This window comes from Vicugna pacos, chromosome 10 (assembly GCF_048564905.1).
Source record: "Vicugna pacos chromosome 10, VicPac4, whole genome shotgun sequence".
In the NCBI taxonomy this organism is placed as follows: Eukaryota; Metazoa; Chordata; class Mammalia; order Artiodactyla; family Camelidae; genus Vicugna; species Vicugna pacos.
Genome location: NC_132996.1, coordinates 62,153,383 through 62,225,471, shown reverse-complemented (window position 1 = coordinate 62,225,471; position 72,089 = coordinate 62,153,383). Strand labels below are relative to the sequence as shown.

The window sequence follows — 72,089 nt, the reverse complement described above, 5'->3', positions numbered from 1 at the left end:
TTCTTCTAAACCCTGCAGTGTCTCCTCATTTTACTCAGAGTAAAAGCCAGCGTTCTTCAAATACACCACGAAGCCCTGCTTGACCACGCTTCCTGCCTCTCTGACATCCTGGCCCTCAGCCCTGCACTGGCTCACCCGCACAGAAACGTCCTCTGCAAAGACTTAAACATTTCTGAGAAATTAAAAAGGGAGTATACTTGGATCACGAGGATTAGGAACGTTTTATTCCCTGATGTCAATGTTTCATAGTAAAGAAACACATTTGTCACAAAGTTTGTGAAATTACCAAAATTTCGTAATTAAAATGATGTTATTATAATCATGATTAAAACTAGTTTAATACTTATTCATGTTGTTGTCAATGAAAGAGAAGAGAAATGAGGAGTTTTCTTTCCGGGGCCTCTGATGACTTCACACAAAATTCGGCATGAGTCTACACCTGCTGAACTTTATCCAAAATGAAAAAAAAAAAAATGTTTGTTTAGATTCTTGCTACCCAGAGTCTGGTCCAATGGCCAGTAACACCAGCATCCCTTGCAAGACTGTCAGAAATGCAGAATCTTGGGCCCCATCCCAGGCACTTCGCCAATATCTGCCCCCCAGATGGTCTGCATGAGTAATAAAATTTGAAAATCACTGGCTTTAATTATTTTTTGTTTGGTGGAAATTTTGGTGATTTGGCAAAATAAAAATAAACGGACATACTCAGGCACTTTTTTCTGCCTTTTTCTATGTTGTCATGTATTAGCTTCTTTCCTCTTTTATTCACACATTCAAGTCCAGAGAGGATTCATTGTTTCTCCAAATGTAAATCAATGTACCACAAAATAAATAATAATGTAATTCATTCTGAAGGGTAATGACTGATAATATTCACTTTGTCGTGTGTTGGAAGGTGGAGAGTATATATATTTTGCATCCCAATAACACAATACCCCCCAGCACACGCACACGCGTGCACACACACACACACACAAAATATACAATCCTCCCTGACGGAATTAAAACTGAAATTTTTCATTTTATTGCCTAGATTAAAAAACAGTCCTTGAGAAGCATTATTTGGAAAGTGCACAATACAGTGTATTAGTAACTGGTCATAGTATTATGGTAGTCATGTGGGACCCCTGCTTTATAACTAAGAAAAATTAAAAGTAGAATATCAGTTTACTTTATGTTTATACTTGCTTCCCTAATCACACACATGACAAGTATTGGTGGCATGTCTTACAGTATAAGGTAAAGTTAAATGTTATACTTGAGACCAACACACTTACTCTAGAGATGTGATTGTTATTTAACCACTAAGGGGATGTGGAGTGACAATACTGCACATCTTCACAGCACCCATCCTGGGGAATCTTGAGTGATACAAACCATGATCGACAAGAGATAAACAGAGATAACATTTTGAATTTTTTCTAACTCAGTCGCTCACTGGGTAAAGACCAAGAAATGAATAATCACTCTGTTAGGTAGTTAGATAAGTGAGGGCACCTGGCAGATAGGTGGGGAGAGGGAGGATGGTCTGGACGATGGCATTATGCCCACCTCCAGCGTAAAGGGACTTTACTTCTTCTAAATGAGTGTCAGCAAGAAGCCAGCGAGAATCTGGCAGCTCCAACTGCTCGGTAGTGAGAAGGACTTATCCAGACAAGGCCCAGTGCTCATTGTATAATTAACATTGCAGTTTTGGCATCCCCAAAGGGTCTTTCTGTGTACAACGTGGGTAAGGACATGCGCAAAAGGGCCAAACATAACTAAGCACTCCAGGGGCAAAAGCCGCCAATCAATCAAAAGACCACCTCTAAGTGAGGGTGGAAGAGGAAGGGCAGAACCTAATTAAACTTACAAGCTTTTGCACAGCAAAGGAAACCGTAAGTAAAACAAAATGACAACCTAAGGAATGCGAGAAAATGTTGTGCAAAAGATGAAACTGACAAAGGCTTGATCTCCAGAATATACAGCTCGTACAGCTTAATAGGAAAAAAACAAACAACCTGATCTAAAAGTGGGCAGAAGAGCTAAATAAGCAATCCTCTGATGAAGACATACGAATGACCAACAGGCACATGAAAAAATGCTCAGTATCACTAATTATCAGAGAAATGCAAATCAAAACTACAATGAGGTGTCACCTCACACCGGTCAGAATGGCCATCAGTCAAAAGTCTACAAATGATAAATGCTGGAGAGATTGTGGAGAAAAGGGAACCCTCCTACCCTGTTGGTGGGAATGCAATTTGGTGCAGTGCAGTCACTGTGCAAAAAAGTATGGAGATTCCTCAAAAGGCTAAAAACAGACTTACCATATGATCCAGCAATCCCACTCCTGGGCATATATTCAGAAGGAACCCTACTTCAAAAAGACATTTGCACCCCAATGTTCATAGCAGCACTATTTACAATATTTACTCTATTTATAATGGCCAAGACATAGAAACAACCTAAATGTCCATCAACAGACGACTGGATAAATAAGTCATGGTGTATTTACACAATGGAATACTATTCAGCCATAAAAATGACAACATAATGCCGTTTGCAGCAACATGGATGTCCCTGGAGAATGCCATTCTAAGTAAAGCAACCCAGAAAGAGAAAGAAAAATACTATATGATATCACTTATCTGTGGAAACTAAAAAAAAAAAAAAAAAAAAAAAAAGCCAAATGAACTTACATATAAAACAGAAACAGACTCACAGACATAGAATACAGACTTGTGACTGCCAGGGGGAGTGGGGTGGGAAGGGACAAACTGGGAGTTCAAGATTTGTAGATACTGACAGGTATATATAGAATAGATAAACAAGTTTATACTTTTTAGCCCAGAGAAATATATACAAGATCTTGTAGTAGCTCACGGTGAAAAAGAAGATGAAAATGAATATATGTATATTCACATATGACTGAAAAATTGTGCTGTGCACCAGAAACTGACACAACATTGTAAACTGACTCTAACTCAATTGAAAAACAAAAAATAGAGAAAGGGCAGACAAAGACTGAGACAGGAAGGGGGCAGGTCACAGCCATTCAAGGACTGCTACAGCAATTAACATCAAAATGGCGAAAGATTCAACCCCCAGCAGGCCTTGAGGCTGAAAATGCTGGGAGATCTGACTTCCAGCAGATCTTGAGCTTCATTTTACGCTCACTGTAATGTGTTAGCATGCTGAGTAACATGCCCACAGGTGCCATGGCAGTCCCAAGGCTAGCCAGGAGAGGTCACAGAGTGGCAAATGGCCAACTTCCTGGGAATCCCAGCCCCTTCCCCAGGCTAGTTAGACTGGTCCTTCCACTTATTTGCATATGAAGCCACTAAGCCATAAAAACTGGCAACGTGGTGCCTCACGGCCATGCCCCCCCCTTCAGAGACGGCATGCACTCTGTCTATGGAGTGTGTACCTACATTAAATCTGAGCACCCAACTCCCACACTTCATGGCCTTTCTCTTGCCTTTCAATGTATCTCTCTGAATAAATCTGCCTTTACTCAACTGTGGCTTGCTCTTGAATACTTTCCTCCGTGAAGCCGAGGACCCACACTTGGCGGGGCTCATCCCAGGGGATCGACTGAACCCTGGGACACGGCCCTCCCCATGCCCCGCATCCGTTTTTCCTGCATCAGGACCACGGCAGTTCCCCCTTGGATCAGCCTGCCTCCCATTTTTAGAGGTGTACTTTTCTTTCCCTAAATAATCCTTTAAAATTGTTCCCTACACAATACATTGTCTCCCAGCTGCAAACTTGCCTCTCAGGTAAGACAAGCGCCGAGGTCTTTTCCTTTTTTCTTTTGGGGAAACAACTTTAGGACACATTTCAGTTGAAGCACTCGCAGCAATGCCCTATTTGTCTGGTAGATGAATCTATGCCACACAGAGCAGATGTGTAATGAACACATTTGAAATGTAGTTTGAAATTTGAAATTAACACACGTGAAATTAGCACGTGTGAAATGCATTATGCTACCCACTGCGTTAGTAAGTAGAATTTAGAATATCAATGTGGACACATCAGACTGTGAGATAAGTGAGATTAGTAACAGTTTTTATTGTCACTTTTGGTTTGGTCCCCTTGTTAATCCTTCCAGGTATAAGTTAACATTTTTACTTGATAGTCAGAGTCATCAAGTTTAATATCACTTCCTATATTATAATAAAATTACAGGAGGCCCTTAGGGAGAAAGGAGCTGTCGACAGAAAAAAAAAGCACAACCTAAAAGTTAAGAATTACGTTTTGTTTGGAAGAAGTTCTGAGGACTTCAGAGCCTGGAGGCAGCCTCTCAGACAGCTCTGAGGAACTGCTCCGAAGAGTTAGAGGAGGAGCCAGTATATATAAGGGCTTTTGCAACAATAACCAGGCAGCCAGAACATCAAAAGATGACTCTTCATTACAGAAAACCAGACGTTTCAAGTTAAGGGATGTAGTGCTTTCCTCTGCATGGGAAGGTGCAAGAGCCTGGGATCGCTGAAATCGTCCCTTCGCTGTGCACCTCAGCCATCGAGGGCCAGTGTCCTGCGCTTTCCCTCCTGAGTCCTCTCAGGGTGCACCCTGGGGCGTGGCTGTGGAGGCAGAGGGCTTGGCGGCGGGCAGTCTGCCCGTCTCCATCCTGAGGTCCCTCGGGGCTCACCCTCCAGGCGGCTGTAGTGGCTTGAAGTCTGCAACATCCTTTGTTTGCTGATAAGGCAGGCAAAGGGTTTTTCATTCAGAGCAAAGAAAGTGGCCTGATTTTAGAGATAATGCCTCCAGCCTTTCATGGCCATTTCTTCCATATTCACACTTCTAGTCAGCTCCAGCTTTTCAGAATTCCTCTATAACCCCGATACTCCAGTTGCTTAAATGGAATGCAATGATGATTTAAAAGATAATTTAGATAATTTACCGTGCCAATCGAGGTATCAGTCAATATTCTATGGTCTGGTTTTTAACTGTTAAATAAAACTCCTAGTGTTACCACAGTAAATTACCACGGACTTGGCTTAAAACAACGGAACTTTATTTCCTCACAATTCTCAAAACCGAAAGCCTTAAGTCAAAGTGCGGGCGGAGCCAGGCGCCCCCAGAAGACGTTAGAGAAGAATCCTTCCTCACGTCCTCGATTCTGGGAGCTCATGTCGCCCCCTGGTGGGCAGCAGCAAAATGGCAATCTCTGTCTCGGCACTTACACACCCTGCTTCCCTGTATGTCTCTGTATGTCCTTTTTTTTTTTTTTTCGGTCCTGTATAAAAACGCATTCTTTGAACTTAGGGCTTACTTTAATCTCATCTTGATTTTTACCTTAATTACACCTGCAAAGATCCTGTTGACCAATAAGTTCACATTCTGAGCTTCCGGGTGGACATAGATATTTGGGGAGACGCGACTCATCCACAGCACTTACGTTATTTCACGTATGGTTTGCCTCTATTTCATTAAACACTGAAGTGCATAGAAATCAAATGATTAAATAACTGGTTTATGACTAGATTTAAAAATCTAGTGAATTGACTACAAAATTTGAATCATCACCTCTACTAGAAGCACTGAACATGGCTTTATCTGATAGATCAAATTTCTTGTGGAAATACAAGTCTTCAACAAAATGGTATTACGTGATTCATTAATTTCCTGACACTCTCTTTCACGTCTTTGTTCCTGAGGCTGTAGATCAGAGGGTTCAGCATGGGAATCACCACCGTATAAAAGGCAGAACCTACTTTGACTATGAGCCATGAGTTTCTGGAGTTGGGTACGCAATAAAGGAACAGGACCGTCCCATGGAAAATGGTGATGGCGGTCAGATGAGAGGCACAAGTGGAGAAGGGTTTCTGGCGCCCAGCAGCAGAAGGCATCTTTATAATAGTGACAAAAATGGAAATATAAATAGTGAGGATAATTGCCAGGCTGCTCGCCTCACTGAATATGACGATGACAAAACAAAGCATCTGGCTGATGTGGGGGTCAGAGCAGGAGACAGAGACAATGGCCAAGTGCTCACAGACAAAATTATTGATAATGTTAGACCCAAAGAAGGATAATGCCAGGAGAAAATAGGTGAGTGTCAGGGAAGAGACTACCCCCCATGTATAGGGTCCGGCCACTAGTAATGCACAGAGCTTTGGGGACATGACTACTGTGTACAGTAGAGGCTTACAAATGGCCACAAATCGGTCATAGGCCATCACTGCCAACATGAAGATTTCGGCCGCTGCAAATATACAAGCGAAGAAGAATTGCAGGATGCATCCCAGGAAAGAGATGGTTCTGTCTTCCACAACCAAGTTCTCCAAGAGCTTGGGTGTGACTGTGGTGGAATAACAGAAATCAGCAAAGGACAAGTGACTAAGAAAGAAGTACATGGGGGTGTGGAGTTTGGGACTGACCCTGATGATGGTGACCATGCCCAGGTTCCCCAGCACAGTGACAGTGTAGATGACGAGGAACACCAGGAACAAGGGGACCTGGACCAGGTCAGGATATTCCGAGAAGCCCAAGGGGGTGAACGTGGCTGTGGCATTCTGATTTCCAGCTAGCATGACTGCTGTTGGAGAAAATCTGCAATAGTGATAATAAAAATAGTAACCATGACGATGACAATAGTGCACCTATATCACATTCACTGCGTTGCACACATTGTGCTCAAACTTTAAGATACGTGCATTTTGGTCTCTAAATAACACTCTGAATTGCAAAGCAAGTAACCTCGTGTTCTGAAAAAAAGAACCTGAGGCATATATAAGTTAAGGCACTTGCCTGAGGGGACACTGCTTCCTAGTGATGAATTAGCTTTTGGAGCTGATCAGGAGTGACAGATCTTGAATTAAGTTTGGGGTTAAATAGAAAACTTTTCCACAGTGTTGTAGGAAATGTGTTTTTCACAGCTCTGTCATTCTGAAGAGCTGTGATTCTTAATAGGATTAATATAAAAATGCATGTAAATTGAGAACTAGAGTCAATTTTAAAAGAACCAGGATGTTGTAAAGGCAGGAATATTTCGGTTGTTAAGTTGCTCAAATTGGAGATCATAGGAAAGGCAGAGTTTCTGAGTCACCACAAGAATTTTCAAGTTTTGAACTGACATATGGATGCTGAAGGAAATATAGTTCTGCATATCCTCAAGCTTTTTACTGATTCCAGTTTGATGCTGAAATAATTGCCTTCACGTTCTACAAACACTGAAGCAGACTGGTAAAATAATGAAGCTGTATTTATGACACGTGATACATTTACCCCAGTGTTTTCTTTCCTTTGTGTTTGTCGATTTTCTCAGTTTCACTAGTGCTCTGAACATGGCCTTCAAAATTCCTTGATCATTATCTTTTAACTTACTATTTTTAATCTGATAAATTTACTAGGAATGTTATAGCATTAAATACACACAGAATATCTGGATAGGAGAGTAACTTAAATTATGTTTTGCTCAAGTCTTCCACATTCCGTAAGTTTTCTCTATGGAGCTAGAGAACATGGTAATAAACACCAACCAACCGTACATTGTCACCCTCAAAATTTCTGGTGACAGGACCATTGATTCTGATTAAAGCTACATGTGATCTTGTTTTGAGTCATGCAATCTTTGTTATATTTGCTTACACTATTTTGAGAAAGCAAAATCATCTTGTCTTCACAAGTAGTTCATAATCCCAGAAATGTATTTAATCATTTAACAATAATTTAAAAAACAAGTTAGCAGATAACAAGCACATGTCTTAAATGTTCAGGTCAATAAGAGACTATCAGTATGACTCGCGTAAACCATTAGGTGCCATTTCAGTTTGGCCTGAGCTGGTTGAGATAGGAACTATTTTCTCCTTCATAGCCTTATGGTATTTTTGACACCCAAAAAATGTATTTTCTAAGGGAATGGGCAGGAAAGTGCAAAGAACTAATGACAGACCACATGATGAAAGAAGTGTGGGCTTGGAAACATAGATTTGATTCAGTTCCAGGCTTTGTCATTTACTGTGTGATTGCTGGTGAATTACTGGAATTTCCTGAGCCTCAATTTCTTTATCCATAGTAATGACACAATAATACATATTTCATAGCTGTGTAAGGAGAAAATTCGGAAATGATGTTAATGTACTTACTGCAGAGTCTGACAACTGTGGAGTCCAGAAGATGTAAGCTTTCCCGTTCTCATCTCTTTCAATTCTTGGTGCTATGACTAATTGGTACTATTTTTAAACCCTTAGATTATTTTTAAAAATCTAAGGAAGAGATCATGGTCCAAAATGGACAGCAACACACGTGCAGGTACAATTCAGGACACAAAAGGGCAGCTCAGCCATTTTCCCTGCCCTTCCTCGTGGCCCTGTTGGTATTAACTCACCAGGGACTGTCTTTCGATACGTTGTCTGTTTCCCCTTTGCTCTCTCATTATCACCTGACTCCTGGTGCTCTTTTCTGTCTAACCTCACGGTACCCAAGGCTCAGACAACTTCCCTGCAGGGCCGCTAGCCAGCACTGTGGGCGTGCCAATCTCTCCTTTCCTTGATGGCACTGTGGCTGCTATGACAGTCTTTTGACTCTGAAAACTTCGACTTCTCCCCATTAACTAATTTATCAAATTTAAAGTTCTCTGCTCAGTTTATCTAAACCCTCACCCTAGCTATATTTCCCAATTTTCAAACTTTTAAAAATTATGCCAGTGTTCTCAGCTTATAATGTATAATGCATGCTCACTTATCCTTCGGCTGATTTGATTTTTCTTCTCTTTTTCCTGGAATGGCCTCTTTTTCTTGAGTATTGATGCAGCAGTTGCAATATATAAGGCATTCAGTGAAAATTACCATCCTGAACAGAAACTGTCCCTTTCACTCCAGCAGCATTTTCCATACTCTTGGTATACCTGCAGATATCACCATCAGAAAAATTGAAAGTATATGATACATAGTGTCCACTATTACTTTATGCATGTTATTTTTATTTCTACACAATTTGGAAATGTTGAGGACATTCTCAGACATTATAATATCATTTAAAAAAATTCATTTTGGCTGTACTATGCTAGGCACATGGTGGATATTCTCAACGCAGAAGTCAGGACGACACCCCAGGGGAGGGAGAAGAGACTGAAGCTCAGCCTGCCACGTGAGCTTCAGGAAGAGGGACACAGGAGACAACATTAAGGCTGACCAAGAGTGATCCTTGCCTTAGCGGCAGGATCTTAATGCTTCCCGTATGAGTACAAGATAGATAACCCAACCTGGAACCAGCTCACCTGAAGATCCTGTTAACAGTCTCCAGGGAAGTGACCACTCAGAATTCAAACATCATGTAAAGCATTAAGAAGTTGGTCAACACAGCAGAAATCCACAAATAATGAAAATTAATGTGACTGGAATATATTTCTTTCTTGATATCCAGAAAAAAACTCAGAGAAAAGGAGAAAGAGAGAGACAAAGATTGGAAGCTGAATCTGACTCCTGTGAACAAAGTGCAGGGCTTATGTGTGACTCTGCGAGCTTGGGGGTTGAGACCCCAGAGAATATTTCCTGAACGATTGCTCTTCACATCACAAACTCAGAAATAAGATGGAACGCTCTTCCATGCAGTAATTAACAAGGATGTAGTTTCTTCTAAGTCCCTGGAGACAGTGCCTCATCTAGCTTAGCTCATGAATTCCTTTAAAAGAATTAATTATAGAAAAATACACACATTGAATTAGAAAACAAGGTGACTACAGCAAAACCCAAGAGGAAAGTTAAGTCAGCTAACACCAGCAGCCGTTCAGAGATGATTATTATTACATCTGCTACGTGATTTCTCCGTCCTTTTCTGGGCATAATGGGCACGTGTTTTGAGATGTGTAAACAACACAACTTGGGTTCCGGCTTTTTTGCTTAACATAAATAATTACTGTTGTCTTTGGAAACAGTGATCTACTTTATTGAAACTAAATGGTGTCTTCTAAATATGGGCAATCCACACTTTCAAGCTTATGTTAGCACAATTAAATAATATAATCTCTTAAAAATAGCAAATGCATTTTGGAAACATATTTAACTCAATCCACTATTTCCACTACCCCTAAATGCCACCATCTATACTTTCCCCAGGCCCCTGACTAACTCTTGCCCAACTCTACCAGGAAGCCCTAACACAACGGAGGCTGTATATCACCAGGCGTAGCGTTATGTATTGAACACAGCACAGCCTTAGTCCTGTATCCCACAGGGCTGCCTGGTTACCCTTTTGCTGGAATAGGCTTGAGTTCCACAGTGCGTCTTCCCCCATCCCCGGCACATCTGCATCCTGGACCAGCCCCGGAGCCCACTTCTGCACTCAAAGCTAGCTTCTGTTATGTCAGCTCTCTGTGCTGCGTAACAAATTACCACCAGCTTACAGGCTTACATTAATACACTTTTTTTTTTCAGTTTGGTCCAGCTTTATTCATGTAACAAAAACATTTCTGAACACATACTGTGTGCCAGGCGCTAGGTGAAGACCTGGAGAAACCCAAGGATCTGTCGCTCTGGGCTCTTGTATGTTCAGTGCCAGGTCTCAGTTCTCTCCACTGGGGCTCTTCCTCTCACCCGACTCCCTGAGAAGTGTGCGTCTCCTCTTGGCTGCTTTCCTTTTTTTTTTTTAATTGAAGTGTAATTCTTTACAATGTTGTGATAATTTCTGATGTACAGCATAGTGATTCTGTATGTTATACACATACATATATACATTCTTTTCCATTATATGCTATTACAAGATATTAAATAGAGTTCCCTGTGCTGTACAGTAGGATTTCGTTGTTCATCTATTTTAGGTATAGCAGCGTCTACAAATCCTGAACTCCCGCTTTCTCGCTCCACCCCCACCTTTCACCACCAGTAACCATAAGTTTGTTTTCTAAGTCTGTGAGTCCCTTTCTGTTTGAATACACATTCTTATATCAGAGTTTCTGTAGCATAGTAGGCGGCACGTTGCTGAGTTGTATGGGAAGAAGTTGTTGAGTGGAAGTGTTTGCAACTTTATAAGACACTGCTAAACTGTTTTCAAAGTCTTTCACCCTTTTACTTGCAGCTGAAATGCACGAGCATTCTGCTTGCCCAATAGGTCCACCGCTGATATTTGAAACTCTTACTCATTTTAGCCCTTCTGATCGACTGCAGAAGTATCTCACTCTGGTTTTAGTTCTAGTTTTAATAAGAGTTTCACTGATGACTAAGGATGCTTAGAATCTTTTCATGTGATTATAGATGACTTGGATATTTTGTTTTGTCAAATGTCTGCTCTAATATCTCACCAACTCATTAACTAAATCATTTTTCTTCTTGTTTTGCATATAGAATTCCTTATGTTCTACATACAAATCCTTTATCAAACATATATATTATAAACACGTACACAGTCTGTGGTCTAGATTTTCATTTTATTAATGGTGTCATTTATTCTTAAGAAACTTTTATCACAAGTTTTTAATGGTAATAAAGTTTCTTTTTTCATTTTTTAATGATCCATCCTTTTTCTTTAATTGAAGTATAGTCGGTTTACAATGTCATGTTAATTTCTGGTGTCCGGCGTAGTGAAGTAAAACATAAAAAGGATAGATCATTATGAAGTAAAGGTAAAGACTCATTTATCCATGTGGATATCCAGTAATCTCAGCATTGGTTGTTGAAAATGATCATTTCTCTATTGAACTATCATGGCATGTTTTTTGGAAATTAAAAGACCAGATATGCTTGATTCCATTCTGGGACCCTATTATTGTAATATTTCACTGCCTTGATTACTCAAAAAAATTTAGAATAAAATTAATATATGAATTTAAGTAAGGCAAAACAATATTTAATTTTGTTTGCTACTCAGCAGGCTATAAGTTTAATGAATAAACATGAACTTCTACCATCTATTATACAATGAGTAACAAATGATTCATTACAAGCCACAGGAAGCTGAAACATTTGTCAAAACCATCTCTGGAGTATGAGTTTCCTGATCACAGTTCTGGGGGATCGTCTCAGTCCAGCATATATCGGATGAGCTGGGAATCAGTTTTGCTTTGGAAACACCCACATACAATTACACTATATATGGTAAAGCATTTTAAAATAATTTACAAATATTTCAAAAGACAGTCAAATAATGTTGTTTCCAGTTTGTTTGTCATGTGCTTTACAACTATTCCACTAAACATTGATGTATGCTACAATCAATAATCAATAATTGATAAAATGTTGTGCTGTCATAGATAAACTAAAAGCCTGTTGATTAAAAGATTTGAATTATCTGTCCCACTATGAGAGCTGAACAATCTGTAGCATAGTAAATCATTTTTTTCAGAAGTAAAATAATGAATCTCACAATATTATCTTGAGTGACAAAGCAATTTTGTGAAAACTAATTTTCTAAAAGTGTTTTTTACGTCTTTGTTCCTAAGGCTGTAGATCAAGGGGTTCAGCATGGGGATCACCACCGTGTAAAACACAGAAGCCACTTTAACTGTGAGCCAAGAAGATTTAGGATTAGGGATACAGTGAAGAAAAAGGATGGTCCCATGGAAGATGGTGATGGCTGTCAGGTGGGAGCCACAGGTGGAGAAGGCTTTCCGGCGTCCACTTGCAGAAGGCATCCTCATAACAGTGATAAAAATGAGTATATAGGACGTCAGAATAATCATCAGACTGCTCGCCTCATTGAATACGGCAATAATAAAACATAGCATCTGACTGATATAGGGATCTGAGCAGGAGACAGAAGCGATCACAGAGTGGTCACAGATAAAGTTATTTATGATACTAGACTCACAATAGGATAATGCAAGAAGAAAATACGTAAGTGTCAGGGAACACACTATGCCCCATGAGTAAGACCCAGCCACCAGCAGAGCACAAAGACTCCGAGACATAGCCGTGGTGTAGAGCAACGGGCTACAGACTGCCACAAAACGGTCATAGGCCATTGCTGCTAACATGAACGTTTCTGTTACTCCAAATATGCAAGCAAAACAAAATCGCATAATGCAGGCAGAGACAGAGATGGTTCTGTCTTCCACAATCAAGTTCTCCAACAATTTGGGTGTTACTACAGTGGAGTAACAGAAATCTACAAAGGACAAGTGACTGAGGAAAAAGTACATGATCGTGTGGAGATTGGAGCTGATATTGACGATCAGAATCATGCCCAGGTTCCCCACCACGGTGACTGTGTAGACAGACAAGAAAACCAGGAAGAGCGGAACCCGGAGTTCCGGATATTCTGAGAAACCCAGGAGAATAAACGTGGGTATGATACTCTGATTTCCTTCCAATAACACCATGATTCCTGTTGAATAAAGAACCAAAAAGCATTCCTTAAAAACTAGAACTAAACAGACAGGAGAAACAGAGAAGAAAGAAGCTTCCTATGTCATTGTGACGTTGGTGGAGAACAGTGACTCTCCACGCATGGTCCTCAACCAGCCGCAGCAGGAGCATCTGAACGTTTGTGAGGAATGAAAACTCTCTAGCCCCATCACTGACTTCTGGAATCAGAAACTCTGGAATGGAGTCCACAATTTGTGATTTAACCAGGCCCACAGGTGACTTTGATGTATGCCAATTATGAGAACCACTGGTAGAGAAAATATACAGTAATCGTCCTATTGTTTAAAATTCAGTCCTTGTTAATATTTTAAAATAGAGCTGAAATATACATTCAGAGCACAAAAGAAACTCTAAAACTCAAGAGCAAGAAAGGTAAAACAGAAGCAGAGAGCACCTTGTTACGGGTTCGAATAATTATACTAAGGGTCAAGGAGATTGCTTGGCTTTGCAAATGGTGCCACACAAGTCTTGGTACTAATTGTTTTTATGTTTTTGATGTTTTGTAGGAATAAAGAAACATCCATAGACTGTATGAGTTGGAATACATCTTAAATTGTATCTAGTCTATGCCTTCCATCTAATGCCTGAGAATTCATTACAGAAACTTATCCATGAAACAATGATGTAGCGTCCATCAAAACCTTCTTTTATGGTACACTGCCTCCTGGGATAATTTTGTAGGTCTTTTATTCACATTTCGTTTAACATCTATCATTCTATTAATTCCATGTAATTAATTAAAGTACATTAATTATTCATGTGGTTTCTGGTCTTCCATTCTGACATGTATTTTTAAATTATAAATATATAAATATATCATATAAATTATAGATACATACATATGTTGAGAAGCAGAACAGATGCATATTATATTCACCAACAATAATTTCATGTATGTTCTAAGATACAATGAGAATTACACATTTTCCTGACCAATAAGAAGTTAACCTTCTGTTGTTATGAGGCAGAGGGGAAGTGAGAACAGGAAGCCCGTGAAATGAGTGGCCCCAAGGCACACACACAGAGCTGCAGCAAAGGTAGTTGGATGCACTGCTTCGTGTTCTGAGCTTCGTCTGGATCACGTGTCAGACTCCAGACTGGGCTCCGTGAACGCCCGCTTAACACGCAGCGCAAACAACCCCCGACCTAAAGCCTGTGTCATCAGCCTAGTCTTTCCCGCAGCAGGTGGGCCTGGGAAGATGCACTGCAAATCTCCATTACTGCTCAGGCTGCTTCAATAAAGGAGTCCCGTCCAACATTCGAAAATATTATCAAAACCTCGGTATATCAGGGAGATCGGTACTACTCTTCAGGTTTACTGGCACAATTTTTACGTAACAAAAGATACTCAGATAACGACGTGGAATTCAACCCTAGCAAGGTCAAATGCTTTTGGTGACAATCAGTGATTTAGGATTTGACTTGTACTCAACTTGGCCTATGGGATTTCAAAATCAACAGATATCCTATAAATCTTTTGCAACTTCTCTGTTGCTCGCGGCTGCCAGTTTCTATAATACAAAATTTAATTATCAAAGACAGTTGATGCCCAGTTAGTGAAAATTAAAATGTCTCTGAGCATAAAAAAGGGGCCATCTGTAATTTTTCAGATAATCTGTATGAGCTGGAGCTCCATCTTTTCCTTCTAAATTGAAAGATACCAAAAGAAATGTGAACTGACCTGGAACCAAGAGTTCTTGGTTACTTTACCGAGGATTTCTTTTTATGATTCATAAACCTCAGGTACTTTTCTTCTCCGTAGTCACATATTCTTTAAGATAGCCACAGGTTTGGGGCTTGTCATAAAAATAGCAGTAAATTTCAGTGAGTACGCCGGTAAACTGGCACTCTATTTCCAGGACATAAATGTCAAGGAATACAAAGAAAATACTGAAATTGACTTCACAGTCTAAGCTGCCAAACTTTGAGCTTTATATTTGCCTCCATGACTATAAAGACATAAACTACAGAGAATTGTAATTGGAGTATTACTCAGTGGACCGCAAACCATATAATTACTTGAAACACTGTCTCTTGTGTCATTTGGCAGACGCATTTTCTTTTAAGTCATTAGCGATAACGACACCATCACATCTTGTCCATTGATTACCTTAATATCTTGAATTATTGAAACAATACATATTCATTGATGTAAACATGAACTATAGAATTTGAAATAAGGAAAAAAGATCCATCTAAAAATAATTGTTAATTATTCAACTGCATTTCAAATCCCACACCCCAGTTTATAGAGTAGAGAAACATGGTCACAACTGCCTTAAGCAAAAGATAAAGGTGACCATCACCAGTGCTGCAATGTGGATATCATTTACCTTGATATGATCTGATGAGAAAAATTCACCTCTGCGGTATTACTACCCCAAAACCCATAATCCCAGGTTAATATGAAAAAATCATTAGGCAAACCCATACATGGAAGCACTCTGCAGGACACCTCACCAGTGCTCCCTCAAATTGTCAAAGTCAAGAAAAACAAGAAGAGAGTAAAGACGTGTTACAGACCTGAGGATTTTGGGGAGACATGATACGGTATCCTGGCTTGGATCCCAGAGGAGAAAGAGGACATTAATGGAAAAACAAATTGATTGAATCCAAATGAAATGTATATTTTAGTGATCATAATGGTTCATTATTTTTAATTTTATTTGACTGTGGTAAGAACACTTAATATGAGATCTACTCTCAAGATATGTTTTAAGTGCACACTATTTGTCCTTCTCTGACTGGCTTATTTCACTGAGCATAATGTCTTCAAGTCTCATCCATGTGGCCGCACATTGCAGAATTTCCACATTTTTGAGACTAAATTGTACTCCATTGTTTATATGTGCTACATTTTCTTTATCCATGTATCTCTTCATAGACATTCAGGTTGTTTCCACGTCTATTGTGAACAGTTCTGCAGGGAATGTGAGAAAGCCAACATCCTTGAAATCATGATTTCAATTCTTGTGAATAATGATCCAGAAGCAGGATTACTGGTCGCATATAATTCGATTTTTAATTTTGCCGAGAATCTCCATACTGTTTTCCACAGCAGCTGAACCATTCTGCATTCCTACCAACAGGGTACAAGAATTCCACTTTCTCCATATCCATATTCTTGCCAACACTTGCTTTTTGTATTTTTTGGTAATAGCTACCCTGATAGATGTGAGGTGAAATCTCACTATAATTTGGATTTGCATTTCCCTGATGATTAGTGACATTGAACATTTTTTTGACATATACCGATTGGCTATTTGTATATCTTCCTAGACAAAATGTCTATATCAGCTCCTTAGCTAAACATTTAATTGGGCTATTAATCTTGTTTTTACTGTTGAGTTACATGAGTTCTTTATTTATGTATTGGAGATTAATTCTTTATTGAATATATGGTGTGCAAATATTTTCTCCCATTTTGTTGTCTTTTCATCCTGTTATTGTTTCCTCAGCTGTGTCGATGCTTTTGATGAATGAATGATGGTAATTGTGTGAGATGTTAATGTGGATAATTGAGTGAGGTGTGATGGAAACACTCTGAAACATCTTTGCAACTTATTTTCTAAGATAAAATTATTACAAATGTTACAATTATGTTTAAATGCCATCATTCCCATGAACAGTCCCATTTTATTGTGTCTCCACCCCACAACCAGCTCTGCTCATGCCGGAACACCATGGCCTCTGGACTGAAATAGTGCAAATGGAATAGGTAGCCTCTTAACAGCCACGTCTGACCCCACTTTGAATCATTCTGCTGCACCACCTATCAGGCTTTTCTTTTCAGTGTCTCTGGCTGGGAATGTGCTGGGACTGGGGGCGTGGTTGGGAGTAATAACCCACATTTTTTGAACTCATTACTAAGTAAGAACTCATCTAGCAAACTCACACTTACATACTATTTCCTAATAATATTTCCTAATAATATAAATACACAGGTTTCACAAAGAAGTAAACAAGACACAAAAATCTAATTCCCTAGGCCAGAAAATTGTTATGTAGAAAAGTCAGGCTTCAAAGACTCAGGAAGAAATTGCGATCATAATTTTTAGCCTCTGACTTAATTTGTGAGAAAAAAAAAAAGAAAAAGAAAAGCCACTCTCAAAAAATTTTCTATTACAGAAAATAATTTTTCAATTGAAAATTTTCCTGTGCAACTGAAAATTTTCTTATTTTTCAGTGAATTTGAATACTAAGCAAAAATTTTCCCTGAATTGAATAGTAAGACACTCTTACCATTTTGTTTTAAAAGTCAAGTATAATTTCAATGACAAAAATTAACAAGGGCAGTACAATAAATTATTGCAGAACGATTTTTCTTATTAACAGAATTTTAGGTTATAAATAAAATATGGCATATGAAACTAATCAATTAATAGAAAGGATACTCTATTATATAACATTGATGGCAGTTTTCTCAGAAAAAAAACCCACTTTGCTTAATATTAGAAAATTTTTAAATGTAAGTTGTCACATTAAAATATTAAAGGACCTAAAATGAAGAAACCATAGCTTGATGAATTTCAACATCCAGTGACCAAAAAGCAGAACAAAACAAAAACACACACAACAAAAAGAAAATACATGAGGGAACTAATCTGGAAACAAATAATTGACAAAAATCCTATTGCAAAAAACACTTAAAATGTGAGAGGCTAAATACTTTCTCAGTGAGATGAGCAAGTCAGGGATGCTCACTTTTACCCCAAATTATACTGACATCTCTAGCTTGTTTACCAAAGCAAGGAAAAAAATTATAAGGAATGATATTGGAAACAACAAGCCGAGAACATATTTAAACAGAGATTATAGGATGTAAGTTGAAATCCCAACTGATCTACAAATAAATTATAAAACTATTGAGAGATTTTGGTAGAGTTGCCAGAATGCACTGTATTGTGATCTAACAACAGCACACATTTTCCAAATGACATTTAAAATAGCATGAAAAAAATTACACATTGAGATTAATTTAACAAAATATACACCAGAACTTTACAGAAAAATTGTGATATAGTTTCATTTCAAAAATTGAAGTATATCTAAATAAGCAGAAAAATAGTACACTCATGATTTGGAAGACTTGAGGCTGAAAACTTGTAATTTCTTTCCAAATGGATCTCTGGTTCTACTGTAATTCTACCCTAAATCCAAACAAGAATGATTCAAAAATTTGCCTTGAAAGGTAAAGATCAAAGACTAAATCAATCAATTTTTAAGAAAAAAATAATTTTTCAGGACTTCTTCTATTGTATATCAAAGCTTATTACTTATGGATAGATCTGACTATAAATACACAGACGCATGTAGATAGTCTGTAAACAGACCCATACATATATGGACATATACTGTACAAAAAATCTGGCACTATAGAGCAGTGTATAATGGAGTGAATTTTCAATAAATATTGCTGGGACAAATATCCACGCATAAGTTAAAATATAAAATCAATGTATTCTCATGTCATGCCAAAATTTACTTCCAGTCTGATCAGAGAAATAAATTTAAAAATCAATCAGAAAGAAAAAATGCAATCCATAATATAAAATAAGAAGAAATAGAATATAAAACACATAATACTGTATGAATATGGTGACAATTTAGCACATAAGATATGAGAATTTCTTCATTATTTTAGGGAAAAAAATGGAGGAAAAAACCTGAAAAGGCATTTTGCAAAGAAGAAGGGAAAGTGAAAAGACCTATAACTGAATCAAAAGAAATTACATCAGATTAATAATAAAAGGAATTTGAATTATAACCAGAATGAGCAAGCGCTACTCACCCATCAAACTGAAAATATTAAAATGTCTAGTGTGACAGTATTAAATGTTGGCAATAATTAAAGGGAAATAATTAGAAAACACATACAATACAGGGGGAATGTAAATTAGGACATCTACTTTGGAAAATTGTTTGATTAGTATCTAGGAAAAGAAAAGAAACCAGCTCTGTGTGATCCAGAACAGGCATGCACAGAGAAAATCTCACAGAACGAGGACGTACGTGCCATGCAGCAGATGCTTGTGCAGGAATGTTCACAGTAGCATTTCCATTAAAGACAAAAGGAGTGGGATTGCAGGATCATATGAGGTTCCATTTTTAGTTTTTTGGGGAACCTCCATACTCTTTTCCATACAGTATGTAATCGGCTGCACTATTTACATTCCCACCACAGTGCATAAGTGTCCCCATTTCTTCACATCCTCTCCAACATTTGTTATTTGCAGATTTTGCAAAGAGAAGAGGGAGGGGCAATTGAGGGGTATCAGATTAAGAGATACAAAATGCAATGTATGAAATAGATAAGCAACAAGGATGTATTGAATAGTCCAGGAAATGATAGCCATTACCTTTTAGTAACTTCTAGTGAACTATAATCTGTAAAAATTACCTAAAAATATTATAATAGTGTAAATCAACTGTGCTTCAATAAAGAAGAGGAAATAACCAAAGCACATTAGCAATAGTATAAATTAACAAATTAAGGTATATTTATTTTATGAACTACTCTTCAGCAGTAAAAAAATGAACTACTGTTACAGCTAGTCATGCAAATATTCTTTTAAAATAAAATGCTGAACCAAAGAAGCCAGACATTAGGGAAGACATATTCCAAGTTTTTCTTTATATGCATTTCAAGAAGAAGCAAAGTTAACTTTTCTCATTTTGTAACCTGTTCTCAAGAGTTGTAGCTGAAAATGAAAGTTTATGAGTAACACAAACTCCACAAGGGTGTTGGGTCCTCATGAGGTCAGAGAGGAGCAGGACCAGGAAAGTGCTCATGGAGATGCTGCAAAGGGCTGACAGTGCTCTGTCTGCCATTTCTCAGACAGACAAACATACAGGATTATTATTCAGAATGACTTGTCTACCTACGTGTCATATTCATGATTTGAGAGAGAGAAAGAGAAGGGAAGAGAACAGAAAGGAGGGGAAGCAGCCATGGAAGGGTAGCAATTTTCAGGTTCTGGGGATTAGGGTGTGGACATCTTTAGAGGACCATTGGTTAGTCATTTACACTCTGAGGGTGAGGCATGAACAGAATTTTCTTTCTTGCCTTTTTTTTTTAAACTTTAGCCTGCAGGTGATTTTTTAGAGTACAGTGCAATTAAATAAGCACAGGTGTATATACATGATCTAGATTTCTGAATAAATTTTACCCCATTATTGAAGAAAATTTAATAATCCAATGTATAAAGCACATTTAAAAAATAACTTTCTCTATTCATATAAGGTTACATATGTGTATATATATATATATATATATAATCAAAATTACATTGCATGAGAAAACAGTTTGGTGTTAATTAACTTTCTGGCTGCCTCCTTCACATCATTATTTCTAAGGCTGTAGATAAGGGGGTTCAACATGGGGATGACAATTGTGTAAAACACAGTGGCTACTTTGATGAAGAGCCATGAGCTTGTGGAGTTGGGCACACAGTAGAGAAGAAGGAGGGTCCCATGGAAAATGGTGATGGCAGTCAGGTGGGAGGCACAGGTGGAGAAGGCTTTGTGGAGTCTGCCAGTAGAATGCATCTTGACGATTGTGACAACTATGAAAACGTAGGAGGAGAGGATAATCAGGAGACTACATGCCTCATTGAACGTAGAAATGATGAAACACGTCATCTGACTGAAGTAGGGGTCAGAACAGGCTAGAGAGAGGATGGCAGAATACTCACAACCAAAGTGATTTATGGTGTTGGAACCACAGAAGGACAGTCCCAGAAGAGAATATGTGATTGTCAAGGAACACATCCCACCCCACGTGTAGGATGCAGCTACCAGGAGGGCATAGAGCTTACGAGACATAGCGACTGTGTAGAGCAGGGGGTTACAAACAGCCACAAGTCGGTCATAGGCCATCACCGCTAACATGAACATTTCTGTAATTACAAATGCACAAACAAAGAAAAACTGTGCCATGCATGCTTTGAAAGAGATAGCTCTGTCGTCCACAACCAAGATCTCTAGGAGTTTGGGTGTGAATACACTGGAATAACAAATATCCAAAATGGACAAATGGCTGAGGAAAAAGTACATGGGTGTGTGGAGTTTGGGATGGATCCTTATGACCACGATTATGCCCAGGTTCCCCAGCAGAGTGATCGTGTAGATGGTCAAGAATGCTAGGAAGAGGGGCACCTGGAGGGGTGGGTATTCTGAGAAGCCCAAGAGGATGAAGGTGGTCACAGAGCTCTGATTTCCCTCATTCAGCACCATGACTCTGGATTTTTTAAGTAAGTAAGTAAGTAAGTAAATGAATAGATGAATAAATGAATAAATGAATGAAAAGGATTGATATTGGGCAGCAGAACATGAGAAGGTGGAGTAAGAGGAACTCACTACAGCTCAACCTAAACTAATGAAGGCAACATGGTCATCGTGTACCCACAAGGGTTCTGAAAGCTTCCATTTAAAGTCTTACGTGACAACGTAACTGAATTTGATTATGGGCAATTCCCTTTATCCCTCAGAACTTTAGTTTCCTCATCTGGAAAAGAAGAAGAAAACAGTAATTATCAATAGCATTATTTTATATAAATGATTTCTAAATGTAGGTGATACTTAGAGCATTGAATAGCCCCATGATAAAATGTAACTATATGAGAACAAAGGAGACAGAGTGAAATCAAGAAAAAAAAAAATTGAGCTGACCATAGTAGCTCCATGATCATGGCAGAAGTGACCTTAGGAAGAGTCAACACTTTTAATACATAAGGAAAAATATGTTAGTAAATTTCTTTGGAGAAAGAAGTATTCTCCATTCACAAGTCTGTATTGGTAAATTGAATGTTTAGCTGTCTAAGTATACCCCATTATTAAGGACTCATAGAACATCTGCTTAACAGGATCTTCAAGTGGTCTCCTCAAAAACTCCACTAATAACTAAGTTCTCTCAGTTACACATCCACCAAATGGTCATTTATAAGGCTCAAAATTAGTAAGCATATTCCTAAATTAAATTAATTTAATTAATTCTCATTCAGCCTCAGTCCCTTATTACATATGTAGCTTTAGCAAACTGTTAACTTTATGAACCTCAATTTTATCATCTATGAAATGCTAATAATAGGACTATCCTTGGTCATTTAATGCTTAGTGCAGAAGTCTCAAATCAGGTATGCCTTTAAATTATTTGAGAACACGTCCTACACTTAGTTAAAGCCTCTACAAGTATCAGCTCCCTTCCACCTGAATTTTCTAATGTTGTTTTTTTCCAAGAAAATGCCATCAGTTCCAAGTGTTTAAAATGTCTTTTCATGCACATATGCCATGTGATTTTAAGAAGGGTTTTATATCCTGGATTCCTTTTAAATTTAGATTTTCCCTCAATCTGAGAGTCACGGTTGTTGCATTTCTAATTTACTGACATGTAGTCTTTGTTTTCCCCTGGTTTTCCAAACTCCATCTTGTTCTGTCTGACTTTCTTGTTTGTCATCTCATATCTTTGACTGTGGGAAAGTCAATCAGAGAAAAATTCAAAAGGAGAAATTTTCAACGTGTATCTCCTTCTTTATTTACATTGTTATCAGCTATCTAATCATCCAGACATAAAATTTCCAACTATCCTATCAACCACAGTTCAATCTATAAGATTAACTTTGTTGACTTTCTTAGCCTCTTATGTAATAATATAAGTACTTTTGAAGGCATTTTAGACTAAATGAATCAAATTAAAATGTTTCAGCTTAGATTTCTGTAATACTTTTAGGAACTACCTAACCACATCCTGTTGTCAATACAAAACTGCTTAACTCATAGAAGTATTATTTTGGGGGGTTGGGTAATTAGGTTTAGATATCTACTTAATACTTTTTTTTAATGGAGGTACTGGGGATTGAACCTGAGACCTCCTGCATGCTAAGCATGTGCTCCACTACTGAGTATACCCTCCCTAGACTATTTTAAACCTTTATCATACAAAACCAAGTCATTCACATCTTCCAATCTTCAACCATTTATCCCACTGAGATCCCACTTTTCCCCCCATTGTATCACCATTTCACAAATTACTACCTAACTCTTCCAGGAAAACTTTGCTGTTTAAATGTTTCTCTTACTGCACTTTCTTTTCACATATAACATCATTATATTTACACAATGCCTAGCATATTTTGCTATTTATTATGCGTGTATGTGTTTCTGTGTGTATGCATGCACATTTGAATGTGCATTAGCTTTTTCTCTGAATAATATCACTTTTTTAGGATAAGACTTACACTTACCGTTTCTTCTATTAGCCCCTAATGGGCTTAACATAGTGATCAGAGACATATTTTCAGTTTTAGGACAATGGTCCTCAGATAATAAAAGTAGAAATTAGCCTACTGAACATAAGCCATGAACTAAGTAAATATTGCTTGACTTGGCTCACACACATTTCCCCTGCCAAGAATTTGCTGGATTCCAAAATCCCTGAGATCAGAATGAAAGATGATCCTAAGCTGAATCAACTCACCAAATGCCATCTTTTCCTGATGTATGTTTATTGATGGCTTCCTTGCTAGGACGAATAAGCTGCATACACACTCTGTCTCAAAATTGAAAATTTTGTTTAAATATTTCCAGTCTTTTAATCAAAAAGTTGATGATTCTTACAAAATGTAATTAATAAAGATACCAAAAAATGTCATTTTTCCAACTATCAGGAAATTGTGAAGGGAGCAGGGAGATACCCTTGAGGAATAGACAGACCTAGAAATTATACTCTATGATTGTGTTATTTGTTTTATATCTAACTGCCTAACCTTGGGGACATAGACCTTGGAGAATTCTGACATAGTTTACTGTCATGAGGTACAAAGAAAATAATTAACGCAAACTACCTCTTCTTCAACTTAGAGTGTAACTGACTCATTGACATGTTGCTTATGCCTTAAAAATATTGATCACAATATAGAGATGATACTTCTTAAAATCATAAAAAATTTACAATATGTTTTCTAATGATCTTAACATAATTGTGGCTGATAGGATGTGTTTATTTAGTCTTATGTCTGGATGTGTATTTATATAGATTCATGATGTTTTTTGTTCTATCCGGAATGCACATGCTTTCTGCTGGGGGTTGAAAGAGTTGGGGGTTGGGAGAGTGGGGGTATTTTAGGCATCCTGATCATGGTCATGGGTCCAACTGTCTCCCTTCAGTACAGCCACAGAGGTCATAGCAACAATGTCTTAAATTCATCTGTGTAATTCCTGCATCTACTCCTCTAGGTTGCATATCAAGAAAGAAAGCCATGTTAAATATTGACCCAATACAATTACACTACATACTTTCCTGATTAGGAAGTCCTGAGATACGTGCATATGTAGGGGTGTCGGAAAACAAAAGTTACACGTATTGTTTAAAGGGGTTGATAATTATTCTGCAGCTAATATTGAAAGATTAAACCAAAGTGGTAGTCCAAAACTCAGCACCTAATTGAAGTTCACATTTACAAGCGTAAGCTATTTTTAATATGGAGTGGCTAAGAAAAAAGACAATATCTGCTTACCTGCTTGAGCATCTCTTGGTTGGCCTACGTAAAAGCAGTTGATCTTTCAACTAAAAGCTTGTCAGGGATTAAATCATTAAAAATGCTTTTAAATCCAACCAAAGGATTATTTTTAAAAAGATCACTTGAAACAGAGACTTTTTTTTCTATTTACAGATTTTTTTTTCTTTTACAAATTTCTCTATCTGCATTATAGAGCAAAACTGAAAGAGTCAGATAGCTGAAGTCCATGTGGGCAGAAAAAAAAATTAGTGCAACAAGTCCTACTTTTAATACTATTAATTTTATATATTGTCATGCTATAATTCTAAATTTTTACCCTCTAAATTTTGTTCAGAATTGCATGCAGGTTTTAGTTAAAGAAAGAACTGTGTGTGTGATATAACTTGTTTTCATCCTCCAATGCGTGGTTTTGTTAAAACTTCAAGACCTTAATTTCATAAATTCTGATGGTGTTTTTAGATTCAGAAACCCAGACTATGGCTGTCCCAAGAGAGGGTTTGGGGATTGCATTATCTAAATAAATTAAAAAATGGATGTCTTAATTATGTGTAATATGCTATCTTTGAGTGTTAAAAATATAGAAATATTTCAATTAAGTACTGCAAAATTCAAAAGTTAAAGATTTATTGAACCAGTGGGTGCCAAACATTCTTGATCAAGTGATAAATGAGCAAACGCATTTATTTATAGAATTTGTCTTTTTTTCTTTTCTACAGCAATAGGCTGCAGAGAGAGAAAACAAAGGAGAAATTAAAAGAGGGGAAAATGAAGCTGTAGGAAATTACTTTTCAGGAGAGATGTTGAGGTTCAAAGCTAGAGAGATATTAGAAAACGTATATGAACCCAGTCAAATTGCTAAAAAAAAAATGTTTTCAAAAGGGAGAAATCTATCATTTGCTTGGGATAGAAAAATTGACTATAACCAACAGACTCTGACAGACAATAAAAGGAAATAGCAAAGTAGACTGGAATGCCAGGGGTACCCCAGATCTCTGCAGACCACATCATCAACAAAATTATTAGCACACGTTGAGAAGTATATAATTTCTGACACGTAATTTTATCACAATGAAATTTAGGAAATTTTCCCAGTGGCTTAGAAAAAGGAAGATTCTTTGGGGCTATCAAAAATATTTCAGGTTCTCTTACGGTTAATTCTGCCAAAGTTTTGATGCCCAGAATTTTGGATTTTTTTTTTCTGTAAGTTCTCTAGGGCAATCAGAAGAATCCAGAATCCATACCCCTCTCCTTCCCATTTCTTGTGGCCACCATGTTTTCCATGACAAGAATTCTGCATCAGCTACGTGATTTTTCAAGATATTTCATTCAGGGACCACTTTATCACAATCATTCAAAAGGCTAATTTAATAAACCATGCTGTTACTGCAGACTATGGGTTACTGGAATTCCATTTTTATTTGCATGGTGCTTAGCACTGCCTTCAAGGCCAAGGATATGTCCAAATACTCATCTTCGAAGGTTTATTTCAAAAAATTACCACTACTAATCTGGGCTCATTTGGGAAAATATAAACCTCACTAGGAGGTTATGAAAGGAAATTATTTAAATATGTGTTGAAAAGTTGATTTAAAAAAGAAAAAAGAAAGAAACCTGATATGACACAGTGATGATTAGTGCAGGAAAGAGCTAACTTTCCTAGAATTGGGGGATGTTCGAATTAACAGAATACAGAAAGATGGAGACAGGTATCCTAGATCAAAAAACTAATAGAACCACAACACATGCATCTCTTCTTACTCTTTTCTTGTAAATCTTTATCATGATTGGTAACACACAGTTAGAAAAGGCAAGTTATTATATTTAATCTCAACCAGTTATTTGCTTAAAGCAATCCAATGATCTATCATTTATTTTAAAACTTTGGTAAAACCTATCATAGTCCTGGATTATCTGTTATCTGAGTTGAGTTATCTGACATTATCAAGGAAGGATGTTTTTGATGAGGTAAATGCTTTCATCAATCTTTCGCAGATTTTGAGCTGAATTCTTCAGGTCGCCCTATACTCCTGACCCATAACATTTCAGCTCTACCAGAGCAGATAACTATGTTACAGCTTAATTTTGGGCTTAGCCACATGGTTTTCTTTGACTCATAAAACGTCAGCAGGTGAGACTCCAAACAGGCACTTGAAATATTATTTTGTTGTCTGACATAATTTACTGTGACTCAGCTTTCAACATAGGCGATTAGCCAAATGGTCCAAGGAAGATGATGTGCACACAGGTGTACAGAGTGAAGATTGGCTGATGCAGTCCGCTTGGCCTCGATGCTCAAGGGGCTCAGCCAGTCTCAGCGGAGCCACCTCAGCGCAGCCAGCGATTCAGAAGGATTCCTATTGCTGCCTCCTACTGGAGCTCACAATTGTTTTCTTTTTATCAATAAGTAACGTGCTCAAGTAGATCTGTGTAATGTATCTTGATCAATATCATGGTTACCACATTGTACTATCATGGGGGAAACTGGGTAAAAGATATTGGGATCTCTCTATGTTATTTTTTTACAACTTAAAGTGAATCAAAAAGTATCTCAATCAAATTTCCAATAAAGAAGTAAATAAAGTAAAACCACATTGACTTATGTGGAAAAACCAGATTGCTGGACATATAGCTCCAGAGTGTGCATCATTTTCTTGCACTAGCACATCGTGGCACTGTGGTCATGGTTGCCAGTTATAATTTAACTATACTGTATTTGGATGTTTTAAGTGAGATATATTTCCTATTTATTTATTTTTTTTTGGCCTGGGAATCTTCCAATACCAAAATTATTCTTGTGGAATTAAATATATTTTCCTTAAAAGATATTACTATACATCAATAAAAATAAATGAATAACAAAAAAGATATTTAGTGTTTGATGTCAAACTGTTCATAATTACTACATTCATATTGAGAAGTAAACTTCCTCATTATAAGCTCTAACGCTTCAGATCATCTGAAAAATCCTACACTTCACATGACTTAATTGAATGAAAATTGGTCCAGGACAACCACATGGTCATGTGTATTAATGTAGAAACCTTTATGGTTCATAATCTGAAACAAAAATTTACTTTGAGAAGTCTTTTATTCCTACTATTGTCATTTTAGTGATTTCATTACACATAAGAGTGAACATATCTTGGACTTTCAGTTGCAAGGTTAGCAAGATTTGTGTATTGATTTGCTACTGAAAAACCCTTACTGTACTCTCAAAAAGAAATAATGAATATTTTCTAGCTTTACACTTTTTCACAGAACAATTTAATATTGATTAATTTCTTCACTGACTCCTTCACATCTTTGTTTCTGAGGCTGTAGATCAGAGGGTTCAGCATGGGGATGACCACGGTGTAAAAGACAGAGGCCACCTTGACCATAAGCCATGAACTTTTGGAGTTAGGGACACAGTAGAGGAAGAGGATGGTCCCATGGAAGATGGTGATGGCAGTCAGGTGGGAGGCACAAGTGGAGAAGGCTTTGTGGCGCCCCCCAGTGGAGGGCATCTTCAAGATAGTGATAAAAATGAAAACATAGGAAGTGAGAATGATCACCAGGCTGCTTACTTCATTGAATGTGGCAGAGACTAAAAGGACCTTCTGGCTAATGTAGGGGTCAGAGCAGGAAACAGCAACAATGGTGGAGTATTCACACACAAAGTTATTTATGATGTTAGACCCACAAAAGGATAAGGCTGACAAAAAGTATGTGTACGTTAGGGAACAAGCCACACTCCAAGAGTATGATGCAGCCACCAACAAGGAACAACGCTTCTGAGACATCACAGCTGTGTAGAGAAGAGGGCTACAAACGGCCACAAATCGGTCATAGGCCATTGCTGCCAACATGTAGGTTTCCGTCACAACAAACATGCAGGCAAAGAAGAACTGCAGGATGCATCCTGTGAAGGAGACGGTTCTGTCTTCTACAACCAAGTTTTCCAGCAGTTTGGGTGTAACCACTGTAGAGTAACAGAAGTCAGCAAAGGACAAGTGGCTGAGGAAGAAGTACATGGGGGCGTGGAGTCTGGGACTGAGCTTGATGGTCAGGACCACGCCCAGGTTGCCCAGCACCGTGACCGTGTAGACGGTCAGGAACACCAGGAAGAGGGGCAGCTGGAGTTCCGGGTACTCTGAGAAGCCCAAGAGAATGAAAGTGACCTCAGCGCTCTGGTTCTCTTGGTTCCTGTGGATAAAATATGAAAGTTGGTTCAGCGACGAGGAGCAAAATTTGGACGTGGATGGCTAAAATGAGGAAATGTCGAGAGACTTGGTGAGTATCTGTAAGTAGTGTTGTGGAAAATACTTGATTTCAATTCTTAAACTTATTTTAAAAGCTAGAATTTACTAGTGTCACCGTTATAGGGTGAGCATAAAATTTGTGCAAATGGAGTAGTAAAGTTAGTTGAGAAAAGTGGAACAAAAATAGAGTTGATCTGTTATATTTCAAATGATCAGATCCAGTCCCCTCAGAGGCAGCTGGTTTCATGAGACAGATCAGCGTAGCTTTTTGCATGAATATGAGACAGCTAAAGTCCTGTTCTTGAAAGAAATGTGTATCATAAATTTTTACAATTTCTTCCTTGCCTGACTTATTTAACTGTGAGAAATTAGAACTCAGAAGAGAATTATTGACCCAGCACAATGGTCAAGTTACTTTATTTTGCTTTTTTTTAACTACGGTTGGTGTAGCTATTACTGAATTTACCTTTCCAGTTAACTACTTAGCACTCAGTCACATTTCTCTCCTCGTATTTTAGAAATTTCCTGCAGAAGAATAATGTACTTCAAGAGCTACATTTATCTAATTATCAAAATTGTAAAATCTGTTACTGTTACGTCTTGTTCTATCAAGTAGTTAAAGAGACTCGTGGTAGAAATAAACTTAATTGTATTCTCTTCACACTATTTTTCTTATGCCAGAGAACTTTCTACAACATCATTATTAAATGGTCAACTTACTCTAACTCAAAACTCCCAAAGATGGGGCACTGCTTCCTGATGTATGATTAGACCGTGGTTTTCTACTGAGTTAAAGATTTTCTTGCTCTGAGTAGGTTTCCACAGACATAAAGATAACTCTTGCAGCGCCCTATACTGTTATCTTCATGATCTCATCCAATAGTTCTTTCTCTACTTGACCGATGGCCATGGTCCTACTCTGTCAACTATTGTCAGCCCTCAAAAATGACAACTTCAGCCACATCTGTAACCTAGTACACATTGTACTTATTTTCTGTCATTTACCATTTTATCATTGTCTGTTCTACAGCAAAATCAAATTCACGCAACAAAGATGGAAGAAAGTAGGCACTCAGTAATATGTATTGAATAAATAAATATATGAGTATGTGAGTGAGTAAAGTCTACGTATATAATAAGCATATTGGGGTAAAAACTCTAATAATACTCTAATTGTAATAATATTATAATAATATTAAAGAAGTTAGACTTGCCTACTAAGGCAGCAGCACGCTGTGAACTCACGGTGCGCTGAGACACACCTGGAGTCCTAGGAAACAGCAGCCACTGTGCAACCTTCCTGGGCCCTGAGCTTCCTGAATTAGCATAAAATAAAGATACGTATGGAGATAAAAGGACGCATTGAATTCTTTTTTTTAAAAAGGCCTGTGTTCCTCCAAAACGCTTCAACTGTCTTTTTTTTTTCTTTTTACTGTAATTTTTTGCTATAATTCATTCTTCTCAAAGCCACTTCCAAATCTTTCTGAAACCTAAAATGGCACTTTGCATAAATGATGTTCATTCCACACAGAATTCTGTAAAAATCCTGCCTTATCAGGAGCTGAAATCAAACACTGTTTTGTTTTCCAGTTATTACACCTAACTCTCTCTATGTAGCACTTGAGGTTTTCCTGTACATACAGAAGGACATCATTCACATAGCTCTGCTTTTTCTTCTTCAATTGTTCCTTTACTGTCCTTTGATTTGACACTTGTGATTTAATCCCTCATCACTTTTATGATTTCCTGAAAGTATATTTCAGTTTAACGTAAAACTCTTTTTAAAAAGACTGAGTTTTAAGCTAAACTTAAATACTCAAACACAGAATGCAGATTCTGTACCTGAAGAGACTTTTTCCCAAATCTGTGTTCATCCCCTGTGGCTCTTGTAAACAAAGTCTGAGTAGCCAGGACTGAGAAGGAAATCACCGCCATCAAAGATAAAGACATTTCGCCATGCGTATTCAGTTCCTCCTCATGCACACATCTTCCCCACACCTGTGGCTCTGCGTTTCACCTCCTGCACTCCATGTTTATCGGTGGACTTGGGGCCAATGTTCACAGTCTTGCATTTAGCCCCAGGAAGTGTCAATCGTGTTCAGCTGAGAACACGAATGTCCTGTCCACTGTTTCTCTCCCTTCCAGTGACATCTCTCCTGGAACGATTTTCACATCGTAGACCCACTATGCACTCAGTACTATAACAGGCTTTTCAGAAACTATACAATTATAAAACACGAGCCTCATTCTCAGTCTTTTTCCTTACGAGAAACATTCCAGGGAATAATGCATATAAGCACAAAAGACACACTGAAACACATAATTCTTATTTGTTATTTAAGTTTGTGCGGATAAAGTAAAGGATAAGAACATTGCAATTGAGAAAAACTGAAACATCTCTCAGTGATGTAGGCTGGTGAATAGTAAGTGATAAATGTGGTGAAAGATAAGGAACTGAATACTTCTAGTGAGCTGCACTAAATAGGTCACCTGGCCGTTAGTTTTACACATGTGCTATTTTCCTTTTAAAATGAAATAGGGATTGAATCAACTCACCGGAGTGCAGAATTTGACTTATTCATTTAATGGAGTTTGTTTGCTAATATTAATGGATTCCAGAAAAATTCCTGCTGAGAATTCAACTATTTTTAGTATAGTAATAAACCTGAAAAAAAAATAGGAACAGAAATCTACAGTATATTGCAATGAATATTTCAGGAATAATGACCTTTTCCTCTAATCTATTAAAAAATAAACTCAGAGATGACAAAGAGAAAAGGAGGCCAAAAAGCTGACCCCTAACACCAGACTGTTACGTTTATATGCCATCAAAACCGTAGGGAGCTTAACCCTGGAGAATATTGTTGACTCTCGCCTTGGGGATGAGAAATAGAGCAATTAGATGAAGCAATTCCCTGTGTGATGTTTTGGGCATATTTGATTTCTTCTAAAGATTGGGGAATAATTTCATCATAAACTCTAATCAATTGTCTTTTTAAAATGTTGAACAAGATGATATCTTTTGTCTTTAATTTTTCTTTTTAATAAAGGTGCTGGGGATTGCACCCCAGACCTCAAGCGTGCTGACCATGCACTCTACCACTGAGCTAAATCCACTCCCCTATTTTGTCTTTAAACACTGGAAAAATACAGAAATGTACAAAAGAAAAATCAGCTATTGAGTGACAATCCAAAGATTCTTACTCATTGTTGACTTCCGGGTTTTCCTTTGCTACATGAATATGTATTCATCAGTGTGTATCTGGAAATAAAACTTACACAATACATACCATGTTATAGTTATAGGGTTCATTATCCTTTCTTTAATTTAACATTGTGTTGTGAGCTTCATCTTCTATGAAAACCACTGATTTTGAGATAATAAGGTTTGTATTACTCTCCAAACATGAACACAATTCTATTTAATTCTTAGATTTATTTTTGAAATTGAAAAAAGAGCTGGCACTCTATTTTTTTAAATTTGTAATCTAAGTTTATGGGAAGGAGAATGCATTTATTTTTTTGAGGAACTACCATATTTTAACATATAAACATCTCAGTTCCAGTGACTTGATTTAATAGAACAAGTACAGCAAACTTTTCCTGGAAAAAGCCAGACAGTGTATATTTTAGGTTTTGTGGGCCATGTAGTCTTAATTTCAACATTTTGATTCTTCATCTTGAGGCACGGATGCAGTCACAGACAATACACAAACCGATAGGCCTGGCTCGTGGGTTGTAGTTTGTCAACCCGTGCAATAGAATTTACTTCTTGATTATTCAAGGTCCAACCATTGTTTCCAGAGCAACAGACTGATGCCCTCTGAGTAGGGATGTAGGCACCTAGGCGTCTTCCAAATCGTGGGTCGCAGCAATGTGGTTATTATAACCCAATTATAACACCCTGGGAGGAGCAAGAATTTGCTTTTAAAAATCCTATGCCTTTCTGCATTGCCACTGTGCATAATGCTTTTTTTGTTTTGTTTATTTTTACTTATTTATCTTTCACTTTACACTTTTGTCGAGCACATCGAGGGTGCTCTTCACATGTTGAGATGCTTGAGTAATGTCCAGGGTATTTCCTGATTGGCAAAATCATGATAGGATTTTGAACTTTGGGTTGAACTATAAGGTTAATAAAGAATTGCAGGGTTAAGAAAGAAAAACAAAAGGATTTTTAATCAGAAAAGATAGTCTGAGCCAAGGTAGGAATTTGAATGTTCATGTTTCTATCAATCACTTAGAAATTGACTTTATGCAGTTAGCAGTACTAGAAAGAGTGGAGAACCAGAGGGTACCAGTTGTAGAAAGAATGTAACTGGGATGAGTAACAGGAGTGGAACCTTGTGGCAGGGCTCCCCGCCAACAAGACAAGAGTGTAGTAATGAAGCGGTGGTGGTTGTAAACAGGTGTAGCCGTTGTGAAAGAAACTCATTCAGTTCTATTATTATAATCATGACATTCAATTTGGTTGCATTACAGTAGTTTACGGAGACAGAAAGACATAGCAACCATTTTCATTGTAGTTCAGAAGGGAGCACTGTGTTCTTGACAGCATCTCACTGCAGGTAAGTCAGTGGCTCCCAGTAACCATGAATAATTGTATACTCCCTTGCAATATGAAGTAATTATAGGTGAGATGTGTGTGTGTGTGTGTGTATACACACATATATATATAGTAATTATAGATGTATGTGTATATATATATATGGGAGATAGAAGATCTTACAAACCATCAAGGGCCTGAAGGTGTCTGAAATACAGAAGGAAAACAAAAGGGGACTCCAACCAGTGTTTTCAAATATTTTCAAGGCTAAATTTTTGAGAAACCCTGGTCTCCTTCCTGTGTCTTCAAGGCAGAAATTTAATTAATTAAAAAAAAAAACACAAGAACATGATTTCAGAACAACAACAGAAAAGCTTCCTCCCCATAGCACCCAAATAGAGTAACACGGGTGACCCCGCGCCTCTGGGCTGCTCAGTACCACTAAAAGGGTATAACAAGGGGCCCTAGAGATGTCAACTTTAACGTAAATAAAAGGAAGGGGGCGGCTCTTCAGGAAGAACGCAGCCAAAAGTAAAACTCCACAACAGCTCTCTGCATGTCCCATCTTCCGTGACTAATCCTTATATTGGTCTAAAGATCTCACTAAGATCACCTCACCTTTGGTATTCTCAAAGTGCTCTGTTGTTTTTAAATTATCTGTATGATTCTCAAAACCCAGAAGTTGTACATATCTAACAGGTTGTTTTAACCGCCCACCCAATGAAACAACTGTTTCAGTAATTAAACAGTTACTCTAATCGTCCTAACAAGGAAGGATTTGGTTCAACGCAAGCTTTTTAAATCCTTGCCTGAAAACGAGAAGACCATTTCTGCGAGCTTACATGAGTATAACACAATCTAAAAATAAGGAATTCAATTCAAAATAGCCTCCCAAGTCCAGGATTACATATAAACGCGTAGTTGCAGAGAGATGGAGGCCTACGGATACACAAACCTCTGAGAACGGAAGGTACACAGTGCAGCCCGTGAGGACTGCTCTGGTCTCCAGGGTAACTCGACGTGATTACAGGCGATTTTCTTGACTTTTTTGATCTGCTCTAGGTCTCCAGCCTGACGCATATTTCAGAAAACATGGACGAGCCCAGGTAACTGTGATAACGGAGCTCTTCAATCCCAGTCCGCTGTTACTTCTCACCACGTAAGAGGCGGCGCGTTTTTTTTTTAAGTTTATCCTAGTTTGACGTAAGGAGAAAGCAGTGTTGGTTTTACTTTTCCCCAACACTCCCAATTTGATTCTCCATTTGTGGTCTCATTCTCAACCAAAATACATGGTAATTGGTAGAACATTTTCAAAGGGTCTAATAATAATAATAATAAAAATTTCCCTGAAAATCAGTAGCAATGCGTATGAACTTTCTCTTAGAAGCGATACAAATGGAGTATCCACTAGGTGGCGGGGTGATACCATAATTTACGTCAGGCCCCATCTCTCAGTGTATTAATGCCTTAGGGAGGATTACAAACAGATAACAAGACATTCATGATTTGAATATAACCTTGAAAATTGTTCATTCCATCTCCTTTTCTTTCAAGAATAAGGAAACTCATGTTCAAAATGGTAAATTATTTGATCACATTTAAGTTATCTTTGCTTTTCCAATTTTTAATTTTGAGCTAGGAATGATGGACTGGCTCTTGATCACTTACACAATCACACAGTTTGGGTAATAAAGAGTGTAATCAGTTCATTTCAATTTACTTATAATAAATAATACACAAATAAAAATGTGATTAATAAGATACACAGATATTCGTATGAATATTAAAATTCTTACAAAAATGTAAATATTCCTAAAAGCAAAGAGCAAACAAAACAAACAAAATGCTAAAAAGCCACTGATCTATTAATATACACACACGTGAGAGTCATATATCCATATTCATATGTATGCATGTACATGATGTAAAAATATCATGTACATGACATAAAATATTATAGAACTATACTAGAACATAAGGATTATATTAATAGAGTTAATGACAAAGTTAAACCTGACACTATTCTATATACATGAGAAATTCATAAATAAAGAAAATTCAGTAAAATTTATTCATTTATTATTTTATTATTTTATTTTGGTGGGGGGAGTAAGTTTATTTAGTTTCAAAGGAGGTACTGGGGGTTGAATCCAGGACCTCGTGCGTGCGAAGCACACACTCTCCCACTGAAGCTATCTCGTCCCCCAGAAATTCAGTAAGATTAAAACTACAGAATGAGCTAGTGATCCCTAAATTAATTTCATTTTTGTGAACAGAAACTATTCTGAATGATTTGAGTCCTCTGAAATTTGCTGTGGCCTGCTTTATGATTCATCAAATAATTGATCGTGGTGAATTTTATATAGGCACTGAAAAACATCTGTGGGCTGTCTTTGTTGGGAGTCATTCTATAAACATTAACTAGGTTAAATATGTTAATTATGTTATTTAAAACTTCCACAACTCAGACATTGTACTGCTTGTTTATTCACCAATAGAAAAAATACGTTGAAGTCTTCCATGATGATAAATGACTTATCAATTTCTTTTGTATCCCCAGAATTTTTCTTTACCTATTCTGAAGGTCTGTTATCATGTGCACTGACACTTGGATTGTAACCTCTTCATAGAAGGTGGCCATGTGTTTCATTATGAAATCATCTTTAGTGTTTTTATTGCATTTAAAACCTACTATGTCTTATACTGTTATAGATGCATGAGATTTCTTTGGAAAGACTTTACTTTGTATATATATTTTTACAATGCCTAAAGTAGATGAACACATGCATAACTTACTACTTATAAATTTTACCCAGGTCTATATCACACAGAAGTATTTGTTTATGTTCACCAAAATATAACAAGATTCTTCGAAATACTACTATTCATAATTTTTACTGAAAAGTTAAAAAACAAGAACAAAACAAATAGAAAATCATGAGCATTTTATGTATACAATTTGGGGTATATTCATAAAGTGAATACTATGGCAAAGAGAATAAAGAAATTTGCAAGCGACAAGAATAAATCTTACAAATACAATGATGATCAAAAGAAGCCAGTTACCCTGTGGAGAAAGGGGAACCCTCCTACACTGCTGGTGGGAATGCAGTTTGGTGCAGCCACTGTGGAAAACAGTGTGGAGATTCCTCAAAAGACTAGGAATAGACTTGCCATATGACCCAGGAATTCCGCTCCTGGGCATATATCCAGAAGGAACCCTACTTCAGGATGACACCTGCACCCCAATGTTCATAGCAGCACTATTTACAATAGCCAAGACATGGAAACAGCCTAAATGTCCATCAACAGATGACTGGATAAAGAAGATGTGGTATATTTATACAATGGAATACTACTCAGCCATAAAATAAGACAACATAAGACCATTTGCAGCAACATGGATGTTCCTGGATAATATCATTCTAAGTGAAGTAAGCCAGAAAAGAAAGAAAAATACCACAAGAGAGCACTCATATTTGGAATCAAAAAAAAAACATAAATACAAAACAGACACACTCATAGACATAGAATACGAACTTGTGGTTGCCAAGGGGGAGAAGGGTGGGAAAGAACAGACTGGGAGTTCAAAATTTGTAGATACTGACAGCCATATGCAGAATAGATAAACAAGATTATACTGTATAGCACAGGGGAATATATACAAAATCTTGTGGTAGCTCACAGCAAAAAAAAAAAAGTGACAATGAATATATGTATGTTCATGTAAAACTGAAAAACTTCTCTACACTGGAATTTGACACAACATTGCAAAATGACTATAACTCAATAAAAAAAAGTAAAACAAAAAAAGAAGCCAATTACCAAAAAAGTGTAATATATAGTTTTATATATATAAAGTTACAAAAATAACTTTAAAATGATATCAGAGTTTTGTAGAATTTTTACTGGCTTTTGCCCTCCCCTCTCTGGTGTGATGGTGGTGGTTTTGATATTGTAGCCTGCATTCTTCATACGGGATTCTAGATCCTAGTTCTGGATGGCGTAGCATCAACCATATTTGCAAAATATTGTATATGTCTATTGCATTCTGTCTGGAGTCTACAGATAGAACTATTGCTAAGTGCAAATTCTGTTTCACTTAACATAGACATATCAGGCCAGAAAACATTGGGCATTGCTTGAAAACACTGCAAGATAAATAACTCACTGATGCCTAAGGCTTAGAACAAAAATCAGGGGAGAGTTTATTTGGGAAATTAGGACAGTCACAAGCACTTCTGTATATACAAGAATTAAGCAGCTATGACCATGTTCAAAGTAGGTTAGAGGACAGAAGGGAGGGGGGTACTGGGAATCAATGGGCACACAGTTTCTGTTAGGGATGATGAAAATGTTTTGAACATATATAGTGGTGATGATTGCACAACATTGTAATTATGCACTCAAAGTTGTTAAGGTCCCTTTTTTTATATATAAACACCTTTGAGGAATGTGGTCTGTGGAGCTTGGAAAAATGCTGTTAGAGAAAACACTGCCTCAGAATGTTACTGAGAAATAAGCTAAACATAAGTCATAACAAAACGGCTTGGTAACATCCTCTGTCACAGGGATGATGTGTATAAGGGGATTGACTGGATGAATTATTGACAGAAAAATCAACAGCCAAGGACAGTGAGAAAGAAAGGACAACAGATTGTGGTGACTTTTTAAAGAGTTTTTATTAGACAACAGGAGATGCATGCTGGACCATCCAGCATCCTCCACAAACTGTAAGCTGAAGCAACATTAATGTTTTCCCTTTACCTGCAACCCAGTGTTCTTCTCTTTTTACTTCTCCTTTTTTCTGAGGTGTGAGTATTACAAACTTTCTTTCCAGGTCATTAGAGTTTTCTGATAATTGTCTCCATATTAAAATGGAAGCTGCCCTGCACTTAGTTTCCATATACACATAGGAAAACATGACTTGATTGATACAGTTATTTTTAGTTCTTTGAATAATGGTAAAAAAAAAAAAGTTCAGCTTCAGTGTGGTCAAATTATCCTGATGGGAATTTCCAAACTCACAGAGATACTGCAGTAAATGTCTACAAGTTAAATAGCTCACAGGTAACGCTGTTTGGAGATCAGACAGGAACCGTGTATTGCTTTTGTTTGCATTTTTCACCAGAGAATGTGATAAATGTGCTATTTGAAGAGAAATAAATAACTTTTGCCAACATAAATGCAGAAGTTACCATTTTCTTCTCTTAAATATTTAAATAAAACTGGGAAGACTCTTGAATTTGTTTTAGAAACAAGCTGGACACCTTCCCTTAGAGAGCTGGTAAGTTCTTTTTGCAGGATGCTTCAGAATTATTTGCATTGTGAGACTTATTAATGTATATACATTTATTGAATTCATTGATCATTTCTGAGTGTGGTGTATGGCACTGTGAAGCACTACACGTACCTAGATTTCAGCCAAATATCTGGTGAGTTGGACACATGATAATTTTCACTTAATCAACCCACAATTAATCACTGTCCTTAGGTCAACAAGAAATATATTTTTAAAACTTATTATTAAAATATCAATTTAACAATTATTGGCACCTTGACTAATGTTTGTTAGAAAACTTTAGCCACAGTTTACATATAATCAACTTTTGAAATTGTTGCTCTATGTATTTAGTAATATAAAGCATCTCTTGTGGCAGCATATTTTTTATGTAATTCATACATAACTTACACTCTGTGCCAATTGCATAAAGTAATTAAAAACATGACAGTGATAAATATTCTTTCACAACTTAGGGAACGTTAAGAGGTAGGAAATAAAACTGATAGTTGGTGATCTATACTTCAGTAAAGGATACAGAAAATCTGAAAAGGAAATACTGAAGAAGGACAGACAGAGTGTGTCCAGAGACTCTGTTCCTATTTCCTCTTAATTGTCTGAATGTGTCACATTTGTAGTTTGAGTTTCTCTGCCTATTCTATTACGTTCAGCCAAACCTGAGCCATTTGTTAAAATAGGATACTAATGAAGATGATGCAAACAGCCCTTCAGAACGAATGAAAGGGTGAGGAGTAAAGGACGGGCAGGTGTAGTTCTGTACATAGTGGAGACCACCAAGGTTGGAGACCGCCAGGGTTTCAGGGAAAGTGACCCGAGTTTTAACATAAAACAATAGACTAAGAAACGAGGGAAGGTTACAGGGATGGGTTTATGTGACCTCCAAATGATTTTTGCTAACAGGATACCAGTAAAAATCAGAAGACTCTTTCTCAGTGGCTCTCTCTGTGTCTCTCCAGCTTTCTGAAGTAAATTTGATTATAAACATTCTGTAGTTTTGTATCTCTTCAATACATGACAAAACAATTATAATGATAGTGATATATAATTAAAATGAACTTCCATTTCATTCTATCAAACACTGAAGGTAAATTTATTCATTAACTTGGCAAATACATACTGAATACTTAAAATGAACAAAGTGTAGAGTGTGGATACTAATAATAAAGAATAGAATTAATAATTTAATTCATGGCCATTGATCTTAACTCTCACACACTAGGTAGATTTGTATTTTGTCTCTTCAAAACCCTGCTTTATGTACACACATTTAAATGGTAATTCCACTGAAAGGGAAAAAAAAGGTGGGAAGTGTTACAGTTTTGAAAATAAATTGTAAATATATTGGTGCTGAGGTTATGAGTAGATGCATTAAAACATTTTAAATACTAAGGTTCAGTGTTTTATCCAGTTGAAGTAGAGAATTTACGGCGTGATTCGGTGGAATGGCTGCTTCTCAATGGCTCCCCCTTGGCCTGTCTATGGTTCTGGAAGTTCCACCAGCAAACAGGTGTTCATTTGTCCTGAGATATTTACTAGAGTTGGTCTCACATTACATGATGGCAGGAACTAGGAGGAGGAGGAAATAAAAATATTGGGGATGAAAGAGAGAAGAGTCAGCCTGAGATACCAAGACTGATGACATGGAAACTGAACAGAGCATGCGTTTTCAGGGTGGCTGATTAGGGAGAGCTGAACAACTTGTGTGTGTCAATTAAAAATAAGCCAGTTTATGCAAATGAGTAAGGCACTGTGTGAGATTAAATTTCAAGTTATATGTACTATTACTATCCTCAGATGTCTTGCTAAATGTCAAAAACAAACATTTTTGAGGTCTGAGATAAAAAAGTTTCAAAAATAGAGATAATTATATTTTTCTTGTTATCCTTTTGATTTACTATAAACTATGATATTTCATCTATAAATTAAGCATATTTGTAAATTACTTATATTCGTAAATTACTTATATTTGTAAATTAAGTATGATCATGATTCCAAATTAAAAATTTTTTCTGTTTATCATCTTTCCACCTATGAGAGATGGCAGGAAATTTCTCACGTATAATATTATCCACATATTATACTTCATATATTTGCACTTTTTGCATTTTCACTCAATGCTCCACTTCTGTGTGCATTTTCTCCATAATAAATAGTGAGAATAGCAAAGAGATATCTAATTTTTTTTCTACAGAACCATTTCTTGAATTTTATGATTAGGGCATAAGATCCAATTGTATTTGATAATACATGTTAATTGAATGGATATGGAAATATACTGTACTCTCCATTACCAATAATTAATGTTTTCAAGAAAGGGCCAAAAAGACCTCCAGGAAAGCCTGCCTAAATGAAAATCAAATTTCTATTTCCGCAACGTTTAACCCTTTCCATTATAATCTGCCCCGTGACAAGAAATAATACACATCACCATGTTTAATCCATATTTATATCATAAGAATTGATAATTGTCTAATTTCAGGTGGCTACAAACTTCTCTGAGTCATGGAAAACAGGAATAACGTTACAGAATTTATTCTCTTAGGACTTTCTGAGAAAAAAGAAATTGAAGCTCTCTGCTTTTTGCTATTCCTACTTTGTTACATTGCAATTTTGATGGGAAACCTGCTTGTCATGATGTCTATCACCTGCAGTCAACTTATCAAGCAGCCTATGTATTTCTTCCTGAGTTACCTCTCGCTCTCTGACCTCTGCTACACCTCCACGGTGACCCCCAAGTTGATCATTGACTTGCTGGCAGTAAAGAAGATGATTTCCTACAATGGCTGCATGACACAGCTTTTTACCATGCACTTCTTCGGGGGGATCGAGGTCTTCATCCTCACAGGGATGGCCTATGACCGCTACGTGGCCGTCTGCAAGCCCCTGCACTACACCGTCATCATGAGCAGGCAGAGGTGCGGTGCCATGATGGCTGCTTCCTGTGCTGGGGGCTTCCTGCACTCCTTTGGTCAGTTTATCCTAGCCATCTTTTTGCCCTACTGTGGCCCCAATGAAATAGATCATTACTTCTGCGATGTGTATCCTTTGCTGAAACTGGCCTGCACGGACACGAGCAGAATCGGTCTCCTGGTCATCGCCAATTCGGGCCTGATGGGCCTGGTGACGTTCGTGGTGCTGTTGATATCCTACGCTGTGATCTTATATACCATCAGGTCCTACCCCGCGGATGAGCGCCGCAAAGCTCTCTCCACCTGCAGTTCCCACATCACTGTGGTGGTCCTTTTTTTCGCTCCTTTACTCTTTATTTATATCCGACCAGCAACTACTTTACCGGAAGACAAAGTGTTCGCTCTGTTTTACACCATCATTGCCCCCATGCTCAACCCTCTGATCTACACACTAAGAAACACGGAGATGAAGAATGCCATGAAGAAGCTATGGTGCCGTATCACGGGAAGGAAGGAAGTAAACTGAAAAACATCCCTGATTTTCACAAGGAGCTTGTTAAATACATGATTTCTCTACTCTGAAACCTTTACAATGCATAGTGCTTGCCTATTTTTCTTGTACCTAGCAACTCAAGTACGAGCAAAAGTTTACATTTCCCTGGATTTATGCAGACTCTCTGCTATGCTCTGGTTTTCTTATTTATCTCTCCTCTGCCCCACGACCCTTGGGCTGTGTAACTAATTTAGCTACTTAGCAGCCGCCTATGGAAGGCAGCGTGCAACACAGATCAACACTGAGAGCCCGTGTCGCTAATTCTTGTGCCTCACCATGTTCAGTGAAGCTAATTCCAGCTGCCAACTAATGAATTAAAAAATAATTCCAATCTTTTACTTGTTTTGCTTAGAGAATATTCTAAAAGATCTAATTTAAGACCCACAAGATTTCTTTAAAAATTCACTTTTTTTTTTCTAATAATTTTGTGGTCAGTTGCATTCTGGAGCTTCTTATATGCCCAAGCCTCTTCTAAGCCCCACATCGAACTTTTTCCTTCTGTTCTCATGCACTTTCACTTCCGGCTCTGTTCATGTATAAATCAGCTGCCACACTGTGGCTAATTCTAGTACCTTATAAAATACAGGTTAAAGGCATGAGTTCTGGACCCAGCATTGATTACTAACTATGAGGATTGGGACATATTCCCAACAAATCATCTATTACATGGTAATATTATTATTATATTAGTTATATGTGTATAGTTATGTATATAACACTATACATTACTATGTATAATAATGTATAACATGTATTTTCAGAAAGGACTTTGCTGTACAGAGATAAATTGGGAAACTATCTGCTCATCTGGCAAGAGAACCCGTGGGAGCATATGGGCTTCCTGAAAGCACTGTTGAAAGAATACGAGTCTTTTTTGAAGCATCATCTAGAAATTCCAATGCCTTAGCAAGCCTTTTTTATCCCCTGGGGAAACTTAAATCTTAAACCCTCAGCCTACTTGCTGTGCTTTTAATCCAGGCCATAGGCTTCTCATGTGTTCCCCACTGCAGCTCACCTCAGCCTCCCTTAGCTACTTGATTCCGCTCTGTCCTGACATACGAGCATCACACACAAGATTTCCTCATGGTCCCCGTGTCTCATGTTTAATCTCAGTGTTTTGGATCCTGAAGCATTAGGGAAATGTAATTAGGAACTTCGGCATAACTATTTATTAGGAAGAAATTGAAGCTGTAGTTTATATCTTTGGCAAAGTATACTGATGGGAAATTTCTAAGCCCTCAGAGATATTGAGACAAATCTTGTATTCCCATTTTCTCAGAATTTGCCTTAAATGCCAATTAAATATCAAAAAGAACATATAAAGTTATCTATATTTATATATATAAAATACAAAAATTTTCTCTAAAGACAAAGGTAAATAAACTTCAGAGAGACACTTCTTTCTTTTCTAGAAATGGAAAAATAGTGCACTAAAAAAGTCTCAAATTTAGTTCAAGTTACGAAGTGTATCTCTATTGACAGAACTCATAAGAATTCTCCCATAAGACTTCATGCAATCTGAGATGTATTTTTGCATAGCAATGCTGATTTTTTTCAATTCTGATTTTTCTTGGGTGTGAAGCCTCAAGCTTAGAAGAAATCTGCCTGATGAGTTTAGCAGCTGGTAAGTTCAATCCAGCTCATAAATGTATGAGTGGCTTTCCTTAAAATGAGTATTTAAATCATGCAGATTGTATTTATAATCTAACCCTCAAATAAACCTTTTGCTGGAAAGATCTAGAATCATTATAAATGCTACTTCTAGTATGTGAGGAAGGCTGCTTTCAACTATGATGAATTGAGTTTCGTGCATCAGCTCTTTGAGTTATCAGTACCATATCTCTCAACCACCAAAATGTTATTTGATTTACTCATTTAATCATATCATTAGCTCTTTGTGCTCCATGATGAAAAAAAGCTGAATATGAAAAAGATGCACCAGCCCAGCAGATCAGTGGACAGAATTTCAGTGAAGGGACTGAATACAAAATGATTAAAAATCAGAATACCAGTATGCTTCTAAGACATACTGCAAAAATATATGGAAAAATTTTCAATCAATCTACTTGAATGCATAATATCCACATGGTAGGTTTCTTTTTCCTAAGTTTAGAGCATTATTTTTTTGAGATGAAGAAAAATTATCAAAGGGGAATATGAGCATCTAATTTGGGTAGGGCTAATAATCTAAAGGAGAGAAAACAAAAAACTTTAAATGGCTGAAATAAATAAAGTTTATCTCCAGGTTTGTAGGGGAGTCCAGACCAGGAGGGAAAGATTTTGCTTAATGATAGAGTGTTTCCCCAATGTGAGGAACCCCAGCCTTCAGGTAAGAAAGAACGGATTGTTCATGACTGAGAAACTATGTTTTTTCTTATGTACCTTTCTTTATCCCATGTTAAAATAGTATGTATTTTTAATAAGCTGTTCAAAATTTGTAGTAAGAATAATACAATGGTATACTATTCTTAATTCACATATGCTCATTGATACAACAAACATGTATAATGTTAATGAGAAATATTTCCTAAATGTTTAATCTTAATATATAACAGTTTTTGTCCTAAGCTGTTACATAAATGAACTCATCAAATCCTTACAACAGACCTCAAAGTTAATTACCATATTACTCATTTTATAGATGAAGAAATTGATGTTACATATTTTGCCCATGATTATGCTCCAAGTGAACTCTGGAGTCAGTATCCTGTCTCATTTTATGTAGACTCAGAACTCATCACCTTAATTGCTAGAATCTACTACTACTTAGATAGCTTGAGGACCTCCTAAGTTTATAACTGTATGGGGGTTCTGAAGAGGAAGGGGGTAACGAAGATGTTTTGAGCATTGAGCTTCCTATGTATAAATGTGTTCACATTTCACAGGAATCCTGTAAATTAAGCACTGTGATGCTCATTTTAAGGAAGAAGGGGAAAAAAATGTTCGAGGTATAGACTCTTGTATTTAAGTATCAGAGTTGAGTTCTGAAATGAGCTGTGTCTCCACGTTTCTGATATTCCCTGCAGTGCACAGCAGACAGTACAAGACATGATTCCTGAGCTGATGTACTTATATTTTCCCCACTTTTAGGCTTAGTAATCCTAGAGGGTGGCTAATATTTATTGAATGTATAATACTTTCTAGGCACTGTTCTAAGACTTTTCATAAATAATAATTTTTAATTCAAAAAATCACCATATACAGAGGTATTATCTTTATTTCAATTTTACAGATAGGTAAACTGAGGCACAGAAATGAAACTGTCACTTGCCGATATTGTAATTTTTATAGTCCCAATATACCACGTGGAGCGGGGAAGGCAGGAGGGAGGCAGACAGGTGTTTTCCCCAAATTCATGAAGACTCGCAATCGGAATCTGGGGAGATCGTCAGAGATGATCTAACCCAGCTCCTTTATTTTATGAATGGAAGCCCGAAATCCTAGGGAGTAAACAGTTAAACAACAACATGGGAGAAAAAACTAGGTATCATTGTCCACGGATACAGTGTATTTGCTAGATGATTACCTGGAATGGAAGTATATCTAAGTGTATCTGCTTCTATTTGAAAGAACTGAAGTGATTAAATTCTTTTCTGTAATCATGCTTGTGTGGGTGGATTCTCTAAAAAAGTAACAAGAGGAAATGATTGAGAAAAGCAGGCTACATCATTTTTATTGTGTTGTGTTTGTGAGAACTATTTTGGAATTAGCAGAGCCCACTCCTCTGTATACTATTTCCAACCTAGGCAACCATAATTGATTGCCTGTTAAGATGTGATTCAGGTAACTTTTTCTGAAAATTAACTTATTTTGAAAGAGTAGATAGGCAGAAATAAATGAGAAATTAAAGAAATACATTTATATTGCTGTTCATATTCTCTACTGCACACCCAGAGGCAGTATTGTGGCAACAATATTCAAAGTTACATAATGCTTTGGAATTTTCCGAGTCCTAGTTGGTTTGTTTTCCATTGCAAGACCTGTGGTATTATTAAAATTAAAATATTCTTATTTGTTTAGCACATTTGAACAGAGCTTGCAGGTCTTACCAATCATTCAACTGCAAGAAACCTGAAATAATCAATGCACTTTTGTTTCTCAATAAATTTTCACTTAGGTTTATATTATGAACTCCTGGTCTTAGCTTCCTATAACAACCTAAGTGGGCTTCCAGACTCTAATAAATAGGCTAGGCCCTATTCTTAAATATTTAATCTTCATTCAAAGGATAAATGGATAATCATATTTATCAAGATACTTTCAAGTTAATTTAAATCACTATCATTAGTAATGTAAAATGCATTTTTATTTATAAACTATTCCTTTCTTCTAAAAATAAATATCAGTTAATGGTAAAATTTTTGGAAAATAAAATGGAACGTAAGTTGGAAAATTAAAATTCCCAAGTTTAACCATCATAAAAAAGCCATTTTTAAAAGCTTATTTAAATATTTAAATGAATTCCTCTTGGATATAACATGATAGTTAAACAAAATAATTTTTGAACTTTGGATATTTCCTACAAAGAAGCAACAATGACTATAATATAATTCTAAAATTAAAAAAGGTAAATTTTTTTTCAACTTGATGTCTCTTAATTAGCATTAAGTTTAATTTTGCTTATAGTAGCACTGCCCAATTTAATATAAAAAGCAAAAGGCATCAATGATTCATAAACATGTTCTAATTCATTTAAAATTTATTGAATCAAAAAAATCAAAAAGAAAAAAAAAATGAATCCAAGAATGAAGTTTTAAAACTAAAACTGACTTTACTATAGCTCTGTAAGAGAAATACAGGCAAATAGAAAAAGCAGAATTGTAGATACATTATCCAATACATGCTGCAAATAACTGTAAAGAAACGTAAAAGTCTCATGGAGTCATTTACATAGCTATTTCCTCTTGTAAGTTGAAAAAAAATGAGTCAATTTATAACAGCACTTTGTTCCTCAGTTCCATCACGAATTACTGACTAACGGATAATGGTTATTTCTAACATTGCACTATCCCTTCAGAATCATAGCACGTTGCCTACTTCACAGTTTTTTACTTAATTAATACTTATTTGACATTGACTATATGCCAAGCACTGTGAAAACCAACTGTACGCCCTACACTGATTCTGTGATCTCATTAGGTGCTATTTAATCAGGTAAGTTCTGTGGTTACCTCCCTGGTACATCCTAAAATGGATTATGTGTTCGCCCTACTCAACACTATGAAAAATTATCTCAGTCTTTTTATTCTTGACAAAGATAATTTCCGGCTTCCTCACAAAGTAATTTAAATTACACTCAGCCTGGAACTTGGTCACTGTACTCGTAGCCATTGGAAGAGTCTTGGCACTGGGTGTTCAAAAGAGCTTTGTGACGTGAATGAGTGATTCCAGTGGAGCTCGAAATGACATAGATCTTTAAAAACGCATTCGTGCCGTTTCAATTAGATGTTAGCTTTCCATTTTCTCATCAACGATTTGCTTCATCACTTTTGTCACTCCAGATAACTTTCTTGAACATCAGAGCATGGGAAACAGAAATAATATTACTGAATTTATTCTGTTGGGATTTTCTAAGAACGAGGAAGCCCGGATTCTCTGCTTTTTGTTTTTCTTACTCTGCTACCTCGCTATTTGGTTGGGAAATTTGCTCATCGTGGTTTCTATCACACGCAGTCAGCTGATCAACCAGCCCATGTATTTCTTAATTACCTTGCGCTCTCAGACCTCTTCTATGCCTCCACCGTGACGCCCAAGCTCATGACTGACTTACTGACAGAGAGGAAGGTCATTTCCTGTAAAAACTGCATGACACAGCTTTTCCCCACACACTTCTTTGGGGGCATCGAGGTCTTCAACCTCACAGGGATGGCTTATGACCGCTACGTGGCCGTCTGCCAGCCCCTGCGCTACGCCGTCATCGTGAGCAGGAAGAGGTGTAACTCCCTTCTCATGGCACCAGCTGCAGCGGGGTTTCTGCATTCCCTTGGCCTGCTTCTCCTGACAATCTTTCTGCCTTTCTGTGGCCCCAATGAAATCGATCACTAGTTCTGTGCTGTGTATCCTTTGTTGAAACTGGCCTGCACTGATATGCACAAAATTGGGTTTTTAGTCATAGCCAGTTCCGGCCTGATGGGACTGGTGATCTTCGTGGCTTTGATGGCCTCCTACTTTACGATACTGTATAATGTGCACGCATATTCTGCCGAAAGCCGCCACAAAGCCCTTTCCATCTGCAGTTCCCACATCACGGTTGTGATCCTCTTTTTTAACCGGTCATCTTTGTTTACATTAGACCTGCCACGACTTTACCAGAAAATAAAGTGTTTACGCTCTTCTACACAATTATTGTCCCCATGCTCAACCCTCTTGTCTACACACTGAGGAACATGGAGATGAAAAATGCCATAAGGAGAGTTTGGTGCAATGAAAAGCTTTGGGAAAGGAAGCCAATGATTTGAAGGCCGTTCATCTTTTGATGCCAACAGCTGACTCCTCATCACACCCACTTTCCTTGATTCCGTCCTGCCGACGGGGAACTCAGTCAGGACGAGGGGAAAGCCATGCCTTCATCAACAGCCTGCCTTCAGTGATGTCCCTCTTTCACACATCTTACTTGATGTGTTTCTCTCTCTCTCTCTTTTTTTAAATTGAAGCATAGTCAGTTTACAATGTTGTGTCAGTTTCTGGTGTACAGCACAGTAGTTCAGTCACACATAAACATGCACATATTCGTTTTCATATCCTTTTTCACTATAGGTTACTCCACGATACTGATGTAGTTCCCTGTGCTGTACAGTAGAAACTTGTTGATGTGCTTCCCTTGATTCCATTTTTCACTGCATTTTAAGTTCCATGAAAGTAGGGATCACGTTATATTTATTCCACTGGTCATTTCCTGGTAGCAGGCCAAGTGCACAGCACAAATTAGGAGCCTAATATATATACGTATTGAATGAATCTGTGAATATCTTGTCCCATAGCCCTGCTTTTCATCCCTTTTAGGAGTCACCTTCATGGTTTAATTACCAGCTTGGACACTAAATGCCACCCTTTTGCTGATATGTATTCCTCTTTACTGATATCTCTACTTCAATATGTTTTCACTTCATACAGACAGGCATGACTGTGGATAAGACAGGATTCCATCCTGGAGCCAATCAGCCAGATGAGACAGCAGAGACCAGGAAACACAGCAGAGGACTGGGTTCATTCTTGCAGATTTATTCATACGGTCTTATTTCAGTTGTCCAACAAAGTTTGAATATATGATAAGTTTGTTATTCATGAAGTCCTTTCTTAGAAGAAAAACAGCCAGTTTATATGAAAGTAGTCAAATCACACACACAGAAGTACATACATACAGACAGACAGACACACACTCTCCAAATTAAGACTTCTAACTGAATTTTTTTTCTTTTCCCATTGGTGCTAAAAAAAAAAGCTGTGTATGACAAAAGACAGTCTATGTGCCTTTAAAGTTTAAAATTTCTATTTTAAAACATGCTATCTCAATCAACTTTATATTTTTTCTATAACCCAAATCACTACATAACTTTATATGAAACAATGGTAGCTTAAAATATTGAATAGTCAGTAATAGGATTCAATTCTTCCAAATTATAGACCAGTGATTTGTTTCTTTAACCTTAGACTTCTCTCTATAGCCACTTGCCCTAGAAATAGATCACCATTTAATAACCATATTTACTTTTTATTTGGCATAATTTTTGCAACATAGATATGTGGTTATAAGAACGTCATTTTTCGGGCAGATATTGTCTTCTTTATTTCACATTAAAGCTAATTAGAACATGTTATTTTAGATAAGTAGCCAGAATAGTCAGCTAATACACCTCACCCTGAGGTGTCTCACACATGCAATCCCAGGCCATGCTAGACCCTCCCCAGATGCCCTAAGGAGGGGCAGGGGCAGGAACTGCCTCTCGCGGGGACCACAGAGCAGAGGGCAGAATAGCACCCAGGCTCTGCAGCCAGCACGTCCAGAAGAGAGAGGAGAGCCCAGAGCCACAGACACTATGTTTCTTCTTCTAAACTCATCACTTAGGGATTTCCTCCTCCTACCCTGGGAAGGAGAAATAGAGGGCTTGCAAGAGAAAATAGTTATTTGATTCTAGTTGAAGACTCTGACATACAAAAACATACTCAGGAAAACAGTTTCTCTCCATTCCCTCTTTCCACCCATGCCCACCCCACAGAAATACCTAGCACCTTTCAGTGGAGAATTCTTCCCTTTCTCCTGTTGTGTAATGCCATCATCATCACCATCACATTACATATTCTGTGGACTATTTCTGGCCTGTCTCTTCTCCTCCACTAAACTACAGTGGCAGTGGAACGAAACTGGTAACGCTGTTGTGATACACTGTTGTGTTTCACTTTCTGGGAAAACGAATCCCTGCCTGCACCCTCCTTTTTAGTTCTTTTTGTTGTTGTTTTTTCTCAAATTGTTGTAGTTACTATTGCTTGTTTGTCCTCCAGATGCGCTTTAGGGCAATTGTGTCAAATTCCAAAAATAACGATTGGGATTTGATAGTTATAAGTATCCACTGACTTGGTAGAAATGTACATCTGATTGTCTTCATCCATTCAAGAACATACTATGCATATGTTTATTGAAGTCTTATATCCAGTGGGTAAAATACTGTCACTCATTCAAATAAATCCTATGCACTTGTAATTGTTATTCTTAAGTATTTCATCTCTTTTGTTGCTGCATTTTTTCCCATTATGTTTCCTCACTGCTTATAGTCATTATATAGAAAGGACAGTCATTTTGAGATATTTAGCTTTATACATATGTGTGTATCTTTCATATGTCGATGTATTCTTGGCATTAATAGAAGAATATAAAGTCACATCGCATATGCATTGGGCTCTCAAGTCAATGTATGAAATGAGCATCGAGTGGGGTCAAAATGATCCAACATCAGTCACTCAGCTAGTAAGTGGTCAAGTCTCAAACACCCAGCTAGGCAAGATGCATGCGCCCTCAGGTGTGCCTAAGAGCTGAAACCCACCTGAGAAAGAGCAGAAGACCATTCCACATTGCACGCACATGCCGGCGTGTCGGGTGGAACGTTGGTCGGGGCAGAATCTCCCATACTATTCAAATTATTTTCCCCGTTACCTTGTTTGCCTACTGTCTTTCCCAAAATCTATATTTGTGTCCTCACATGTTCAATACGCCTCTGAGATGACTCCACTGTCCTGCTTGATAAGTCTTGGAGGCTGGAGTCATGCTAGTTTAACAGGTTTGACATTAACTATATATATATGATTAAGGACTAAACGGCAAGTGGCTTTTCTACAAAGAGGAAGAAAATAAAATCATGAAAATAAATGATTTTCCTCAAAGTAAAAGATTTTTTTCTTACTTTTCAAATAATCCTGAAATAGTATTTGACAGAAAATAGAGTAGATTTCGTGATGGAGTTTTTTGAATTACACCTTCTCATAGAGAGGAAATTGAGATTTAGTTATTGAAAAATTTTTTTACAAAGGGAATGATTATAATCACATATTTATGAATTTTTCTCAACACCAGTGTTAAATTTTATTCTTAAATTCTAAATTTATCACCTTTTTTGGCCAATGCAATTACTTTTTGCAGTCTATATTTTCCAGTAGCTGAATCTTATATGTTTTTAGGGATTTCTCACTTAGAAACATAAAGTTCTTCTTGGAAATCTTTCTTCCATCCTTGTTACTGGCTTTAATGAGTAGCTTGCTTCATTGTCACAGTAGTTTTACCTTCTCATAACTTTGATCTCTTCTCTCGTTCTCTTTTATAACTAGTTTATTCCTTTGCCAGCCACTTCTCGATTTCCGAGTATAGGAAACCCTTCTCCTCAACCTTTGCTCTCTGTGCTTGTTTTATTATGTTACTTTTTCATTCAGGATTCCTGGAGAATCTCTGAATTTGCCTGTAAAATAGCTGAAGTTTCTTTATTACCCTGACAATGTATGAGAGAATGTACCTTTGTGTCAAGCTGTGGGAATCAGTCCATAGAACTGAGAGCCAGTGTTCCACAAACGTGCCCACTGTCAGCCAGTGAGAGCCCAAAACTCAAACCTGGCACCCGTTCCTTGTAAGGCTCACCAGCAGTATGCCTGGAGTTTGGGGGTTCCTCTCACCACTTCTAAGCATGGATAAAACATGAAGCTGTGGAATGTGAAGTCATCAGTCTGAGGGCCCATGAAAGAAATAAATGATGCAATTCAGAATCCATGAGTGAAGGTGAACACTGAGCAAGGAGAACCGTGGGGTGGGAGCAACCCAGGCAGATAAACTCCCTGCCATTCCCCTGCTTCCATGGCTAGTTTCCCTGTGAGGTGGTCCTTGACTGCCCTCTGAGCCCTGATTAGAAAGCTGTGTGTGATGTAACGTTGTATTTAGCTCTGTAACACCTTCTGAGTATGAGTTCTCCTCTCACCCCCGACATCACTTCCAGTTTCCTTCAAACCTCGTTCCCTGAAATGACATTTCTGAATAAACTGTTAGCACATACATTTTGTCTCAGGTTTTGTTCTCTAGGGAATCCAAGCCAATTTAAGAATACTTAGTGGTGGGGGGCGGGTTAAGAACATTCTTGTCATTATGAGAATTAAGAGGCGTATTTTACAATGGGTTAAGCTTTCACAAAATCACAACAGCTCTTTGATAATAAGAGACTTTGGGTTAAACTGTCCATTTTAACTACAATACGGCCGTGAACAATGAAATCGTATCTGAAGGTGATCACACCAGTGGTTGAATCTATCTTGATTCTGTGGGCAGTATGAGCCCTCTTAGTTTGGGTGGCAGAACAGCTATTTGCACAGGTGAAACAGCGGTTGGTCATCCTTCTGCCAGCACAAAACTGGATAAACCAGGCCTTTATTTTTGACTATGTCTGAACTACTTCATTTAAAGGCACAATTCATTTAGTTAGGTATGATAAGCCCCTCACTGAAAGGTAAAGTCTGCACTTCACGTGTGAAAAGAGCGCCCACAAACCCTCCTGGGACACTCAGAGCTCGCGGAGCGCCAGCCTTAGAGGCAGTAACAGATTTTGCTCGTTCAAGGGCAGGCCCTGAACTTTAAGATCTTCCCCCAAGATCTGGAGGATGAGCAGCCCCGTTGGCACTGAAGCCAAACGGGGGGTGGGGGGACTCATGGAAAGTAGTGATACAGGGAAAAAACAGTTACAGCAATACAGAAACAAGCACATATGCAGACTCCTTTCAGAAACTATATACCTGGCCTACAGCCCTAGATTTTTTTTTTTTTTACCAAATAAACCAGAGTTGTGTGTGTGTGTATGTTTGTAAACCACTGTTATTGTACCTAAGTGAGGAGAACACACAGATCCAAGCAGAACATCACAGTGTGAAGCCCAGTCCCATTGTCTCCACGGCACGTGGCTGTGAAGAGCAAGTCACGCGGGATCTGCCCGTGAAGCGCCGTCCCCGACACACGCGCATATTGGAATGTGTAACTCACGCTGTCTTAACTGGTTCCACATTGTCTATAGGATCAAGGAGTGAACAAAGAAGGAAATATAAATCCTTCAAAATAAGTGATTTTTTTCAAAGTAAAAGATTTTCACCTACTATCTAAATCCAAGCTTAAAATAATCCTAAAATGACATGTGACATAACACAGGTCTGATTCAGGGACTGGGGATATATAGTTATGCGAGAAGGTGAGAGAAAATGGAATTTTTGAGCAATTCTCTGATGAAATTTGATGGAATTAAGAGTGTTTTTGGAGAAATTTGAGTCATTCACTCAATGTGTTTTGCTTAAAAATTAAACCAGATATTCCTCAGCTTTATCTAAAAATTGCATCCAATTCTATCTTCTGCTTTTTTTCCTGTACATGCCACTACTGAGAATGAAATCTTTGATCTGGCCTTTATGCAGACTTCCCACCTGCTGGCAAGCTTGAAATAAAACTTTGATGGTTTCCATCAAATTTTATGAGATTTTTAAAATTCCTTTAGCTGACTGCTTAACTTTCTCTATACTTTGCAGTTTGATGCTTAGAAAAATTTTAATTTGCTGAGTTTCAGTTTACCCATCTGTAAAATAAAGCAGATAATTAGGTCATTATTTCAAAGGTAGAGTTCATAGAGCTTTTTAAGACAAAAACTTATCACAAATATCTTGTGTTGATTGAAATGCTATTTTTTATAATGTTGCTTAAACATGAGTGAACATAAGCCACAAAAATCGTCTGCTTATAGTTCTAATGTAATGAAAACATTATTGTACAAAATGAATGTTTGTGTTAAAATTCTTAGATGTTTCACAAGTTAATTTACAGATACTAAAATAATTAGAACAATAGCAAAATGATTTTGAGCAGTTTCTGTTCTAAGAAAAATACTGCTCATTTTTTTTTCAGCATCATACTTACCTTATAAGATACTTACTACTAGCTGTAAATTACAGAGGAACAAAAAGAGGAAGAAAACACAGTTGCTTTTCCAGGGCCCCTAAGTTCAGAGGATGTTATTCATCTGCATGTTGAGTGTTCAGCTGTCACCAGCTTCACATTTTTTATTTTCAGAGTGATGAATCATTTGAATCATCATTGCCATCTCTGCCATTAGTATAACTTTCTAGTAACTCAATAATTTATAATAACCATCATTTTATAGGACAATAAATTTCAGTTTAACTCAAAATGAAGTATTAAAAATAAGACCTTTGTTAACAATTTCCTCATTGCTTCGAGTTACCTTTAATGAAATAATGCAAACTGGCATGCATCATGGTGTAGACGGAATAATAATTTCACTAAAGATTCCGTTAGGTTATCAACTGCTCTAATAACAATTCGTACACAAACATGCCCCTTGAAAGGACAAGTCTCCAATCATATTTCTCCATCTGAACTTCTCCAAAATGTTTTAGCACACACTGTGCTAGGACATTATTTTATATTTTCGTATGTGTATTCATTTATATATTCAGTTTGTTTGTACATTTTCTCCTTCACACATGCAACATAATACATCATTCCAGCCCATCATGTTATTTTCATGATGTCCAGTGAATCCCATTTTATTAAAGAATTAATAAAAAAGTTATCTAATTCAATTATTTGAAAAAACTTCTCAGTTCTATAATGGATATCCAGATGTGTATAAGTTCTATAGAAACTGGAAATTTGTAGCCTTCATTTTGATGGTAATGGAAAACAAAATTAAGCATACACTAAACTAAGTAGTTTCAGTACCAGCGTTTACATTTGTTTTGACAATTCCATTAGCTTCAACTGAGATTACATGCAGATTCCACAGTGTCCCCGCCACTAACCTTTTCACTATTGTCCACACGTATCATTGAAAAGTACATAGACATCCTGCTTTCCTCAAAAATCCAATTTTATGTCTATTATTTCAGCATAATTCTTATTAAGACTCCCCTTTTTACACTCAAATTGTCTCAATTTGGACAATAAATAATATGGCTACATTATTTATTACCAAAATACTTTTTATTACTATATGAAGGAATTTTTAATAGTAAAATTTTATATAATTATTAATATTTTGTGATTTTAAAATGATTTCACTAAAATCACTTTAGAAAAATCTTCCATTTTTATATAGTGATTATTTCTTACATAAATCATGTTTTATTTTGTTTAGATCCTAGATAACTAATTTTTACTTTTTAAGTAGCTGCAGTGAATATGGGAAATCATGGGCTGAGTAGAAAATATGACGTTAAATTTCTGATGCTCTTTTTTGATGAGAGATCGGGGGAATAACCAGGTCATCTGGACCCTTTTGGTCTGGGATGTGCAATGTGAGTGTAGCTTACATATATTTGGAGATTCATTCATGGAACTAAAATAGGGAATCTGGAAAGGTGACTTTCAGTTCACAACTTACGGAAAAAAACCCAAAGGGAAAAAAATATCAAAATAAAATGTAACAGAGTTTCAACAAGGAAATGATGACTCAGATTACAGAAAGATGTAAATAAGAAACAGGGATGGATAGAAAAAGAAAACAGTGCTTCAATGTAAATTGTAATATTAATGAACTGACGCTAGTGTCTGTCTGTTTTCCCTACGGCAAAGTTCATTGTTTAATAAACTTAAGTAAGCAAATATCACGTGAATAAAGCATGTAATGAGGAGGGAAAGTGCCTTTCAGATGATATGCCTTCCAAGCAAAAATGGTTTCTGGCACCACACTTTCCTCAAGGCATTTTTCATCTCCGTGTTTCTGAGGGTGTAGATCAGAGGGTTGAACATGGGGGCAATGATGGTGTAGAAAAGAGCAAACACTTTGTCTTCTGGCAGAGTGGTGGCCGGTCTGATGTAAATGAAGACAACAGGCATGAAGAACAGGACCACAACTGTGATGTGGGAGCTGCACGTGGAAAGCGCTTTGCCACGGCTCTCTGCGGGGTAAGCCTTGACGGTGTGTAATATCAAAAGGTATGACAGCATCAAGACCACAAAGGTCACCAAACCCATCGTGCCTGAATTGGCAACCACTAAGATCCCAACTCTGTAGGTGTCCGTGCAGGCCAGTTTCAGCAAAGGATACACATCACAGAAATAGTGATCTATTTCATTGGGGCCACAGAAAGGTAAGTTAATGGTGAGGAGACACTGGACAAAGGAATGCAGAAATGCCCCAGCACAACAAGCAATGACCACGGCATAACACCGCTGCCTGCTCATGACGACGGCGTAGTGGAGGGGTTGGCAGATGGCCACGTAGCGGTCGTAGGCCATCCCTGTGAGGATTAACACCTCAATCCCCCCAAAGAAGTGCATGGCAAAAAGTTGTGTCATGCAGCCAGTATAAGAAATCACATTACTTTCAGCCAGCAAGTCAGTGACTAACTTGGGCGTCACTGTTGAGGTGTAGCACAGATCTGAGAGAGCAAGGGAATTAAGGAAGAAATACATGGGTTGGTCATTTAGCTGACTACACGTGATAGAAACCATGGTAAGGAAGTTTCCCATCCAAATAGCTATGTAACAAAGTAAGAAAAGCAGAAAGCACACGTTTTTAATTTTCTTATTCTGGGAAAGTCCCAGCAGAATAAATTCAGTGACATTGTTTTCCATGGACTAATGGAGGGAAAACTCAGCAGGTTTTCCTGAAAAAAGAAGATAATAGATCATCATAAAGAATCTTGACCAAGCATAATGTGAATCAGAGTGAGTGCTGTAGAAATGAATTCATTTATGGAATCAGATTCCTATACTCTAGTTTAAAATAATTGATTCTGAACTTTGTTGGGATAGGCTTACCATATAAATTACCAGGTTAATTTCTAGAGTGAAAGGGAATAATATTAATAGGGGCACTTGGTCAAGGCATAAACAAAGCCATATATTTATCTTCTATATAGATGCAGAGTGAGCCAAGGGAAGATACATTTATTTTCCTGGAGTAGCTCGCTTGATTGACAGGGTAAAATGTCTGGGCTCAAAGTGAAACAAGTGAGATGAGTCGTAAAACTTCAATCTTTTGTTTTTAAACTGTGGAATTTGTATTCTTAAAATACTGTACTTCAATATTATTTGTATGTTTATTTTTGCTGCAGCTATACAGCAAAAAACAACATTTATTATAATAAATACATATTAAAATATTATTTTGTATTTTTCAAATATTTCACTTAAATATTATCTTGATCATTGAATTGTTTGCACACAAAGCAAGTACTTCATTTGCCTCAGCTCAGTCCTGATGCTGGAAACATCACTGTATGTTTAACAGTATTACAGAGAGCAATAAAAAAATGTGATATCAGGTGAAGCTTAAGTCCTTAAGTCTTTAAGTCAAAAGAAATGAAGACATAATAATAATTAAATACATAAAATTGAGATATTAGGTTGCCTCCAATACTAAGCCAGAACAATACATACAGATGTGAGTGGCACTTATGTGACACAGATTGGACCTCAATCATTGTTTATAATGAGAGAAGGATTGCACGAATTGGTAAAATATGATTTCACTCTTTTCTCTTGTTATTTTTAGAAGTGACTTGATGATTTCTTCTAGAAATAATGATCATTTTATACACAGTACATCCCAAGGAATATTTTTAGAATATCACATATATACTTCATAATTCTGTAGTCAGAAATAACACATAAAAGTTATTTTTAAAAGGTGCTTTAGTTTTGGTCGAGGATAATTTCATTTCCAAGAATTACTCTGCTTCTATAGTTATAACACACCTTAAGTCCTTTCCAAGGATCTAAAATCACTTTAATACTTAACTCACACAGCCCTTGAAGAAAAGCTTATTTTTATAGGGAAAAATACAAGTAGAAAAATTCCATTAATTCATAGGCAGGGAAGTTTGAAACTCTCTTTCTCTAGCCTTCTCTTTCAGGTTGACTAGATATCCTAGAAGCAGTTTTAAACATTTCACATGATTGAATCATCAGTCCTAACAAGGGTCCAGTGATCTTTTTATCATCTCACTTTAATGAAAATGAAACCAAGTACCCTTTACAATTTGGATAAACACTGATTGATACTAAAGGCTATTTTAATGCATCTTTTAATTATTTTCTCACTATCTCACTGTATACTTACTACACAGAGTAGCAGAGGAGGCAGGGGAAGAGTAATGAATCTCCACTCTGGTTCATTCCTTTCATTTATTTTAATTTGTACCTATTTTTCTTTATTATTTTTCTTTTCTGCCTAAAATGTAAGACACGCATTTGATTAAGCTATCAATTCTTTTTACTTTTCTCTCACATACCCCATATGTGACTGAATGCTATAATTTCTTCATGAATTCCCCAAAATCATACCCCCCCCCAAAATCTACTTCATTTTGACATCTACTGAGGCATTGGACACCAATTATTCACTACATGTACTTAAGTAGTAGAAAGTTACTATATAAAATGCTTGTACAACTTGGAGAAAAAGGGGAATGAACATACAAAATCAGCATATTTATAGGCAAGTGTTTAATTTATCATATATATACAAACTTTAAATTTTTTGTATGGAAGTAATTATTATTTACTCTAAATTATTATTTACTTACCAGACGATTATGTCATTAGATAAATTCCTTTATCTCTGAGTAAAAGGTGGCATTCAGTATTTTGGATACAGTCAGAATCTTAACTTCATTGCTAAAGATTAATGAATTTCAGCATGAAATCAGCTCATCTGAATCCTGGTTCTAGGACTTTCCTGTTTTCCTCATGGAAACTAGCATTCTCTCCTGATTTGTGAAACTAAAATGAAATAAAATCAGCACTGGCATTTATGTTGAATAATGCTTCTGTTTTCTATCCAATAGTTGTGATTCTGTGGCTGAAAATGTACATATAAGCTTTCTGTTTAATTTCCAAGTGGCATTTAAAGTAGATTACCTGGGAGATTATAACCTCAAACCTCCCTGTCACTTTTTCTAAGGGATGAAACAGCTCCCAAAAGAAAAGCTGATCAATTTACAGCTGAAAATGATTTACTTGCTCTCATGTCCTTAAAAAGCATTTATGCCACAGTTAATAATCCCTCATCCACTGAGGAGTTTGAGCACAAACCAAGCACCTGCGTTCAATGTTGAGAAGCCATCAATCCTTTTTATGGAGACAAAATCTGAAAAAAAAAAAAAAACACTGGGGAACAAGGTTGAACAGAGGTAAAATTAGAAAATACCAAAGAGAGCAAAGGCCACTGAAATCAGAACCAAGTTTTGAAGTTTGGTTTACTACTGAATGAATTGTTTGATAAGTGAATGGAAAACTTCCTGTGTGTAACCTCAAATCTGAATGGCCCTGCTACCCCTCTAGTACCCACTAGTTGCTTTAATACCTACTTTTAAATTTTTATTTGTTTAAAATATCTAATTGCCTTATTGCTGTAGATATTTAATTGAATTGCATTATCATCAGAAGAGGTGGTCAAAGTAATGTGGATTTGGAGAAAATTAATTTATAGCATAACATGTGATGTTTAAAAATTAATCTCTGTGTGCATAAATGGAACGGACACTCGAGCGTCTCTGGTTTAGGTGAGTTATACCTGTCTGTGAGAGCTCATCAAATCTACAAATTCTATTTACACACAAGCTTAGAATTTTTATGGATTTCTAGTTCATTGAAATGTAATCAACATTATTGACGTATTTTTGTTCATTTTTTTCTGACCCGAATACAAACACTGTCTCTCTTTTGATTAGTACTTGTCTGATCAATTTTTATCCTTCCCTTTAACCATTCTGCACCTTTACTGTTTAGGTATGTCTCTTTACAATATATTTCTGTATTTTAAAATCTAGTCTGACAGCCATTGACTTTTAATTCAATAATTTATATCAACTGATAAATTGTGATTACTTATATATATATATTAATTTATTTCTACGGTTCTGTATCTGTTTCCATTTGTTAGCAAGTTTTTTAAAATGTTATTTATTTATTCAATTTGGATTTTCTGATAATTTCTTTTTTAATTTTATTTTTAATTGAAGTGTAATGATTCAATATGTTTTTGTTTTTAATCTGTCATCTTTTCTTTTTTTTTAAGTAACATTTTATTTTTTCTCATTTTGTTTTTCTCCTAAAATCTTGGAAATTTTTATTTTTGTCATTGCTATAAAGATTTGTCACATGCATAATCCAATTTATTACTGAAAAACAGGAGAATATTTTTACTTTCTCTAGCTTCTGCGGCAATCCATACAATTTAGGGCATAACCTCCACCGATATTGCCACCAGTTTAGGGCTTGGTGATGGTAGCAGACATTGTAACAAGAGGTTTAAAGAATGAAGTAAACAAGGATTCCATGTGAACAGCAATTGATGACAGGTCAGTCAGTCCTAAGAAGTGGACTCCTTTATTTCAGTAAAAATGATGGGATCCTGAAGTGGTTGACCTCAAGCGACCTCAGGTCTTTGCTAGAGACAAGGTGGTCCAAGCCCATCTTATAGTGGTCCCAGTGGGAACACAGACCCACTCTGTGTTTATGTCTGGAGCTCCAACGTGCGTAACAGAAATAGGCATTCTTGGTGACAGAATCCTTGCATTGGCTTTCTGCTTCTTTCTATCTCCAAGTATAAACCCCTGGAATATAATTTCCCTATCAGTATAGTGCAGCCAAAGTAACAGTGCATCTCTAATGGTCATGCATGGATTAAGGTCACCATAAAAACTTGGACGATACAGAAATGTTAATTTCTATTACATGTTCTACTCAATTTACTTGTTTTGCCTGAAGGTAGATGTATCCTGGACACTGACAACGACGTTTATAAATTGTTTAGGTGATGACTTCAAGTGTACCTCTTGTTTCAGATTCAGTAAAGTGACTGAGAAAAGAATTATATCAGTGTCTGAGAATCCAGGCCCTGAAACATAATGGTATCGGCCCCTCCAAGTGAAGGACAAGGTGGTAAATCTATCACTACTAAGAAACTCAGTGCTTGAAAGGACTTTTGAATTCTGGAGGCAACACTTAGCAACATTTAAGTTAACTGCTCTGACATGTTAACTGAGTCAACCAAAAGGCTGCCAATTTTGAGAGGGATTCAGTGTGAAAGATTCCCATGTTCAGACTGCTGTGAAAGTCACTTTGCTATATTTGTGCTTTCAAGCCCAGAAGACCACACAGAGATGCTAAGTGGAGCCTCAGTAAAGCCCAGGTAGGAGGATTGCAGCCAAGATACCCACAGTTTTGGAGCAAATCATTACACTGTTTTTGTAGGCAATTATTCACCTTTTTGAGAAATTGATCCTGACTAGATATTAAGGCCTAGTAGAAATCAAAAACCTGAACCTAGGGCATCAAACAAACATAATATGTGAATTGATCATCATGATACAGGTTTTATCTTATCCACCAAGTTTGGAAGTGATTAGCAGCAACACACTGTCAAGTCAAAATGATACCAAATAGGTTCGGTTTGAACAGGTCTGGTGGCTCAAGAAATGTTCATGAGACTCCTACCAAATTGTTTTTTTTTTCCCCTCAGTCAACACTGTGGCCATATGGGGTTGTTGGCTGAGGAGGAAAAATATAATTGCATCTGTCTGCATTTAGTTCTACAAGAAAATTTGGCATTTTTCGTTACATGAAATGTTACAACATTAAAGCCTTAGACATGAATGTCCCCAAAAGATGGAGGTTAAGAAAATCTTCTCAAGTATCAAAAAACCTCAGCCAATGCATTTGATTGTCTACTCTGTATAGACCAAGAGATATGCAGATGCATGGATCTATTCCAGTCCATGGTATTTGCCAGTGCTTTCACTGGATGTTTAAGGATTTAGACAGCATAGGGCAGAAGGTGTGAAAAAGAGATATATGGATAAACTTGATGGACAAAATGAGAAAATATCTGATTCATATAAATGCTCATCAAATGGTGTGCAGTTCAGGGGAAATTCTCCATAATGGTAGACAAGATTATATGTTTTGTGAATTAGAGTCATCCTCTTTTCCAGGTACCCACTTTCTTACTCGATTGATCTAGTTATAAAGTGACCATGGTGGTAATGCTGTGTAACAAACAACCCCAAGCTTAGTGATGTAACAAACCAACTTACTATGCACATAGACTCTGTGGATCAGGAATTTAGACATAATGAATACAGCTTGTCTATGCTCCATGATGTCTGGGGTCTCAGCTGGGAAACTCAGAGGTTGAAGGTGCAGGCAGCTGAAATCATCTAAGGCCATATAGAATTACATGGCTGGCAGTTGGTTCTGGCTGTAGGCTGGGACTCAGCTGAGCTCTTGGTCATAAAATTCTGTATCTGGCCTGTATGCATAGTCTTTCCATGTGCACTAGTTTGGGTTTCTGTACAATATGGAAGCTGGGTCTCAAGAGTGAAGACCCCAAGAGAACAAAGTGAAAGAGCATGTTTATAATAACCACCCTTGGAAGTCACACAAGTTTACTTCTGCTGTGTTGTATTGGTTGGAGGCTTCACCCAAGTTTAAGGAGAGGACACAGAGACCCCACCAATTTATGGATATAGTGTCAAGGCCACATTGTAATAAGAACACATAGGATGGGAAATACTGCTGTGGCCACTTTTGTAAGCAACTATCTGTCACACCAGCAGCGAGAGCCTAATATGTACCATTGCTCAGGGAGACTGCTCAGTCCTGCGGTGGCAAGTTGACTACACTAAAAGCCTTCCATCAAGGATGGGGCAGAATTTGTCCTCACAGAAACACATACTTATTCTGGATATGGATTTGCCTTTCCTGTTGATGATGCTTATACCATCAACACAATCTGTAGATTTATGGAATGTCTTATTCATCATCATGTTGGCTAGTATAGCATTGATTGTGATCACGTAACTTGTTTCACAGTAAAAGAATAGTAGTGAAAACTACATGAGGAATTCATGGATCCTGTGATGTACCCTGTTATGAACTGAATTATGTCCCTGAAATTCATGTGTTGAAGTCTTAACTTCAAGTACTTCAGAAGTGACTGTATTTGGAAATGGGGCCTTTCAAGAGGTATTTAAGTAAAAATGAGGCTATTAGGGTGGGCACTAATTCAATCTAATCAGTGCCTTTATAAGAAGAAAAAATTTGTACACCCAGAGAAGCCCAGGGATGTGGTGCATAGAGAAAAAACCATGTGAGGACACAGTCAGGAGGCAGCCATGTGCAGGTCAATGAGACAGACCTCTGGAATCACTAAACCTGCAGACACCTAGATCTTGGACTTCCAGACTGCAGAACTTACAAGATACAAATTTCTGTGGTTTAAGCCACCTATTCTGTGGAATTGTGTTATGGTAATCCTAGAGAACTAATGCACAGACTTGATACAGTGGAAGAATGATGTAATAAACTTTCAAAGTGGCAAATTCAGAGACAACACTCTGAAAATTTGGAGTTATATCTTTAAGAATGTTTTGACCAATGTAAAATGTTTCTTCTGTAGTTAATAAATAGCCGTAATGAAACGTTATGGAAATCAAAGGATGCAAAGGCAAGTACCTCCTTTCATGATTACCCTAAAATCTATTTAGAGAAATTTTGCTCAGGTGGTTTACAGGTCTTAGTTATGGAGACAGTGCTTACATCAGGGAACTTGGCAATTATTTTATTGAACTGGAAATTGAAATGATCACCTGGACATTTTGATAGAAAAAAATAAAAGGGGGGGCTGGAGTGATTGGTAATGATGACTAGGGTAAATTTGGTTGTTGTGCCACAATGAGGAATGGGTGACCAATATCTGGAACCTGAGGGATTCTAAAAGGCATCTCTTAAAATTTCCATAACTAATAAAAAATTAATAAAAAATTAAAGTATCAAAAATGACAAAATCTTTAAGGTGTCAGACTTTAAGGGATGAACATCTGATTCACACTATTAGATAATGGAATCCAATCGGGTGAAGGGTAGGCTGAGGTCAAAGCAAAGGTGGAGAAAAATTACAGGAGATAAAGTTACAGCCAGCCCTCCATATCTGTGGGTTCTGCATTTGCCAATTCCACCAATCACTGATCAAAAATATTCGGAGAAAACAATTTCCAGAAGGTTCCAAAAAGTAAAATTAAATTTGCTGGGCACCAGCAACCATTTACCTAGCATTTACATTGTATTAGGTGTTTTAAGGACTATCTCAGAGATTTTTGCTGGTTCAATTCCAGACCACCACAATGAAGCGACTGTCACAACAAAGGAGTCACACAAATGTAAAAAGTATTTTTACACAACACTGTAGTCTTTTAAGTGTGCAGTTAGCATTGCATTATGTCTAAACAAAAATCAATGTACGTATCTTAATTTAAAAATACTTCATTGCTAAAAAATGTTAACCATCATCGAGCCTTCAGGGAATTGTAATCTTTTTACCATAGTAACTTCAAAGATCACCAATCATAGATCACCATAACAAGTATGATAAAATGAAAATGTTTGAAATATTGCGAGAATTACCAAATGTGACAGAGACCACACAGTGAGCAAAATGCTGTTGGAACAATTGTGCCAATAGACTTGCTTAATGCAGGTTGCAACAAACCTTTGGTTTGTAAAAAAGTGCAATATCTGCGAAGGGCAATAAAATGAGGTGTGCCTACATACATAATCTAGAGGGGATTCAAGGTATACGGGAAGATGTGCATAGGTGATAAGCAAATACTGCACCATTTTATATAAGGATTTGCGTATCTGCACATTTTGGTGTCCTCAGAGGGTCCCAGAACCCATCTCCCACAGAGAGTGAGGGATGACTTTATAGATATTAACTAAAATTTTAACAAGGACCATTGTAGTAATGCATACTGTTCATATATTTAATTGCATACTAATTTTAAAGTTCTTGTTTCTTATTTTATATTAAGAGGGTTTTGAGTATTAATTTTACAGTCAATTCTTAGTGTTAAAGATAATTTAAAGATTGTAATCTGAACTAGAAGAGAAACTAGCATTGAAATGAATATTTTTCAGAACGTTTAGGACGTTGTATTTCCTTTTTGGGAGGAAAAGAGTAAGGCCACCTTTGTAGAAGTGTCTTGTACAGTGAAAGCATATGGATATTATTGTTTTTTATATGGAGGTTCAAATATATATAGAGAAGTATCTGTAAGTACTGATTGGCCAAAGGAGTTAAATATGCCACTCATTCACCTATTATCCTCAGCTTAAAAATCCACATTTAAATGCTCTCCTCTGAGATGCTGGGAGTGAAATCTAACTACATTCCTCCTCTAACAGACATTTTTCTATGAGTTTCTGTTAATAAGAGCACACTAGAATGAGACTGGTAATCAAAAAGAAGGAATTAGAGAATTAGCTATATTTTTATTAAAGACTTTATATTTCAATAATTAAGAATGGTTATTCAGTCTTCAATTTTGGTCTAATATTTTAAGGACTGATAAATTATTTTACTCAAATCTAGTAAATATGAATAAATTTTTTTTACTTTTTTGCTCTTTGTATTTTTTATTGAAATATAGTAAGTTTACAATGTTGTTTCACTTTCTGCACAGCACAATACTTCAGTCATACATGAACATACATATATTCATTTTCATATTCTTTTTCACCATAAGCTACTACAGGATATCAAATACCGTTTCCTGTGCTATACAGTATAAACTTGTTTATCTATTTTATATATACCAGTCAGTATCTGTAAATAAAATTTATATCCACTTCTCACCATTCTCCACCTATCCATTTCCTGTAAAATTCAGCATTTCAGAAAAAAAGACTTTTGGGGGGGATGGCCTGTTAATAATGGACCACTAGATCTTTTTCAGATTCCTAAAGCATATCATTAGAATTCCAATGTCCCATAAATTGTATATTTTAAAAAGGAAAGAAAGAAAAGACTTCACTACACATTCAAAATAAAATATCAGATTAAGGAGGACTTAAGACAGGAGTACAAAGAGAACAGAGGAAAAATGAACATGAAACAATAAATTAAAATTGTCCAATCAGGAGAGGCCTGAGAAAATTCTAAAGATTCTGAGTTCCAACCCATTACCGGCTTTTCCAATCACTGCATATTCTTTGTATATCATTCCATATTATTTCAAGGGCTTTTAATATTTCTAGCTCTAAAGTGAAATTCTGAAGTGTTTTTCATATAAGTTACTTCCTTTCTGAAAGCAATTGATGATACAACATTTTCCTCACAGCATTCTTCATCTCCAGGTTTCTCAGCGTGTAGATCAGAGGGTTGAACATGGGGGCAATGATGGTGCAGAAAAGAGCAAATACTTTGTCTTCTGGAAAAGTTTCAGCTGGTCTAATGTAAATGAAGAGGACTGGCCCAAAGAATAGGACCACGACTGTTATGTGGGAACTACAAGTTGAAAGAGCTTTGGCACGGCTCTCCGCAGGGTAATCCCTGATGGTGTGCAATATCAGAAAATAAGACCCCATCAAAATCACAAAAGTGACCAAAGCAATCAGACCTGAATCAACAATTACCAGGAGACCGATTCTGTATGTATCAGTGCAGGCCAATTTCAGCAAAGGATACACATCGCAGAAGTAGTGATCGATCTCATTGGGGCCACAGAACGGTAAAAAGATGGTGAGAAGAAACTGACTGGCAGAGTGGATAAAACCCCCAGTGCAACAGGCTATGATGATTGCATTACACCTTTGTCTGCTCATGACGACGGTGTAGTGCAGGGGTTTGCAGATGACCACGTAGCGGTCATAGGCCATCCCGGTGAGGACAAAGATCTCAATGCCTCCAAGGAAGTGAAGGATAAAAAGCTGTGTCATGCAGCTACTGTAGGAAATGGTCTTCCTTTCTGCCAATAAATCAGTCATTAGTTTGGGCACCACTGTTGATGTGTAGCTAAGGTCTGAGAGTGAGAGGTAATTAAGAAAGAAATACATGGGTTGGTTAATGAGTGGACTGCATGTGATAGAAATCATTATGAGCAAATTTCCCATCCAAACAGCAATGTAGCAAAATAAAAATAATACAAAGCAGAGGATTTCAATGTTCTTGTTCTGAGATAAGCCCAAGAGAATAAACACAGTGACATTGTTCCTGTTTCCCATGGTCCAGTGCAATAAAAATGCATCGCAGTCCCCTGAAAAGACATGATGCATAAGTTGATGCCAGAAACGTTCATGGAGAAGACTGGTGCTAACACTGATATTATGAAGCTATGTTTAATGGACATGATCCCTGTGTTTCATAAAATGAAAAAGTGGTATTTAATACATGTTTAGTTTCTGATTAGTCTCATGGTGATTTTCACAAGTCAGTCTTTCAAGTTCAATCTCAACATTAATAAAAAATAAATGCATTTATTCGATCAGTAAAAAATATTTAAAAATACTTATTAGTTGCCAAATAGTTTCCATTTCTAAAGGAATGTACAGCTAAGTTCTTTGAAAGAACATTGCTCTGTATCTCTACAAACTCAAATTTGTTAAGGATGCAGGTATAAGTCACACAAAGTTTTCCTTTAATAATATGGAAGCCAATATAAGGTTTAACAATGGTCACTAGTGGAATGTCTGCTGCCTCACAATAAGTTTAGAATGAGGGAGAATACAAAATTAAATATTTATTTATATAATGATACATAGATATTTACCAAGTAGAAGCTAAAACTCTCTGCAAGAGGCCAATGAGATGGGTTTGAATAATTTTTGACTGCTTATCTTTTTTTAGTGATTTGGAAGAGCAAAATTCAGACATTTTATGACCGAAATATAATTCAGACATTTTATTTCTGGCACATCAGTAAGAAGCAGATACTGAATGAACCACAGATAAAGCAAAAATTAAAACTAAAAAAAGAGAAACAGAAGGCAGATTTGCCTTCATGACTTTGCTCTTACCTCAGGGTATCATATTTCACAAGTCAGTTTTTTTTTCTTTAGTGCTTTGAATTAGAGTATTTAATTTCTGTTCTATATTTGCCCAGTTTAAGACTTTTGCCAGAACCCGTATAAAATGTTAACACTGTACAGCTGAAAGAAAAAAGTTTATTTTGGGGAAAAGGTTTTTATGGGAAGACACACAGCTGGGGCCTAGGCTCCATTATGAATTACACTGTAGTGTGTGAATTTGGGTCCTAATCAATTTGTTTCTCTGAATTTCAGTTATCTCACTTAAAAAATGGTGATGCCTACTTAGACTTTGTCACATAGTCAGGGTACTTAAATCAATAAATAGCTATCACTTTATTAACCATCGAATTATTAATTGATGACTTTCTTATCTTAATTCTTGTTACTAAATCAGTAAAGTTCTCAATAATAAGTTCACTAAGTATGACTCCCATAGAGAAAATAAAATTTTAAAATCATTAAATTATTTTGTACTGGAAGAAAACTTTGCAATCTACTAGCCCAACTCCCTAGTTCTCAATAGAAGGGATTTGAATTAAATGCTTCTAGAAAATAGATAGAATGAGTAAGAGTAGTTTGAAACACCTCATAAGCCATTATATTAAATCAACAGGATTTGAGATATGAAAATACAGGCAAGTCATTGGGGTTGACCATAGCATCGGTTAACTTAGTTTGTATCTCATTGCTAATGAAAAATTAACATAGAACTGGTAACATATGGTCCAATTATTTTTTACTATAAATTTTGATCCCACAATGCATTATGAATTTTTAAAATCTTTATGTAAAATGTGTTAACCTGTAGCTACATTTTTCAACAATTAGTAAATTCTCTGCTCATCATTCTCTTTAATAAACTATGTTAACTATGTCACCTTCCAAATAAAAATTTCCTTTACAATGGAACTTTAAATTATTTGTATGGTGAATATGAAGATTTAGAATTAGCTTATTAGCCACTGAAGAGTAAGGTTTCATGCCTCCAATCATATCATGTAAATTTTTCCTTACCTATAAATAAATCAAAACTAATTTGAAAATAATATTTAAAATATTGGTTTGGCCAACTTTTAAAGTAACTACTTGTTCATTTGACTAGACATAAACAAAATCATTATTTTAATCATGGACATGGAAATAAACAATAATCTGAATTTTTTTCTTCCTCAAAATTATAAACAAGAAAATTTTGGCTTATACATAAAGAATTCTGAAGAATTTAAGGTCGTTGCAATCCTTAGACAAAGCCAACTGTTCTGTCTCCATTTCATATACTATTAATTTCCTTGCTAATTATATGTGGTCTGACCTTCTAATAAAACATTTTTGCTAATTATGTGTTTAAATTGCCAATCTTCTCCATTCCCAAGGCCACAGATAATTCTTGATTTTCCTTCCGGCAATATTCTCTTTTCATTAACTTCCTCATATACCTATAGTTCATCATGTATAAACTACACTTGTATTTCTGGCTTTTTAACTTTAGAGCGGGAGAAGATTTCTAGGTTCCATCCCTGAATCAGTCATCAATTTTAAGTGTGAACCCTTAACTTCATTTCCTTCAACACTTTTCTGTATCTAAAATGTAGAGAAATAGTTTCTCCCCTAAATAAATCAGAGCGTTATGAGATTCAAATTTAAAAATAGATGGAGAACTTTGAAAAAAGTAAAACACTATGCAAATGAAAGCAGTTTTAAGTTCAGTTTGATGTACGTACTGGAGTAATAACACCCTACAGAGTGAGTTGAGGCTTTCCAGATAAAGTGTATGTAGACACCTACCTAGTATTTAGCAAACCAGAGCTTGAAACCAGAGTTTTCTGAGTCTAGATCCTGAGTTCATACATAAAAGCTGTAGCTTCAAAGCAACAGAATAAATTTAATGTTAAAACCCTACCATTCCCCCAATTACCTATTATTTCATGTAAAACCAGGTAACCTCCAAAGTTACCATCCTTGAACATTTCAGCCATTCTAATTTTGATATGCACATTAACAAAATGAGATGAGAAATCAAGCCAACTTCTCTGTCTGTAAAAATATAGGTACTACTCAGACAGGACCACCAACTCTGTCTCTTCCTTTTACATATGGATGGAACCCATTTATAAAGAGTAAGAACGTTGTGCGGACACCCATGGACAGAACGCACTGAATCTCCTCACGCTCGCAGACATGAGCCACGCTACCACAACCACAAGCAGCGCCTCTGAAAGAGCATGGTGAGAAGAAAAGAGTGTAATTTGCTCTCTAGCATAGCCCTTCGTTCATTTTAAGAACTTGTATTCACTTGCCTTGTGGTCCCCATCTTTAAAATGATGAAGTTAGTCTTTATGATTTTTAAGATATGCTTCAGTTAAGATTTTGCATAAACCTTGGGCTCTACACTGTGGTTAAAGGTAAAGTTTGGGAAAACATTAAACCTAATGAAGTGGACTTGCCTGGGTTTATATTCTGGTTTTGCTAAGAATGAGCATGTGGCCTCAATGTGTTATTTAACTCTTCTCACAATGGGTCTGACAGTTCTTACCTTAGCTTACAATGGGGGCATTCTCACATGCCTGACGTTCTTCTAAACATCACATAAACATAAACTTTTTAATCTTCTCAGTAACTCTAATAAATAAAAATTAGTAGTAAACCTATTTTACACAAGGGGAAATTCAGTTTTAGAGGAATTAAGCAATTAGCCCAAGACCATAGACTCAATAACGGGCAGAGTCAAGATCTTAAACGTGCATCTCAGTTAGCAACACACTTAGCAAAACGTTACACTCTGTCACAGTTCTTGATACACACTGCAGACTCAATAAATATGATACTATTATTACTTGAAACAGAGGGTTTTGCTGACCCCAGTATTTAAATTTTTATTCTATGCCAAAGTGCACTCTGTACATCCTTAATCTGCATAACCCTAAATTTCTCAAGGACAGAAAGGCCATCTTGCATTCTGCTTTGAATTATTAAGAAGCGTCCGTTACACATTTAGTTTTGAATCCCAGTCACTCCTCCATGATCTGTGTGATTTCTGGCATGTGCTGGGTTTTTTTTGGATTATCACACTGCCAATGGGTGACTTCATTTAATTAGATAAAATATACGAGTCATTCAATGCAATAAATATTTCCAATTATTTTATCTTTGTTCTGTCCCTGGTCAAATATGAGATACCATTTATTTTACCAATCATCAGTAGATGTTTATTGAATGATTAAAATAAATAGCCTCAATGTTTTAGATGGTAAACAAATAAAATATTCAATCATTGAAATCTTCACCATCACAATTATTACAGGCAACAAGTCCAAGCAACAAACTAAATCGAGATAAAGCAAACAGAGACTCAAATTTTAAGGTATCTCCATTTGGTTTTTAGTGACTGCCAAGGG

General features: G+C 36.8%; 7 protein-coding genes and 1 pseudogene across 7 annotated transcripts; 2 read left to right on the top strand and 6 right to left on the bottom strand.

The window, feature by feature from the left end:
* Window positions 1–5,576: 5,576 nt before the first annotated feature.
* LOC102542164 (olfactory receptor 5D13-like) lies at window positions 5,577–6,518 on the bottom strand. Its single transcript, XM_006214128.2, has one exon. It carries the CDS (start codon window positions 6,516–6,518, stop codon window positions 5,577–5,579), a length of 942 nt encoding a protein of 313 aa, XP_006214190.2.
* A 5,771-nt stretch (window positions 6,519–12,289) lies between these two features.
* Window positions 12,290–13,240, bottom strand: LOC102540029 (olfactory receptor 5D13-like). The gene has a single exon (XM_006214032.1). It carries the CDS (start codon window positions 13,238–13,240, stop codon window positions 12,290–12,292), a length of 951 nt encoding a protein of 316 aa, XP_006214094.1.
* A 7,330-nt stretch (window positions 13,241–20,570) lies between these two features.
* Window positions 20,571–21,521, bottom strand: LOC102541915 (olfactory receptor 1165-like). Its single transcript, XM_006214127.3, has one exon. It carries the CDS (start codon window positions 21,519–21,521, stop codon window positions 20,571–20,573), a length of 951 nt encoding a protein of 316 aa, XP_006214189.2.
* A 6,523-nt stretch (window positions 21,522–28,044) lies between these two features.
* On the bottom strand, window positions 28,045–33,939 carry LOC102541665 (olfactory receptor 5D13-like). Its single transcript, XM_072970815.1, has 2 exons — window positions 33,932–33,939; window positions 28,045–28,987 (listed from the first exon to the last, which is right to left on the bottom strand). The coding sequence occupies exons 1-2, from the start codon at window positions 33,937–33,939 to the stop codon at window positions 28,045–28,047; spliced, it is 951 nt and encodes a 316-aa protein (XP_072826916.1).
* A 742-nt stretch (window positions 33,940–34,681) lies between these two features.
* LOC102541418 (olfactory receptor 4P4-like) lies at window positions 34,682–42,329 on the top strand. Its single transcript, XM_072970814.1, has 2 exons — window positions 34,682–34,748; window positions 41,371–42,329. The coding sequence occupies exon 2, from the start codon at window positions 41,394–41,396 to the stop codon at window positions 42,324–42,326; it is 933 nt and encodes a 310-aa protein (XP_072826915.1). The 5' UTR covers window positions 34,682–34,748; window positions 41,371–41,393; the 3' UTR covers window positions 42,327–42,329.
* Window positions 42,330–47,877: 5,548 nt separating this feature from the next.
* On the top strand, window positions 47,878–48,811 carry LOC102541161 (olfactory receptor 4P4-like; annotated as a pseudogene).
* A 7,712-nt stretch (window positions 48,812–56,523) lies between these two features.
* LOC102540921 (olfactory receptor 4P4-like) lies at window positions 56,524–57,456 on the bottom strand. Its single transcript, XM_006214124.3, has one exon. It carries the CDS (start codon window positions 57,454–57,456, stop codon window positions 56,524–56,526), a length of 933 nt encoding a protein of 310 aa, XP_006214186.2.
* Window positions 57,457–66,960: 9,504 nt separating this feature from the next.
* LOC102539780 (olfactory receptor 4P4-like) lies at window positions 66,961–67,890 on the bottom strand. The gene has a single exon (XM_006214031.3). It carries the CDS (start codon window positions 67,888–67,890, stop codon window positions 66,961–66,963), a length of 930 nt encoding a protein of 309 aa, XP_006214093.2.
* Window positions 67,891–72,089: the final 4,199 nt, after the last annotated feature.

Bases quoted from the DNA above. Each gene is read 5' to 3' on its own strand.
- LOC102539780 (XM_006214031.3), bottom strand. From the start codon at position 67,890: ATGGGAAACAGGAACAATGTCACTGTGTTTATTCTCTTGGGCTTATCT.
- LOC102541915 (XM_006214127.3), bottom strand. From the start codon at position 21,521: ATGGTGCTGAATGAGGGAAATCAGAGCTCTGTGACCACCTTCATCCTC.
- LOC102540921 (XM_006214124.3), bottom strand. From the start codon at position 57,456: ATGGAAAACAATGTCACTGAATTTATTCTGCTGGGACTTTCCCAGAAT.
- LOC102541418 (XM_072970814.1), top strand. From the start codon at position 41,394: ATGGAAAACAGGAATAACGTTACAGAATTTATTCTCTTAGGACTTTCT.
- LOC102542164 (XM_006214128.2), bottom strand. From the start codon at position 6,518: ATGCTAGCTGGAAATCAGAATGCCACAGCCACGTTCACCCCCTTGGGC.
- LOC102540029 (XM_006214032.1), bottom strand. From the start codon at position 13,240: ATGGTGTTATTGGAAGGAAATCAGAGTATCATACCCACGTTTATTCTC.